The following is a 58,315-nucleotide window of genomic DNA, read 5'->3' as shown; positions in this document are numbered from 1 at the left end:
GGGTAATACAAGGATGACTGAAAGAGGATCTTCAAACTCTATGCCAGGATCGGAAGATCAGTTTTTGGAAGCACTAACATGATTATGTATCTGAAAATCAAAGTTCAAAGAACTGGAAACCTGTGATAGAACACGAGGTAAACTATGAAGCTAGCAAGTACAGCTAGTAGTTTCTTTTTGAGCAGTAGGCTGGGCAGAAGGCTATGAGGACTAGAAGGTCGCCTATATCTCGAGTTTCTTACAAGTAGATGCAATAAAATGGTTGACACCATATGTGGAAGAAGTTTGAAGACAAGATTAGTACACATGGGGGAAATTTCACAATCAGCTTAAGGAATAGTTTGGAGAAATCGATCCCCAAGGAGCAGCATGAAACAAGTTAATTGAACTCGAATAAGCATCAAGGACAGTAACGGAATACTGGAACGAATTCAGACTAGTTGCCACAGAAGCAGAATCGGACGAGATCATCGAAGCAGAATATCTATACCGGGGCCTGAGCCCAACGCTCCGATATGTATTTGGCCAGGTTGACCACGCTGTATAATGAGCCGAAGAAGTAGCGACTTGAGCTATCCAGGGAGAAACTAACAAAATAGAGCTCAAGAACCTCAAAATGAAAAAAACCTCGAAAAGCAGATAGGAGAAAAACCAATACCAAGAAATGATATCGGTACATTCAAACCAAAACCAACAGTAGAAGGGGAATCAGTTATAGTGGTAGATGGACTTGGAAAAGAAGGTCTGAATCTTTCCAGAGAAGAGTATGCAAAGCAGATGGCAGGAAACCTGTGTCTAAAATGCAGAAGAGTAGGATATAAAATCAGCTACTGCCGAAGCCAACACTACCCCAAAAGCGCAGGTCCTGCGGCAAGCAACACTCCGAGGAGGAAATGGAAACCAAGAACTGTGATCAAAGAATTGATGATAGAAGAAGAAGAAAGAGAGTTGAGAAACGAGAGAAGTCCCCAGTAAGAGGTAGTCAGGGAGACAAGAAGAAAAAACCCATCAGGATATGAAACCTATACAAGGCATCAGGAGTTGAAGATACGATCAATCACCAAGAATTAGCAATGAAATATCTTATTATACCAATACCATTATAAAATAAACGAAACGAAGCATATATCAATACAATGATCAACTCTGAGACAAATGAGGACTTTATTGATGAAAGTGCTATGTGATAAGTATAGCTTCTCAAAACAGAAGTCAGGAAACTCCAGGGAGGTCTACAAGGCAGATGGAGAAAAAAGCACTATGGGGCCCATTACCCATACTACAATACTTGGTATGGAAACAGGAACACAAAACGAGAAGATCAAACTACAAGTCACCAAGCTAAGCCGACAAGAGGTCAAACTCAGGATATCTTGGCTATGAGAACCCAATCCCAAGATTAAATAGGATAGTGGTAAGGTCATATTCACCTGCGAAGGATGTAGGACATAATGGCTCAACAGATCACCAGCAGTACATGGCAAATCCGAAGCAGAGGCCAAAGAAGTAAATTTGGAGATCCAGCTTTCACACCTCAGGTGCAAGAAGAATCAGAAGATTCTAGACACAAAATTGAGACTTAAAGCAAGAATTCCTACCAAAAGGTCGGCCAGAATAGCAGGATATAACCTGTATGCACATAAGAGTTAATGAATACTAGTTAAAGGATAAGGCATTATTGGAACCAGGATTGCCATCTGATTACCAGAAGGCACCTATGGATAGATCGTCCCCAGAAGTATGTTAGCAGCTAAATATAGGCTAACCAACAATGCAGGAGTCATTGATACTGACTATATCAGAGAGGTTAAGGTCATCCTAATCAATCGCAGACCAAACTAGTGCAAGGTCTAATCAGCACAAAGAATAGCACACTTGATCTGTGAAAAGATATTGGAATCCAGATACGAAGAAGTAAGTAAGTTAATACACACTGAAAGAGTAGAACAAGGTTTTGGAAACTTCGATCCAAAGAGAATTGAGATGAATAAGATTTCTACCAATGGGTTTGGACGATATCGCTGAAGAGGTGAAGCAACCAGCATCCTTCGATGTCATTAGAATGAAGGCAAAATGCACCTAAGAGCTGTTAAGATCAGCACGAAATTAGCCATTCATACTAAAGGACAAAATAAAAAGTAAGATATTAAGGAACGAGTATCAAAGGAATATCACGAAGTCATTGAATTGTTCAAGGAATCTGTAGAGGACTCTGTCAAACTATACAAGAGAAAGTTCAATTTCACTCAACTATCCCCACACCAAGAAGCAGTTGATGATGCGACCGAACTCCATATAGACGAAATAAGTCCTCTACCTATCAATCGGATCTATCATCTAGGAGAAAATGAATTGAAGATACTCCAGGACTACATTACAGAGAACATGAAAAAGGATAGATCAGAGAAGCAACACCAGGAAATATTGGATCGCCTATCCAGTTTGTCAAAAAAATAGATGATAGCTTAAGGCTGTGTGTGGATTACTAAGCTCTAAATGCTATAACAAAACAGGACCAATATGGGTTACCGCTCATATCAGAGACACTCAACTAGCTCGGAAAAGGGAAATAATACACCAAACTTGATATTAGAAATACCTATCACACTATACGAATCAAGGAAGGAGACGAGTTTAAGATAACTTTCAGCATTCGTTATGGAAGATACAAATCTATGGTAATGACATTTGGACTCACCAACATACCAGCGACCTTTCAGAAATGGATCAATCAGGTACTTTCTGAGTATCTGAATATCTGTTGCATAGTATACCTGGACGATATCTTAACATACTCAGAAACTATGGAACTATACTGATGGGATGTCAGAAAGGTACTGATTGCAATCAAGCCAACTGGTATGACACTCAAAGTAGTAAAATGCGAATTCCATAAAAATAAAGCAGAATATCTGGGATTCCTCATCAGTCCTAAAGGAGTAAAGATGGATACAATTAAAACAAATGCTATATGGAAATGGAAATACCGTATGAAATTTCGTGGAATCTAGAGTTTGTTAATATTCTGCAACTTTTATTGCCCATTTATAGAGGGATTCAACTACACAGTAAAATCTCTCTATACCCTGGCTAAGAAGGATAAAAAATGGGAATGGGGAGATGAGTAACAAAAGACTTTCAATCAATTAGGGATTACAATAACCACAGCACTTATCCTGGTACATTTCAATTCAGCCAAAGAAATTATGGTCAAAACAGATACCTCGAACTACATCTGCTCTGGCATCATATCACTGAAATATGAAGACAGGAAATGGAGACCAGTAGCATTCCAGTCTAAGACAATGACCTCAGTAGAAGGAAATTATGATATCCATGATAAAGAACTATTGGCAATGGTTCAAGCCATAAAGGAATGGAAACACTACATTCAAGGAAGGCGATACTTGATCCGAATCTTGACAGATCACAAAAACCTGGAACAATTCACCACAAAAAAGATGTTGGTCAGAAGACAAATAGGATGGAGTGAACTACTCAGTCAATATGACATCCTCATCGAATATCGACCCAGCAAAGAAGTTGGAAGACCAAACCCCCTTACATGAAAATTAGATGACTTTCACGATAAGCAAGACAAAAGGATCACTCAACAAAACCAAATACACCTTCCGAAGGAAAGATATTTCAATAAGACAGTTTCGATATCAGTACAAGAAACGGAAATCATAACAATAAGTGATGAAAACAAAGAAAGAATCAAAGACACAGGAAAAAATAACAAAACAATCCAATTTATCTGCAAAGAGCTGAAAGAAGGAAGAAAAGCGAGGAAGGGAGTCGCATTAGAATTATGCGAATAGAAAGAACAATACCTGTGGTATCAAGGAAAAATTTGGATCGCCAATGAAGAAGAGTTGAGAAGCCATCTGATATCTCAAAACTATGACACCTGATGGCAGAACACGGAGGAACGGCTAAAGCAACTGAACTGATAAGCCGGAAATACTATTGACCAAATATTAGGGAAATAGTTAAATGATATGTACAAAATTATGGATGTGTCAATACATGAAAGCTGTATGAAATCCACCTTATGGATTACTACAACTGAACAAAGTACCGATACAACCATGGGCATCAATAGCTATAGACTTCATCACCCATTTACCAAAGTCAGAAGTGTTCAATTGTATCATGGTGGTTATTGACTGTTAGACTAAAATGAGTCGTTTTATCACATGGAACGAGGAAATTGATATAGAACAATTTATTCTTCTCTTCATTTGAGAAGTGGTTATACTGCAACGAATACCACAAGATATCATTACTGACAGAGGAACACTATTCACATCCATATTCTGGAAAGAAGTAGTAGAGAAAGTCGGAATTGAATACCAAATGAGTACGGTATTCTAATCTCAAGCAGATAGATAAACTGAAAGAATAAACACGATATTAGAACATTATCAAAGAGCATATGTCAACTACCAACGAGATAATTGGTATCATCTGCTACCTCTAGCAGAATTTGAAGACAATAACGGAAAACAAGAATCGATAGGATTGTCACTATTCTATACCAACACAGAAAGACACTCCAGTATCTAAACATTGACAACCTGATAAGAGAAAATCGTACTACATCTGCAGACATCATACAACTACAAGACACAGTGGTGACATCAATAACCACTGCACAGATAAGACAGGGAGAATACTATAATCGCAGACAAAAACCAGATCCAAACTTACAATCAGGAGATATAGTGTGATTATTAACCTACTATATCCAGACTACGAGACTATCAAAGAAACTCGAGTATAGGAAGATGGGGCCGTAGAAAATACTAGCAAAGGTGGGGCCCAGTTGTTATAAATAGGACCTCCCACCCGCATGAGAATCCACCCAACATTTCACATGTCCCTCATAGAAGCAAACGAAGACAACAAATTTTCCTCTCAGATCAAACAACTCATGCTACCTATCGAGATAGATGGGAAAGAAGAATACAAACTCGATGAGATTGTTGACTCTCATGGATACTTTAGAAAAGTCTAAGATCAGGCCAAGTAGACCAACTATCCTCCAAAATACGATAAAGCTTCGTATCCAGCAAGCCACTACGACAATACCACACACGCCATTTCCAAGTTCCACAAAGAGTAGCCATAGAAGCCAAGCATAACCGTGGATAGCCATCAAGCTAGAGCCTATCAGCAAGGATTGGCATTGCATCATAACCCTCACACCTCACGAAGGATGGGGCGATAGCCTGAGGGCTATGACTTCCACCATTGCCAAATATTGAAGACCTACTGAAGCCGAGCTAGAAGCTGTTACAAAAAGACAAGAGAGACCACAGAGCATAATGTTCTGTCATAGATAGCCTGCTATGAAGCTGGATGCCTGGTACATATCCAGGATAAGGAAAGGGCTAACTACAGGACCCAAGTACTATGAAAGAAATAAGAATACATCAAACGCAAACAATTCAAGTAATACAAGCCTTCCCACTATCATTGAAATACCGCTGGGATGCCGTATTACCAAGATGGATGTCGCTACTAGAAACAGGGAAAAATCAAGGTTAGGGGAAACTCCTAGCGAGACAGTACGATAAATCCTCTTACTGAATGGCATGAAGTCCATTGGAAGGGAAAGGAAACGAGAAGGGCAAAATTGGCTACTAGGACATAGCCATAGGAAGAGGGGTGGGAAAGGTTCGAAACTCCTACAGACCCAGATGTCGACGCATTGCATCGACAAATTGCAGACCTCTACAAGCAGTTATATGCATCTGAAAACACAATCACCAAATACCTCAATACAATCAGTATATAACAAAAAACAAGCAAGATAGTAAACACCATACCAGAAATAATGAAGCAAGAATAAAATAAGAAGGACAAATATTTCGCGTAAATGAGGAAAGAAGTTCGAGGAATGGGACGACAAGTCCTAAACCTTTGACTAAGGAGACAGGAACCCGAAGGGACTTGGGTTTGAGGAAGAGGAGGACTACTGTCACAACTCAGATTGAGACAAGATAGATTAAGGAGATGGAAGAAAGGTTTTTACATGACTCGCATTTATGAAGTCAGAGGAGTTTATTGTTATACGATGACTCAAAGTAGTAAGTCATTTGATGTTATGATTTCCCCACATTACTCATACTTATGAGTCATGAGTTTCACCCATGGGCTGGATTTGGTACATATGACTTGTTTGAAAAATCAGATTGGTTTAGGTATATTACAAAGTTAACTCAAAATGAGTCAACAAATGATTTCACATGACTCACAACAATGGGTCATAGGATATGGTGACATGAAGGTATAAGTCACACAGGATTAGGGTTAAGTAAGGTATTTGTATAAAAGGCAAGGTCCAGAGACTTCCAGTAAACCATGCTCCGTCGCTCCTATTTTGCTCCCACATAGTTTAGCAACACCACGTCAACTATCGTGAGCCCCCCCACTCCCCTCTGCCCCCTCCATGGTTCCTGCCTAGGGGCACGGTTAACTCCTCTATCCTCTCCCGCTTTGGCCTCACTTGTCTCTTGTCTGCTTGATGGGGGAGTTATCTGGGCTCGCCTAGTAGTCCTGTCTTGCTAATAGGGGCTCACTTAGCTTTAGCACAGTTGGCTTCCTCTCTTTGCTTCCTGGCGGCACGGGCAGTGGTAGACGTCCTTCTCCCCACTTGCAAGATCCCCGTTGGTGAACGCCTCGACTAGTAACTTCGGGGTGTGTCTCACAGTGAGATCGGACCATACCCTCATAGTCGTACGGTTCAAGTTTCTGTTGCCCTCCTCACCTGATCCTTCCGCCTCCCTACTGCTAGTGGGATCCCTTCCACTAAGTGACGCTATCTCTCGGAGAACAACGGACTACATGAGAGACGCGGTAATATGTCAGTTCGGTCTACGGTCAGGTTTACACTGGGGTCTTTGGCCATACCTCCACTTTCCATTTCGGTCGCGTCGGTTCGCATCCTACTGCCTTCTCTTCTTGGCTGGTACCCTACTACCTCCTCCCTCTGCCACGTGGTGTTCCAGGGTTTCGGCCTGCTGCCTGCCCATGGTCGATCTTGGCTGGCACCCTACTGCTGGGCAGCATCCCCTCTGGCAAACATCGATTCCTTGGCCTGGCACCGTGGCCTCCGTTCTCCATTGGCGGGCCATGGTATTGCACTACTTCTGTGGCTTAGCTGCTTGGGGGCGCTCGGCCTTAGGGCTCGTCGCCGGCCGCCCACGTCGGGGGCAGTTCTTTAAAAAGCGGCAAATCTGGTGGCACAGTGGGTAGTGGTTGTTTTCTTTTGTGGCACCTACGGGTCTAGTAGATTACAGGATGGAGTTTTTACTTATACTTTCCTGCCTAGCTTGTTTGGTTTCCTTTCTGTTGGCTATGTGTAGTTAGTGGGTGGGGTTTTCCTTCGGGAAAGAAATCTTCTTGGGCCTTCGGGTGGCTTCTAGGCGAGACCCTTTCGCGTTCAAGTCGTGAGGCCTGTGGGCTGGGCACCTGAGTTGATCGCCCTTGGAGTGTGTGTGGTTGGGCCCATACTAGCGGGTCTTGGGGGTAAGGGCTTTTTCTTGGTCCGGGTTGGAGAGGTTTTCTTAACGCCATAGCTCGCGCTGCATGCGATGTTCTTGTACCATAAACAAGTAACTAAATGATTATAAAAAAAAAAAAAAAAAAAAAGACTTCCAGTACAACTACCACCCACAATGGGATCCCGACCGGCCTCTTAGGAAAAGGGAGATCTGAACCTCTACTCCTTATGCAGAAATGTCGCAAGAAAGATGTTTCTCCCTCTTGAACACTCACGGAGTGTTTACTCGATTCTCACTAGGCCAGGACCATGCGCCATGTGTGCTTGACTTGGCCTTTACCAGCCAGTACCTCGCACCCTTTGTTGAAACTGGGGAGGGGTCTCTCCAGTCTACCAGGTCGGACCACATCCCTATATCCATAACAATGACGTCTCCGCTTCTCTCCCCTTCCCGGCTCATACCGCATTGGAAGGATACAGGCTAGACCAAGGTCATGGAGGACCTCGGCTCCCGCACGATTCCGCTACCTCCACCCCTTCCAACTGAGCAGGTACTTAGCATGTGGCTCGACATCAACCTTGGCAGGATACGGTTAGTCCTTGCCAGACATACACCAATGAAAAAGCCCTCCACGAGATCAAAACCTTGGTGGTCCGACAACTTGTCTGACTTGAGGAAAGTCCATCATTCCCGTACCTGAGAGGCCCATACCCCCCCTTCAAATAACACTCGGGCCTCTGCTCACTTGGCCAAAAATGCCTACTTCCTGGCTATGAAGAAGGCTAAGAAGAAGCACTGGGCACGTTTCCTGGAGAGTGCTACCCAGAAAAACATGTGGACGGCCAAAAGGTTGGCCTTCGGAAAGGCCCCAGAGCGTTTCCCGTCCCTTCCACAGGCAACCTCATCCATGGAGCTGAATGACGTCCTACTCTCCTACTTCTTCCCTCCTAGGCTCTCCGCATTCTGCTCGCCTATTCTCAGGGCCTGGAAAGATGTACCCCCCTTACTGGTGGAAGAGATAGCCGCGGCGCTTAGGATGTCCTCATCCACCTGGGCCCCTGGTCCCAACCATTTTCCATACTCCATTTGGAAGAAGATTAATATATCCCGTCCCTCTCTACTGGTTGAGCTTCTCTCTCCTCTGGTCTCATTCGGTTTCCACACCGCCTCGCTAAAGATATCGAATGGCGTAGTTCTGGACAAACCGGGCAAACCATCCTACGACACACCTGCTTCCTTCCGAATAATTGTCCTCCTTGAAATGGCCTCCAAAATCATGGAGAGGATAATGGCAAATCACCTATCACCCTTGGCTAGGTCGCCGGGCCTGCTCCATCCACATCAAGGTGGCTCCCTTCCAGGGCTTAGCACTTTCGATGTCTGCGTGACTCCGGCTCACGAAGTTCAAATGCAGCAACGGCCCCAGTTGGTTGCGTCCACCTTGTTCCTTGATATCAAGGGAGGTTTTGACAATGTCTCCCCGAACAACCTCTTCCATATGCTCCGTTCAATGGACATACCACCATACCTCTACTCTTGGGTTAGGTCCATCTTGACAGGAAGGCAATACCGTCTTGTTTTCCAGGAATTGCCCAGGGTCTTCAAACCCGTTCAGGTTAGTACTCCACAAGGCTCGCCAATATCAGCTCTTTTGTTCGTCATCTATGTCTTATCCCTCAACTTCCCGGTACCGTGTGGGTTAATCCTGTCCTATATAGATGACTTCACAGTGACTGTTGCCTCCAACTCCTACAAAAGGAATGTCCAGCACCTCCAACATCTAGTCAAGATGTTGACTCAAAGGTGTAGGCGTTGTGGGGTCTCTTTCTCTGTACCCTAAACTGAACTCATACACTGGAGGACGCCCAGACAAAGGGACGTCACTTCAACTCTCCCAATCGTCATTGATGGACTGCTTTTCCGCCCCTCTGGGGTGGTCTGTTGGCTCGGCCACTGGTTTGAGTCAGCCTCTTGTTCTCTCCAGTGGGCTACCAACACCCACTTCTCGAAATGTCTGGCACTTGCCCAGGTTGCCTTCTCCATGCTTAAGAGGTTGTCGGGTCCTGGTAAGAGGCTCGCCCCCTTTCTCTGCCACTGGCTAGTGTCCTCTCTCCTCGTACCCATACTCCTCCTCGGTGCAGATCTCTTCTCATCCTCCGCAACCATAACCGACCCGCTTGCTGTCTTTTGGTGACAGGTCCCGACATGGGTCACAAAATGCTTCTCCTAGACCCCTACCGGTATCCTCCCCTGTGAGTCGGCCCTTCCCCCGATATAATGCCTTATTGAACACAGTGAGTGCCAGGCAGCATTGAGGATAGTGTGCCTCTCCTCGGAAAGAAATCCGGCTACTGCACGGCTGCACTGTTCCTTCCCTACTACCTCTTCTTACCACTCCCCGGAGGACTACCGTGCCCTGATTGTTGGGCTTACGCCCGACTACAGGCCCATGAAATGGAAATACCCCGAGCCATCCCCTCCGGTAAGGAGTGAGCTCCCACTCGACGCAATAGCCCATCGTGTAGGCAAACCTGTCGGTCATGTTTCTAGGATCCCACCAGCATCGCCTGTCCTGTTCCCCGAGCCCCTGCCCCCTGAGGCCCCTGGCAACCCTCCTTTTCCAGCCCTCAAGAAAGGCTGTCGTCAGTTCCTCCTAAATATATTGACCAAACAGGACCCACCACCACCCCGATATGTCTACTCACTCACTCTGTCGCCCCACCCCTTCATTGGATTGGGGAAATTCATAGCGGGCAGAATCCACCAGATGAGGTCAAAAAAGAGCTACCTGGCAAGCCACTGCTCCTGGAGAGACCTGGATGCCCTCGATACATACCCCTACTACGAGGAGGAGCCTGAGTCTTTCCATCATGCCATTCTTGAATGCCCCTCACATGACAGAGCCAGAGACGCCCACCTCCCGGGAGTCGAGTGCCTGGACAAAGGGGAACCCATCTGGACATGGCCAGAACTGCTTCACAGCCCATCCACTTGCATCTCCGCCACTTCAGTCGGCTTCCTCCGGGAAATGCCTGCACTCAGAGAACCCCCCTTAGGGGCCCACCCCGTCGTGAGTCCCACTTCCTCACTCCGATCCTCGTCCTCGGCCTGAGCCACGGAGTGAAGATACACCTTTTTTGGTTTCCCTGTTTGTAGGATTTCGTTTAGTTTGAATGTTTCCCTTTATAGCTAGCTATTTATGCGCCTTGTGATATGGGTTGTTAGTACTTTTTGGAGGCACTAGTTTGGTTTCTTTTGTTATTGTTTGTTTTGGGATTAAGGTTTTGTTTATGCCATAGCTACCATTGCATGCGAGTTCTTGTACCTAAACAATGAATACATGATTATAAAAAAAAAAAAAAAAAAAAAAACCGACTTCCAGTACACATGCTCCGTCGCTCCTATTTTCCTCCCACATAGTTTAGCAACACCACGTCAACTATCGTGGGCCCCCCCCCACTTCCCTCTGCCCCCTCGATGGTTTCTGCCTAGGAGCATGGTTAACTCTTCCATCCTCTCCTGCCCTCGCCTCACCTGTCTCTTGTCTGCTTGATGCGGGAGTTATCTGGGCTCGCCCAGTAGTCCTGTCTTGCTAATAGGGGCTCGCTTAGCATTGGCATGGTCAGCTTCCTCTCTTCGTTTCTGGACGGCGCTGGCAGTGGTAGATGTCCGTCTCCCCACTTGTATGCTTCCAATTGAGGAATGCCTCGGCTAGTAACTTTGTGGTCTGTCTTGCGGTGAGATTTGGCCATACCCTCCTAGTCGCTCAGTTGAAGTTACCGTCGCCTTCTTCTCCTCGCCCTTCCCCCTCCCTATTGCAGCTGGGATCCCTTCCACTAAGTCACGCTATCTCTCAGAGAATAAGGGACTACATGAGAGATGCGGTAATATGGCAATAGTTTGGTTTCAGTTGGGTCAGCACTGGGGCCTCTGGCCCTTTCTCCCTTTTTCTCTTCCATCATGTCTGCTGGTACCCTACTACTGTTGGCTGGTATCCTACTGCCTCACCCTCTTTTGCTGCCTTGGGCAGACCCCCCTGCCCTCCCAGACGGACAGCTTGGGGCTTTCATTCCACCAATACCTCCTGCTTACGGTGGGTGCTCACTCCTTCTGGTTTCTCCTGCTCACGATCGAATGGCTATATGCCTACCGCATACATTTATGCCACCTAAGTACTCGTGCCTATTCGCTATTTCGACTTCCCAAGGCTTGGGTCGATTCGAACTGGTCTGTCTGGGAATTTGGTTGTTGTAGGTGAGGTGTTGGTTTCGGCCTTTAGTTTGAGATTTCTGTGGTTTGGGGTTTCTTCTGTTTGGTGGGGGGTGTGCTGTCGGGATGGGAATTTTCCTTGCTTTGAAGATTGGGTTTTTAGACTTTCTGTCTTTACTGTTTGTAGATGGCAATGTGGGAGACTTGCAGGGGAGCTTTTTAAACCAAGGGCTGGTTGGGTGTTGGTGGCTCTAGGCAAGACCCCTCCGCGTTCAAGTCGTGGGCTCTTCGGGGTGTGCACCTAGCTGCTGGCGTGTGCCTTTCTGAGGTTACACTTTTTCTTCTGGCTGCTTGAACACAAGGCGGTGTGGAGGTGCGGGTCTGCATGGCGAAAGCTAATATGACCCCTGGCCTTACTTTCGTTAAAACGGATAAATAAATCAGATTACAAAAAAAAAAAAAAAAAAAGACTTCCAGTACATCCCTCACTCCTATTTTCATCCCCCCTAATTTGGCCATACTACCCTAAATATCGTGGACCCCCCCACTCTCCTCTGCCCCCTCGCTTGTCCCTGCCTAGGGGTACGGTCAACTCTTCCTTCCTCTTTCCCCTTTGCCATATTAGTCTCTTATCTGCTTGATTGAGGGGCTATCTGAGCTCGCCATGTATTCCTGTCTCACTAATTGGAGCTCACTTAATTTCATTACAGTTGGCTTTCTTGCTTCGTTTCTAGTCAGCACTAGCTGAGGTGGACATCTTTCTCCTCACTTGTATGAAGTCCATTGGAGAATGCCTCAGCTAGTACCATCTGGGTCTGTCTCGTAGTGAGATTCGACCATACCTAACTGGTCCCTTAGCTCAAGCAACGGTCACCCTCCCCTCTATCCACTCCTCTCTGTGCACTTCTGTTTCCCTGCCCCAGGTCAGATCCCTACCACTAACTGATGCTATCTCTCCCTGAATAAGGGACTACATGAGATATGAGGTAATATGGCAATAGTTCAGTTTTCGTTGGGTTAGCACTAGAGCTTTGGTCCTTTCTCCTTCTTTCTCTTTAGTTGCCTTAGCTGGTACCCTACCACTATTGGCTGGTACCCTATTACCTCTCCCTCTTTTGATGCCTTAGGCAGCCCCATCGGCCCTCCTGAATGGACAGCTTGCAGTTCTCATTTCGCTACTACCTCCTACTTACGGCGGTCACCTTTTCCTTATAGTTTCTCATTTTCGTGTCTGTGGACTATACGCCAAGACATATATTTATGTCATGTTTATGGTGTACCTATTCGCTTTTTTGACTTCCCGAGATGTGAGTGGATCTAAACTGGTCTGGCTGGCAATCTGGTTGTTGTAGAAAAAGGGTTAGCTTCGGCTAATGGTTTGGTATTTCTCTGGTTTGGGAGATCTTCTGTTTGGTAGAGAGTGCACTGTCAAGATAGGGGATTTCCTTACTTTAAAGAATTGGTTACTGGGCTTACTGTCTTTACTGTTGTAGATAGCGGTGTGGGAGACTTGCAGCGAAGTTTTTTCAGCTGTGGGCTAGTTGAGTATCTGCCACTTTAGGCAAGACCCCTCTACCTTCAAGTTGTGGGATCTTAGGATCTGGCACCTGGCTGTTGGTGTTAGCCTTTCTGAGGTCACAGTTTTTCTTCTAACTGCTTGACATCAAGGTAGGGTGGAGGTGCGGGTCTACATAATACAAGGTAACATGATCCTTGGCCTTACGATATGTAAAACAGGAGAAATAAAGAAGATGATAAATAAATGAAGAGAAAAAAAAAAATGAAAAAAGAACTTCCAGTACACCCATGCTCCATCACTCCTATTTTCCTCCCACATAGTTTAACAACACTACATCAACATTTATGGGCCACCTCCACTCCCCTCTGCCCCCTCGATGGTTTCTTTCTAGGAGCATGGCTAACTCCGTCATCTTCTCTCACCTTTAGCTTCCTAGTGTCTTGTTTGCTTGATGGGAGAGTCATCTGGGCTCACGCAGTAGTCGTGTCTTGTTAATAGGAGCTCGCTTGACTCTGGCACAGTCAGCTTCCTCTCTTCATTTCTGGACAGCGCTGGTAGTGGTGGACGTCTTTCTCCCCACTTGTAAGATCTCCATTAGAGAACACCTCGGCTAGTAACTTCGGGGTCTATCTCTTGGTGAGATCTGACCATACCCTCCTAGTCACTTGGTTCAAGTTACAGTCACCTTCCTTCCCTCAGCCTTCTACCTCCCTCCCACCGGTGAGATCCCTTGCACTAAGTGATGCTATCTCTTAGAGAACTAGGAACTATATGAGAGACGCGGAAAAACAGCAATGGTTCAGTTTCTATGGTCCAATTTACTCTGGAACCTTTGATCCTCTCTCCATTTTCTACTTCAGATACGTCAGCTCACACCCTACTGTCTTCCCTCCTTAGTTGGTATCCTACTACCTCCTCCTTCCATTGCGTAGCTTTCTGCGGTTTCAGCCTGCTGCCTGCCCATAGTCAATCTTTGGCTGGCATCCCACTGCTGGGTAGCATTTCCTCTACCAAATATCCACTCCTTAGGCCTGGTACTGAGGTTCCTGTTCCCAATTAGTGGGTCATAGTATTGCACTACATCAGTGGCTCAGTTGGTTAGGGGCCTTTGGCCTTAAGGCTCATTGCCAGCTGCTCACTTCGGGTGTGGTTCTTTAAAAACAGCAACTTGGTGGATTGGTAGGTAGTAGTTATTTTCATTTGTAGCCCTTATAGGTCTAGTAGTATACGGGAAATAGTTTTTCCTCATGCTTTCCTGCTTAGCCTATTGAGCTTTCTTTCTGCTGGCTATGTGTAGTTAGTAGAAGAGGTGGTCTTTTGGGCAAGGAAGCTTTTTGGACAGATGGTTGGCTTCTATGCGACACCTCTTCGCATTAAACTCATGAAGTCCACGGACTGGGTACCTTTGTTGATCACTTTTGGAGTATGTGCTGTTGGATCCATACTAGAAGGGCTTGGGGGTATGGGCTTTCTCTTGGTCTAGGGTAGGGGGCTTTCTTAACCCCATAGCTCACACTGCATGCCATATTCTTGTACCTTAAACAAGTAACTAAATCATTATAAAAAAAAAAAGAATAAAGAAAGAAGAAGAAAATTGACTTCCAGTTCAGACTCCTCATGTAACAACTTAAGTTCTTTCCTTTACTACAAGTTGAATCTATACTTTACACACATTTCATATAATGCTACTCAAGAAAGAAATCTCGCTTACAAAGAGATAACATGTGTGTAATATTATCCTCATCATCCGAAATGATAGTGACGATAGGAACTCTCTGAGCTATTGAGATATTGCAGAGGTAAAGGAGGTAAGGTCGTTACCTGTTGAAGAACTAAGTACAAAGGAGTAGGATTGTTACTCTTAGTTTTGATTTATGTTTTGTTTTAAGTATCACCTTGATACTTGGTTTGTTTTAGGTATCGCTTGATGCTTAGTTTTATTTTATGTTTTGTTTTAAGTATTGTTTTGTACTTAAGTGGTTTTACCAACATGGATTGCTTGATACCTTTAATTAGTTTTGTTCATGGTAGATATGAACGAATTTGTATCTTTAAAGACCACCTGATTCCACAATAGAAGAGGCAGACTTCAACAGACAGTATTCCAATATACTTAGTTGAACAGTTACTCTTTAGCTTTTCCAGTACTCCTCCGAAACATCTATTAGCTCTCAGCACTCACCTTATCTCTGGTCAAGCTGACAACCTATGAACTATTATACCTTATCTGGTAACGTGATTAGCACTCTGTGAACGTGTCACAGCTGGTGTACTTAATATATTGAGATGTACACTCACTATACAGAAGTGTTTATGATCTGAAGCCTATTTAATTACAGTTGTATAATTTTTGTAGGTCTTCACTTTTGCAACCCTGGATTGTCGATGATCAATGATCAATTGTCTATGATCAACACTCAACTATCTGAAATTAAAAAAAGCAATAATCAATCAGTGTAAATAACAAAAGAATAAATATAAATATAAATAATTTGGTAATAAGAAAGGTTAAAACTAGTAGCTAATATCTGATATACTCCTCTTTTGCTTCTAAAACTGCAGCTACTCTATCTGACCTTGATTTTTGAAGTTTTTCAAAAATCTTCTCTGGAATTGTCTCCCAAACCAGAGGGAGATCACCTCAGCTAGCCTCTTCTGAAATAGTCTGTTTTCCTCCTGCAGTATTTCCTACTCTTGGATACTGCTAATGTAACATTTTTGGAGGCTCTACTCATACATACTTAATATGATTCTGATCAGGGAGTAAGGGAAATGCTCAAATATATCAATATTATTGGCCTCAAGCTAATTCATAACTCTACAGGCTTTATGAATGGAAGCATTGTCTTGCTGAAAAAGCAAATCATAAATACCACAAGCTAATATTTTATAAATTATTGGAATTAAGTGACTTCTTAAAAGTCTAGTATTCTTAGTTTTGGTAATATTACCTTAAGTAATAGGAACCAAAAGTCCTTTGTTCTTGTCCTGAAAGTGCCCCCAAACTATTAATGATATTCCCTTATTCTATTCCTTTGGATGAATACAATTATTCAGCTATATTTCTCTAGGCTTCCTAAATACTCAGTGCTGCCTTGAATTGTTAGATTTCTCACTTTAAATTACCCCCTCAAAATTCTTTCAAGTCCAATTCTTATGAGCCAATACCCAATTAAGTCTTTTGGTAACATGCTCAGGCTTGAGCTGGAGTCTGAATTTGGCAATCTAATTTTTCATATTAGCTTTCTTGAGAACTCTGTCTACTATAACAATAATTAGGAGTATTAATTAAGTATGGCCTATCACTTAGTTGTGGTAACTACCTGTAGCACATGAAACCACTTATACATATTTATCATAGAATTCAGCTGTTGTCATTTGACAATTTGATTTGTCAGCCTGGATGATTGTACAACACTGTTGCTGGATCAGGAGTCGAGTGCAACTAGGACGAGGAATATTGTTGATAGATATTCTCTCACCAGCCCAGGTAAGAAGGCTCTTAATAGTATAACAAGGCTGACCAACAACTGATGCTATTTGTGCAATACTGTCCAAACTGTGGAAAAATGTGAAAATCATGCCCTTTTCTGCATTTGTCATTTCACACTGTGCTGTTTTAGAAGGGGTTTTCCTTTTAGGTGTATCTTTAGTACCTCCCAGTCAATTAATCATATTAATAGGAAGAGGAAGAAATGATCTTTGATTGCTTTATACTTGAGTGTTACAGAAGAACACCTTAGCTGTAACACAGTCACTGTATCGTGATTGTTGTTTTGCCACTCGAGTGCAGGTACTCTTTTTGGCGAGGCATGACTAATACGAGACATATTTCATGAACACTTCTGTCGAGTGGCTGTAAGTTGGAAAGGTATATGGAACCAGTAAGCTAGAGAGACTGGTTAGAGATTGGGTTGGGGTGGTGGGCTTGATAGATGAGTTTGGGAGGCGGGTAGGAATGGTAAGTTGGAAGAGTTTATTTCAAACCTGATGGTTACCAGTCATGAAGATTTAACTGAGTAGACAAAACCCGAGGCAGAGTATATTTGGTATTGCTTCTGTTACTAGTATCAATGTATATTTTAATTTGAACAGAAATATATATCAAGTGTTTAATGCTGGTTAATTGTGCATGGTAGGTAATCCACTCATGTCCAGGTCAGCCTAGTGGTAGTTGCATGTCCACTCCTAAATTCCAAGTCAAGAACCCATCATTTGGGCTAGTTCAAATCCAGATTAAAGCTTGGGCTAGTACAGAACTTGAAAATGCATGAAAACTGCTTGTGGAAACATTGGTATGGTTAACATTCTATTCGTATACTTGTACAAGTATGTACAATAGTCTACTCAACTATCTCTTCTGTTCCACTAGCCTATCTGGTTTTGACATTAGAAACTATTACAACTGGTCCAGCCCATAGTTTGCTAGGCCAAGATAGCACCTACAGAGTTAAAGAATACTCGAATATTGTAGCTTCCCCCATAGGGGGTTAACTTATACAAGTACAAGTACAAGTATACCCTCCTAGGAAGTATCTTATCTCCCCATACTTCATAGGGAGCAATATAAGCTATTATGGTAGGATATGGAGCCTAAATTCTAGGGCAATTATTAAAAAATCTCCAGTAGGTAGAAAAAAACGTTGGGCTTCAAGGAGGTACATAGTGCAAGTATGAATAGTGAGAGAATAGAAGACCAAAAGGTATTGTTAGGAAACTACTGGAGAAGAGCATTCTTCCCTTATCCAGGTCGTAATAGAGCTTTTCTGGAGTCCCGATTCACTTGCGAACAGAAGGTTTTTAAGTTTGCACAGACTAACCACTAAACCAAACAAGAAAGTTGTGTAACTGTAACGTATATGAGAGAAAAATCAAGAGTATCAGTGTCATTGATCAGGCATGTCAGGATCAAACCTCAATACCTCAACTTGAGATAGATCTTTCAAACATTATGAACACAGTTTCAGCAGCAGAATTTCATCCCCCAATCCAAGCTGCAAGTTGAGACTACAATACTCGGCAATCTGATAGTTTCGAGGCATGCTGTAACAATCCCTCTTTGAATGGTTAGTGCTTGGCAACGGGGAATGATACTTCTCTTCCTGTCTTCTTCCTTTATCTTACGATATCTCTAGGCCTCTGCCTACGTTGCCGATAGTACAAGACCCTTGTCTTCTACCGGGACCGCCTATCGTAAGCTTTCTCTAACTCTTCTTCGTAAAGCACCTTCCTTGGCGTAACGATAACGTTGCAATAAGGATAAAGATCGTGAAGGTATTTTATATTCGTTAAAGTAATAAGTAGGAAAAGTACTTAGAATTCAATCTAATTTTATTTATACTAGTACCGCCGACACCGGCATACGACCACTCTCCCCCTCGCCCCATAAATCAAACTATCTAAAATACACTACCGTGGACCACTCCGCCTTGCAATCGCTCCCCCCAAACATAAATCCAAAACAACAACAACAAAAAAAAAGAAAAAAGAAAAAAAAAAAAAAAAAAAAATCACTACCTATATGGGCTCACGGGCGCTCATAGTAACTAGTGCTGCCCGAATTCACGCGTCTTCCCATCTCGCTTCCCAACCACCTCCTCATACCCTCCCCCCTATCCGCCTCCAACACAATCTGACCCACATACTCCACAAACGAAACATACAGTCTATCCCAACATCCCTCCGTCCTTTTATAATGTAGTCCCAAGTCCAAGTACCCTTCGGCCAAAACCGTCCCACAAAATAAACAACGCTCCTCCTTTAGCAATCGTTTTGTCTTGGCCCACCGCAAAACCACCGACGTCCGAGTTGCGAGGTCCAGCTCGTCCCACCGCTGGTGTCGAGAATGCCAAAACCAGTTGTGACATGTTGGTAAGCAGCGGGGCTTTTTTTCAAAGTGTTCGGAGAAGGTGACCTGTTTCTGGGTAGGCGTCGCCGAAATCGGAGCCCCACAGCAGGGACAGTCGCAGCATCATTGGTCGGGCAAGAAAAACCACTTCTTCGGCATGGTAATCAATCCTGGCAGAACGCACCCGCTACCATCATGTTTTTTCTCGCACCGGGTACAGGTCCAGGGATCCTCCACCGTCGCCAACCGACCACTTCTTTCCACCATTAGTGTGCCGTCAAAAGGGTTTCCTGCCACTACCAACTCCCCATCCACCATTTCAATATGCCGGGGAATCCCTAGGCCTAACCATCTGTGACTCACCCACCAGTATTTCCACCGCGATATTGCCGAGTCCTTATACAAGTCCTCATCAGCAGGGCGTCCCATAGCATAGCGGGAGCACTTAGTCCAGTGGCATCTGTCATCCTTCCCTTCACAGCTGTCATGCCCAACCAAACCAGTCCCGCTGCGAATTCTCAGTAAAACATAGGAGTCCATACGGGTGAGGCCTCGAAGATGTCGAGGGGCCCTAGGTTCGCGAGCATAATACCCGTGTCCTTCCCTGTCGTGCCACGAACCCCACTCTGCTTTTCGCAATTCTCGGGCCATCGCCGCCTGCCCGATTCCAAAGCTAACCCCTTCCCAAAGCAGGGGGCGTAATGGACAACCCACGCATGCCTTAGCCTTTTGGTCCACCGTCTCATTGCCATCAATGCCCATGTGCCCCGGAACCCAGCTGATGTTGACGTGGCTAAACTCATTAAGTAGTGGTGCCATGACTTCCCACAGCTCAGCCGACTCACCTTCCGAGAACATTCCGTCTACCAGGACGAGAGCAGCAATGCAGTCCAGAAACACATGGACCGGGCGCCTCTTGGCCATCCCTCGGGCATATCGAAGTGCACATACAACCGCAAACATCTCGCACTCCACAATACTCCAAGACGGGGGAGCCGAGCACCCGTCTATACAGGTTAGGGCCCCTTTCTCCAATGCCGCCCATGCCACACCAGCCCCTTCAGAGGACTTTGACCCGTCCGTGTATATAACCACATCCGAGGTTCTGCAAAGGCCCAAGTACTGCGAACGGTGTCGTGCAGCCATCACCGCTTTGCCTTTTCCGATCGTAATCGTGGGGCGGCGGGTGAGCGCCTTGTCTGAGGTCTGTCGGTGTGCCACCATTCCTTCCTGCTTCCAGTCATGCCATATCTCACCGAACCACGGGTGTCGATCACAGTACCGGTAGTTAATAAACCGGCTGTAGCATCTGCTATGCAGATACCTTCCTTGGACGGCAACAGGTGGCGTTCCGAACTCAGCCAGCAGTATATTGTTTGCCAGCCTCATAGGGGTCCGGAAAACCGACCGAAGGCAGTCGTTGACATGGACCTGAATCTGTTTCACATACGACCCTTGGTCGGTTACAAATTCAAGCCCGTAGTATACGGTTGGAAGGTAGGCTGCCTGCACCAAACGGTAAGTCTCCCCTGCCCCAAGCCCCCCAACACTTCCGAACCTTCTTCCCAAAGCCAAAATCCTCCTCCTGACACCCAACCCCCTTTCCAACCAGTACTTTACATGAGAAGAAAAGTTAAGAAATACATTAAACCTATACCCAAGAACCCGTAAATCCTCAGAAGGCAAAACCATTTCTCCCAACAATTCCATACCTCCCCACGCCCTGTCCCCAAACCCGATCCACTGGGTCTTGAGGGCACTAAATCCCATCCCCCTAGCCCTTGCTATGCGATCGCAGTCTGCAAAAATTTCTCCCGCATGGTAACGGGCAGCGTTGCACGAATCTGCAGCCACCATGATGACCCCGTCATCAACGTATGAGATTACCAAATGTCGGACCCCAGGGGAGTAGCGCATTCGCGGTGTGAATATATCCGCTACGTAGGCCCCGAAGAGAAATGGGGAGAGGGGCGAGCCCTGGGGCACCCCTTTGCTGACATAATAGGTCTTGGAGATGTATCCATTAAAACGGAAACGAATCGACCGACTGGAAGTCCACCTTCTTACCCACTGGCACAGGTTTGACGGACACCCCCGGGCGACCTGGAAGTCTGACAGAAGGTCAACATCAATGTTATCGAATTCTCCTTCAACGTCCATGGACAAGATCAGCCATTTATAGCCCTCATTGTATCGTAGGAACTCAAAGACTACCGCCATGGCATCGTGAACCCCTCTCTTCCGGCGAGAACCAAACTGCGTCTCCCCCAGGTCAAGACATGTAGCTAATCTTAACAGGACTATGCGTTCCGCAACCTTCGCAGGGGTCGGGAGGAGGTGTATCATTCTCCATGACTTGACGACATCGTACCTGGGCTTGTCAATCTTCGGTATGAGCACCACTTCTGCCCTATGCCAATCTAAAATATCGTGACGCAGCCCGTAGTAAACCAGACATCGCAAAGTTGTTGTATCCTTCCGCTTCCAGAATCGTATGAAAGGATACCCAATATCGTCCTCGCCTGGGCCCATGTTCGTAGGGGACCTAGCAAGGGCGATCTCCATTTCCTGAGCACTATCCATGTCAATGATGGAGTTCTCCCAAGGGGCAGGACTGCCAGGGGATAGCTGTTGTGCAATCAGGTCGCTGATGTCGGAATGTGTAGTGGCGTGGGACCCATCTGGTCTGGTCATGGAGGGAAGCGTCCACTTAGCCTCCAATTTTCGTGCTAGCCGAAAAATGTCTGGGTCCTGACTCTCAGCTATCTTGGTCCTGATGTGTTCGAACCTGGCCCTCAACAGGCAAGCCCGGTAAACACTCCTGACCAGTTTGTAGTCCTCCGTCCGCTCCGCCTTGCGTTTGGAGTACCGTCTTAGCCGAGCTACATCCAACCTCATTGTCTCCAACTCCGGTGTCCACCACTCGCACCGACCTCTGCCAATGGAGGCCCGCGGGAGTGCGTCCACCACACGCCTCACCCCTTCCCACAGCCTCTCATCTTCCACCTCTTTAAGGGCATCCAGCTGCTTTCCAACCTTTTCCCAGACTGCTTTCTTCCAAGCCGGTCTTCGACGCATAACGTTGTTAGGAAGGTCCACTTTCAGCTTAAGGGATTGAGCACTATGCCCACAGCCAGCGCTGTCCATGTATCGATGTCGGACATATGGTGCCCGGTGCAGGCAAAGGTCGATTCGGGAAATATCTCGAAATGTTGGCAATGTCGGAGGTACCATATTCATATCGCGTGTCGGGGCCGTGAACCACTATTTCAGCCAACGTCCGCCCATATTGTTATGGTCCGCGTTAGGGTCCCAGTCTTGATGTCTTGCATTGAAGTCCCCGAACGCAATGTCTGGTTCCCCAAGCTCATCCAACCACCGTAAAAACTGGTCTTTGGTATAGCCCGGTCGGAAGTAAACTCCAGCGAGTACCTTCTTTGCCCCTTTCTCCCAATACCCAATCTGTGCACTGCCTTCCCCGTGCCTCACTACCTCAAACAGCCCACAAACGTGGGACCGTACAAATACCTCAACACCTGATCCTCTAACAAAGGAAAACAAATCCCATCCATCAACATCCACTGGTACATGTTGTCCCTCTCGATCAACAGGAGGTTCAATAATAAAAAACATATCAACAAAAGAAAACAAATCAAACGCCAGCGCCCAATTCCGACTGCTCCTCCCCACGTTTAATGCCAATGTCGTAATAAGCACTAAATGGGGGCCTCGACTGATCCGCTCGGGCTACAAGGGCCAAAGGCATAGGTGGAGCCAGTATCTGGATCTCGGGCAAACCAACTCGTTTCCTCATCGCGCGGTTTGGTCGCGGTACCAGCCCTAGTTTTTAGAATCCCACATACTGGGGAGGGGGAAGGCCGTTCCGGTTCCTTACCTTTAGCCTTCTCTGACTTACAGCGGGGCGTTTCTTCCTCCTCATCACTGCTGATTTCGACCAGCCTGGGTGTCGGAGACCTTCCGCGGCTGCGGCTTTTTCTTTCTCTATTTCTTTCTGTCCTCCTGCCCTGCTGTTCTGGTGTTTTGCCAGCTTCTCTGGCTGGCCCTGCCAGTGTAGTTGTTCCTTGCCCAACAGGCAAGGGGGGGGGAGTCGGGGATGACGATTTGATACCTGGGCATCGCTCATATCCTGTGAAGTGGTCCATCCGGTCGCACAGCCAGCACTGTCTCCTGGTATGTCCACAGGCCTGACCCACCCCTCCGGGACAGGCCAGCTTACTGCACATGTATTCTCAAGAGAAGTGTTCTCCGAAGCAAAACCGGCATCGAGGGGGGCGGCCACATGTCGCTTCAAAGTGTCCAGTTTCCAGGCACCTACCACATACCTTAAGGGGGTGATGCTCTTCAAAAGCTCTGATATTGCGGGCTCCTCCCCGCAACCAAATCTTCCCTTCTGCCAGTCTTTCCTTGATGGCCTCATTATTCTCCACCATGAAGCGGATGCCGCAACTTGTGGCATTGGCTTGCCTCATGTGGTGTATAGATCCCATAATATCTGGCCAGGACACAGTGACTACCCCAGTATTGGATTGCTCCAAGTCAGTGCGAAGGCCATCGAAGGCCGCGCTTTCAGTCCATCCTTCCACCCTCCAAATCGATCCTCGTCCTGTGTCAGCAAGCGGAACACCAGAAACAAAGATCTTCACCTTTTCCAGATTTCTCTGGAATTCAAACTCCGGGAGTGACAATTCCCTAAGGAGATCGAGCCTGGCCTTGTCCAACCTGTTGCCTAGCTCTGTTACGGAGTGTGCCGCCAAGGTCAGGAAGATACATCCAATTTACGGCCGGACATGCCCTGCGCGAATATAAGGACCGTTTCCGCGAATCTTTCCCTGATTGGAAAAGGTCACATTGATCCGATTTCGGATTGTCTCAATGTCGACGCCCTCTGGCAGGGCAACCTTTTTCCGGGTGGCGAAGTGTATGGTGATGTGCCTTCCCCTAGCAATCGGGGTTGGCGACGAGCACGGTGGTGGTGGTACCGAGTTTAGTGGGTCCGGGGGTCCCATTGGTACCCGTCGGTATTCCGGTCGTGCCTGAGCCACACCTATCTTGACACTGGCCAGTGCTGCCGGCCCAGATTGAGCCATTGTGGCAACAGGTGTCGCAACTTTGGGGCCTGATTCCTGTTTATCAGCCTTTGCCTGGGTCTTGGCCGCGGTCGCTGCCTCCCTTTTATCACCAGATTCTCTGGCAGCCTTTCTTCTCCTTCTAGCAGCACCACTCAGGCGCCTGCCCCGCTTCTTTCGTTCTTTCTTCTTATCTTCTTCCTCTTCCTCTTCCTCTTCCCAGTGAACAGTCTTGCCTTCTCCTCCCCGGGCTACTCGCAAGACTACCCCTCCTTCACTGGAGGAGCTGCCACTGCTGCTTGACTGGTGGGATGAGGCCGCTGATATGAACCTGGCAGGACGAACCCGTTCCTGCGGGCCAGCGGGGGGTTTGGGCACGTATGCCATTCGTTTTACTACCTCTATGAAAGAGGCTTTAGCAGCTGGAGCCTCCGTATAGGCTTCCTTTTTCCCAGGGGTAGGGGATGGTGTAGTCGGCTCCAAAGAAACAACGGAGGTGCTGCGAGGTATAGCAGGGGGTGTGCGGCGGCCGGGGGACGACTTTTACCTCAAGGGCTTCAATTTCCTCTCCTTGCCTGCCCACAATGTCGGTCAGTGCTTTTACTGCTCGTTCCAAAACATGAACTCAACTCCAATAGTTTATCCCGTTCCTTGGACCATCGTCATCAAAGGTGGGGCCACTGTTCATCCAAGTCCGTACATCCTGTATTGTATCGTCCTCAATCGACCCAGACTCCGAGGAGAGGAGGGGTTGAGTATTACCAGACCGGATGTCCTCCAGACCTTCCAACATGGATCCGATTATACTCCCTGAGCGGGGTCCAGGCGAGGGGGTCTTACCAGCATCCAGCATCTCACAGACACCTGCCATGATCGAGTCTGCCTGGGCCACTACCATGTCGGCGTCCTCAAATTGGGTTTCTGGGAGCTGGACTTCCAATGGGGTTGAATTACCACTGGGGGTTTCCAAGGGGCCCTCCAGTTGGCTTCCTGGAGGTGACACCCAACGTCCAGTAACAGGCGGAGGTGATGACTCCATGGCTGGTGAAGGGGCGTGTACACTGTCGCCCAAACCGGTCGCTTCCGAGTTGCGTCCCTCATCCAGTTCCATAGGGGTGTCCCTGGCCAGTACCTCAGAGGTGGGTAGGACATCCTCAGTCATTAGAGGGGATGGAGAAGGGGGTGTGGCTTCAATTGTTGATGGGAGCATCACAGGTGGGGGGATGGCCAGACGCCCATGGTGAACACCCAGGGGTAGGCCGGGAAGAGCGGGGACAATCTGTTTTTTCCGTCCCTCATCAACATTGATAGTCCTTAAAAATTGGGGACCAAGGAGAGGAGCAGCAGATCGCTTAATGGGAGATGCCGACCGTGTCCGGCGGCACGTTCCAGAGGCAGGAGGGTTGTAATCCTCGTCATTAGGGTCGTCGATTTTGAACTTCGGGGTTTCGTAAAGAGCCCTTTCGCCTGAAGACATTCCTGCCAGAAAGGAGGGAGTCGAGGAGCCGGTCCCGGTATTGTGGGCCTGGCGGAAAAAGCTGGGCAGCTTGCTTTGGACAGCCCTAGCGAGGGGAGGAGTAGCGGACCAAGAGCTGGCCTCAACCGTGGCAGCAGTCGAGTCGTCCTTAGTGGGGGGGATGGAGGATTCAGGGACTACAGCCTGAGAATCTTTAGGAGGGGAAAGTGCGGGGGCTGGAGAGTATTCCGAGCCATGGTCCGAATTGAACCGAACGAAGAGTCCTGTGGTAGTGTTCTTGTTCAAGCCACACGTGGCTGAGCAGCCTCTCCCGATCAGGAAACCTCACATCAAAACCTGCACCTCTTTCATCGTGGCAACGGTTGCGTCAGCGACCGTTTGCCGAACCAAATCATCAAACTGCGGGTCTAACCGGCGTTCGTGACACCCGTGGCAGTGGTGGAACTGTAAAAACTTAAAGTTTCCCCTGGGTGCAACATAAGACCGTGTAGTTGTAGGAACGAGGCCACGGTCAGCCTCAGTAGCAGGCGCAAGAGACAGGGCCGCACAGGCTTTCTCAAGCGAGGAGGAGGGGTTGGAGTCGAACCAGACGGGGGACGACATCCTCGAAGGGGGGGGAGAATCCGTGGAGGAGGAGGCTGTCGAAGACGCCATCCTCGTCCAAACTATACTCAGTGATTACCGGGACCAGGCCACGGATATCTCACACTGAAGTATCTTCTAAGCGAGAACAACAACTTCTAACCGACCGCCCGAAACGAAAAACACAAACGAGTAATAGTAGATGAAGTATTTATCGCGAGCGAGATAAGGTAAAGTATTGGGTGTGCTCACTTCCGACATGGAGTGCAAGAAGTAGGAAAAGTACTTAGAACAAAGCGTGAAGAACCTATCTTCCTCAGCCGCTTCGGCCGCCTTATATAGTGTTCTTCCCGCCTTTAATCATGTGACCTAAAGTGGTCACATGTGCGAAACTAAATCATAACAAACTAGTCATATGACCAAAGTGATCACATGCTCAAAACCCATGACCTCATAGCGAGGCCATGTGCGAAACTCATAAACCAATCATAACGCAATAAACAAGTCATATGACTCAACTGAGTCATATGCACGAAACCCATAACATCATAATGAGGTCATGTGTGAAACATAAATCATATGCGCAAGGCTTACCCATAAGGCACACTTGTAAGGCATACTCATCAGGCGCATGTCCCATGACTCATACTTGAGCCATGTGCGAAAGCATCACAAATCCCACACATAACTAATCATATAACCCGAATAGGTCATATGCGTGAAACAATAACATAGCTGTGACTCATAATCATATGTCACGTGAAAACCCTTTCCTCGCTAAGCCACGTTCGTGACACATGCAAAGCTCTTTGTACTACCATCAGGAACATCAATCCAGACTCAGTACTATGGCAGTCAGTGGGAGAGTATTGGGAATAAGTACAGAAGCAACTTGAAGAGTAGAAAGATTATATTGGTTGGGATGGAGTGAAACTGAAGAGGAGGTTGATGGATTTAGTAAAGTTTAAAGAAAATCTGGTATGGAAAGAAACAGGAGAGGATGCCAAATTGCCAACAACAAGTTCCAGCTGAATGAAAGTGATTTGATCAGATTGGTAGCACCATTAGAAAAGATAATGAAATTAATAGAGGATGTGAGAAAGGATAAAGAGGAGAAAACTGCAGCAAAAAGGAAGGCTGAGAAGTAGGAGCGAGACTGAAGACTTGCTATATGACTATCAGCAAGACAAGAAATGATAAGAACCAAGCAGTTAAGTTTAAACAATACCAAAAATACATCCCTAGATGCAGATCCTGAGCAAATTATCAGAAAACATCATCGATTATCAGAACATATTACTACATCTCCAGGAGGTGGTATTTTGAAAGAAGAGGTACCAGAAAATTCTGTAACAATAGCTGCCACTCTACCAATTAAACAGTGTATACGTACACTAGAGCCTGTATTGTAGATGCCACTGATTTCTCCTATTTATCAAGCTCATTATCAAGTACCTTCCGATACATCTGCATCCTCCCAGAATCCTGCCCGCCAAGTACTTTCAGTAGCAAAGCTTTCATCTATGTTTTTAGAGCTAACTCAAGCTCAAGGAACAAAACAGGAAAAAGTTAAGAAGGAATTTAAGATGCAAATTGAGGCTATGGAAAATGAATTAAGAAAGATTTATTGTAAGTTAAGAGAATTATGTACAATTATGAAGGATATTCGGGTAAAAACAGAGGTTTTTGAGATAATAGGAACTGAGAAAGAGGTATTCTATTAATATTACTTACCTTGTTGGAATTGATCTCTTCTTATCTGTACTTATGTAAACCAGAGATTTCTTTTCTTCATCTAACTCCTCCTATACAATCTTGCCTTATCTTGTTGCTATATCTCCATCATTTTTGAAAATTCATTAACTAGTTTACAAATTCTTTTTCATTAATTCTTTTTTAAGTAATTTTCAAAAGTAGGAGGACAATAATTAAAGTAAAAGAAGGTTTCAGACCCATACAAACAGATATAAGTATTGGCTAAAATAGTTACCACACGATACTGAATGCCAATAGGTGAAGAATAAATGTGTTGCATAGAAGAAAGGTCTAGTGCACTCCAAAGGCGTACAATGTCAGCAAAGCCCCATTCAGCTACCTCCTGGCATGATAACATTCTTCTATTAAATTCCTTTTCCTCCTTACTTAATTGAAGACCATTAAAGGGTGAAAGTAAAGGTGTAGATACAGGATAAGATAGATCTCTATAAAGGTGAAAAGATGGCGCAAACTTTTGACATCTAAAAAGGAGTTCACTATCTGACAATAATGCATTATCATTTCTTCTTCCTTTAAATAGTCCCCATAGATGATAAATAATACCATCTTGTGCCTTTACAGCAGAGTATTTCACAGCATGTATATGCTTATAGCCATTATAGTACTCCTTCTACCACTGAGTTGGACAGTAAATCTCTCAAATAGTGCAGTCAATAAATCCCCATCATGCCTTTAAACGTGCTCCTTTAGCATGAATCTTAGAGGCAAAGAGGTCTAATTTCATAGTTGAAAGGTATTCAGAAGCAAGCCCTGAGTTGAAATCATACAACAAAAAGTCCCAATTCTGATAAATGAATAACAGAATCCAATTTACAGCCTCTGAAATCGCACCAGAACTGTAGGGGAAAAAGATCGCAAGGGTTTCTAGACGAGTTGGCCATTCTAAGCGGCAAAAGAGTAAAAAAAAGATTCTTCAACAGACAGGCATGCCCTCGAGAGCATAGAAAATGTGGGAGGAAGGTAAAGTAATCTGGCAGTACGCTTAAGGTCCTGTAGTGTAAACCAAGTAAGATGGTAAATATCATTGTCGGTTAGAGATTTTAAAGTATGCTGGCGATAAGACTATCTAGCTGGTAGTTCCCAGCTGTAGCCCTCGATAAGGTAAAGGAAGACCACTTCAGGAGTACACACTTCCAAATATTCTCTTGTTTCTTAATTGATCATCGATAAGAGATGCCGAACTGACTCCAAGTTCGCCATCCTGTCTGTCCAGTATGGCTTCGGGGGGGATGATTTCAGACTCAGATGCTGGAGAAATTTCAACTTATTTGATGTTACTCCTATGATGATCCTTTCCTTCTCAGACCACTGCTCCTCATAAGTCTCTTACTGCCTAACCCCCTTGATTAACTACATGGAGTATAGTCATAGGTCTGTGCAAACTTAAAAACTTTCTGTTCACAACCGAATTGGGACTCCAGAAAAGCTCTAATGTCTATCAATCGTAACCCAAATCGGCCTGTTGCTAAATCCTATCGTAGGAGCGCAATTGGGCCAGCGCTAGGGAGGTATTCCACTTTCATGACCTTGGCAAACAGTGCTCCGGGCATTCCGAATTCCCTTATTCAAGTTTAGTCGTTTGGGTGAGGGGGTGTCCGAGTGATTTATTGTTTCGTCTACTCGTGGTGTCATTCTAAGCCACTGACACTTCAAAACATCATCATCATCATCCCACTTCCTGTTGTCTGACAAGCCCATCTCCGTTCGGAGAATCTTCCCTCTCTCTCGATTTTTGTCGTCGCTATCCGAGGACCGTGCGAGTATCATACTCGCGCGGACGAGTTCAAACTGGGTAACTTTGTATGCGAATTGTTTTCAGTGCAAATGCAATCAGCCAAACCAGACAGACGTCCAATTAGTATGATGCATAGATGGCAACAACCAATTTCAAAAGGAAAAAAAAAAAAAAAGAGCAAAATAACGTGAATTTTTACTTTTTTGAATCAAGTCTTCCCCACCGAACCAAATTAAAGGTGAAGGAAGGAGTGTAATTTTTGATGAAAGTGAAACCAGTATCATAGTCAGATCTTCGCCAAGAGGAATAGGCGAAAAGGCATGTGTAACTTGGTGTCGTCGGTTGCCACGGTTCTGTTGACCACCAATCCGGCGTTTCCCGAAGGGCTCACATTTAGGCTCGGTGTTGTCGTCTGCTTTCGGTGTCCGGCGTCATCCCGGGCGCGCGAAAAGCACTGTCCACATGTCTTGCCGCAAATGTCACGTCGAATCTCGGAGGGATTAAACTTACTCAAGTTGCCGGATCGATGATGCGTTTCCTAATATGGATAGTGTTGTGGCAAAGGGGTGTTGGGAGTAATTATATAATCGGTGGAACAAGATTTTCTCAGTACCGGATCTATATATAGAATGACAATTCAATCTCCATACAGCTACCTAAACCTCTTTACAACTGTAGTGACCTCCTGCTCCTTTTGCAGATATGAGAGCTAATAAGGGAAATAAACAAGCGGGCTATAGCACACAAAAAAGAGAGGAGGTCCGGATGGATGTTGACAACAGATGAGGATGAGTGTTGATTAACGCTTGTGCCAGTGGGAATGGCAGTGTACGAACAGGCAATAAAGGAACAAATCAGAGGGCAGGAAGTGATGATGGATAACGGTAAATAGGTACAACAGAAGTGCAGATCGATGACAGGTAATGATAGCGGGCATGCGAAGCCTTATCTCATGTTTCCAATACAACTGGTCTTAGCCATCAAAGTTGTTATTTCCTCCATGAAGTATATACCATTATAACTTTTCGTAAAAAGAAGCACACCATCGATTGATCAATGCCTACGGATATTCCAACCAAGTCTGCTCCAAAATACCTTTAGCCTCCTGTACAGTAGCCTGACTTGCTCCGATGAATTGAAAAGTCGCAATTTCCGTCTTGTGATTGCTCCAAACTGGCTCAATCTGGTTCAAGTCTGGAGACTTTGGTGGCCAATTAAAGGTAATAATACCATTTTGGTGCCGTATATCCTCATCAATCTTTAATGCTGTTTGATGGGCTGGAGCATTGTCCTCAACTGTAACGATCCCATCTCAGATAGTTAGTGCTTGGCGACGGGGAACGATACTTCTCTTCCTGTCCTCTTCTTTCTTTGTCTTACAATAGCTCTAGGCCTCTGCCTACGTTACCGATAGTACAAGACCCTTGTCTTCTACCGGGAACGCCTATCGTAAGCTTTCTCTAACTCTTCTTCGTAAGGTGCCTTCCTTGGCGTAACGATAACGTTGCAATAAAGATAACGATAGTAAAGGTGTTTTATATTCGTTAAAGTAATAAGTAGGAAAAGTACTTAGAACAAAGCGTGAAGAGCATATCTTCCTCGGCCGCTTTCGGCCGCCTTATATAGTGTTCTTTCCGCCTTTAATCATGTGACCTAAAGTGGTCACATGTGTAAAACCAAATCAAAACAAACGAGTTATGTGACCAAAGTGATCACATGCTCAAAACCCGTGACCTTATAGCGAGGTCATGTGCGAAACTCATAAATCAATCATAACGCAATAAACAAGTCATATGACTCGACTGAGTCATATGCGCGAAACCCATGACCTCATAATGAGGTCATGTGCGAAACATAAATCATATGCGCAAGGCTTACCCGCAAGGCATACTCGTCCGGTGCATGTCCCATCCTATGAACATATTTGAGCCATGTGCGAAAGCATCACAAATCCCACACATAACAAATCATATAACCCGAATGAGTTATATGCGCAAAACAATAACATACCTGTGACTCATAACCATGTGTCACGTGAAAACCTTTTTCATGCTAAGCCACATTCGTGTCATTAGCTCCCCTCCTCCTAAGCCTGAGTCCCATCAGGCCTTTTCTCCCAGTTTCAATAGTTCCCGTCCTGCCGAGTGCAAGGTCCTTCTCAGCTTGTGGAACTTATCGTCTGCCTCCCTCCATCTGACCCTCACCGTTTCCAGAGTCAGGTTCGTCATTTCGATCGTGCGCCGCTGATTTTCGTTCCGCTGTCTAAGCTCCGCGATCGTTTTGTCGTTTGCCGAAATTGTGGCCTCGGATTGGCCCAGTGGGTTCTCGGAGAGATCCCCGGATCTGTCTGGGCAGGCTCCTCACGTCCGGTTCCCTGTCTGCTGAGGAGTTTTGGGCGTCCCCCTCTCTGGACCACGTCCTTGCGGCCCATACCTTTCTGGCATCTTCTCCTTCCAACTCTTTTCTGCTCCCATCCTTCTGCGGGTAGAATCCCGCAGATATTTTCTGTGCCCTATGCATCCTGCACCCATTTCTGAAGCATTATTGCCAATGCTTTAGAACATGGTCCAGGCGTGGGCCACGCTTTCGACATTCCCTCTGGAACCATCCTGAGCCTTCTTTGTCGCCAAAGTGTGTTTGGCAACCCTCATCGTAGCATACCGTCCATGACATGGCGTTATGCCCTGCTTGTTGTTCCCTTTCCTTAAATTCCTCGTCGGTTGGCCCCATGAATGAGTATTCGGGGCTGGTGGGTGTGGTTTGGCGGGGTTTATTGCCCCAGTCCTCGTATTGCCGCAACGGCGCGGGAGCTGTTCCCTCGCTTTTGTCTTGGTTGAACGTGATCGTCACCTGGGCCGGGCTTGCCTGGGTATCGCTGGTGGAAGGTTGAGATGGCATCTTGTGCGTTTTCGAACGTGTGTGCGAAGTACCAAGTTTTATCGTGTTTAGGAGAGTATCCTGTCCACTTGGCTCAGTATTGGAGGTGACCGTGGAAGAAGCGGGAATCGACTATTTCGTAGAGCATGTATTCTGGTTCTCCGTCGAGTTCAATCGGAGGGGGAGGAATAAGTGTTTGTGAAGGAAACTTATTGTCGTTGTGTAATTCGAGGAGTGAGATGTGGAACGTATTGTGTATTCACATTGAGGGGGGAAGGTCGAGTTTATAAGCTCGGCTGCCCACTTTTTCTAATATCCTGAAGGGTCCAATTTTCTTGTAGTCCAGTCTCTTTGATGGTCGTGTCGTATGGATAGTGTGTGGTATTAGTCATACCATATCTCCCGGTTGTATGTTTGGATCCGGTCTTCGGTGCTTATCGTATTATTCTTTTTGCCGTTGTTGTGCTTGACTCATTTCGTATTGTAAGGTTTCGTGTAGTTTCCCCATATCCGCTTTCTCCGGTATCACATCATTAATCGTGTGATATGTGGTCTGACTTTGTGGATGTTGTCCGTAAATCGCGAAGAAGGGTGTCATGCCAATTGTTTCTCGCTTTCCATTGTTGTATTCGAATTCGGCCATCGATAACAGCTTGTACCAATCATCTTGCTGATAGTTGACATAGGCCCTTAAGTATTGTTCAAGTATCGCGTTTACTCGTTCCGTTTGTCCATCTGTTTGTGGGTAGAACGCTGTGCTCATCCTGTTTTGTATTCCCATTTCTCCGGTTACTTTCTTCCATAGTCCCGATGTGAATAGTGTTCCTGGATCAGTAATCATATTCTTTGGGAGGCCGTGAAGTCGAAAAACCTCTCGGAAGAATGTTTGTATAAAATCCCTGGTGTTGATGTCTTTTCTAAACGGAATGAAATGACTCATTTTGGTCAGGCGATCTACCACGACCAAGATGCTATCGCAATATTCCGATGTTGTTAGGTCCGTGATGAAATCCATAGTAATTGTTTCCGATGGTTGTTCGGGGACTTCGTTTGATTTTAGTAATCCATGTGGTGCGTGTTTAGCCGTTTTCGTTCTCTGGCATATGTCGCAGTTTTTGACATATTGCTTGACATCTTCGCACAGTCCTGGCCAATAGAATGATCTCGTGATGAATTCCATGGTTTTAGCCATTCCTCCGTGTCCTGCCGTTCTGATATCATGGTGTTGTCGTATAATGTTTCTCCTTATCTCCTCTTCTTCCGGGATCCATTGTTTTCCATCGTACCACATATTTCCGTCCTTCCATTGGCATAACCCCCGTGCAATTCCTTTCATCTCCTTTTTTCCTTCTTCCAAGGCTTCTCTTATTGCCTGGATTGTTTTGTCTTTCTCGTTTGCGTTCACCATTCCTCTTTCTTCCTTCGATGTGAATTGAATAACCTCCATGGCCTCGAAGTATGTTTTTGGTAATAGGGTCTGGGTTTTTTGTTTAATCCTTTCATCTTCTTTCGTTTGTGGTTTGTCGCTTGCAATCCTTGTGAGAGCATCTGGCTTTCCGCTCTCTTTTCCTGGTCGGTATTCGATTTTGAAGTTGTATTATCTAAGGTGCTCCATCCATCTTATCTGGCGGTCGTTCAATTCTTTCGTGGTCATGAACGGGACCAGGTTCTTGTAGTCGGTTAGAACTCGGACTGGATGGTCGTTGTTTGAAACGTCTCTCCTCCATTCTTTTAATGCTTGAACTATTGCTAATAGTTCTTTGTTTGCAACATCGTAGTTGTACTCTGCCGGGGTCATTGGCTTGGACCGGTAAGACACTGGCCTCCATTTTCCATCATCGCGTTGTTGCAATAGTATGCCTCAGCATACGTATTTTGAGGCATCCGTTTTGATCATTATCTTTCGGTTTGGATCGAAATGAACCAGTGTGGGTGCTGATGTTAGATGCGTTCGTATTGCATCACATGCTTTTTGTTCGTTTTCTCCCCATTCCCATTTCTTGTCTTTCTTCGTAAGGTTATAGAGTGGTTTTGCAAGCATGCTAAATCCCTCTATGAACCTTCGATAAAAGTTGCAGAATCCCATAAAGCACTGAACATCTGTTTTGTTGTTTGGTTTGGCCTAATCCCAAATGGCTGCTGTTTTAACTTGGTCAACCTTGACCCCGCTTCGATTGATGATAAATCCAAGGTATTCTGTTTCTTCCTTATGGAATTCTCATTTTGTTGGTTTGATCTTGATTCCTGATCCTTGTATTGCCGCCATGATGTTGCTGATATCTTTTTGGTGTTGTTGTATGTTCTCTGAGTATATGAGTACATCGTCCAAGTATACGATGCAACATATGTCGAGGTACTTATTAAGTACCCTGTTGATCCATCTCTGGAATGAAGCCGGTGCGTTGGTTAGCCCGAAAGGCATAATCAAGTATTCGAACATTCCGTATCTGCAGGCGAATGTAGTCTTCCATTCGTCTCCTGCCTTGATGCGTATATTGTGGTATGCATCTTGGATGTCGAGTTTGGTGAAATATTTTGCTGATTGTAGTCTGTCCAGTGCTTCCCCAATCAAGGGTAGTGGATATCGGTCTTTCTTGGTAACCAAATTGAGGGCCCTGTAGTCCACGCAGAGTCTCATTTTTCCATCTTTCTTTTTGACGAATAGTATTGGAGATCCTCCTGACGCGAAAGAGTCTTGGATCCATCCTCTCTTTAGGTTTTGCTCGATATACTTCCTAAGTTCTTCAAGCTCTGCTTCCCCTAGGGGGTATAACCTTTTATAGGCAATTTCTTTTGTTTTTCCCGTTTGTTCGTCATTGTCCAGCTGAATTTCGTGGTCGATTCCTGGTCTTCGAGGTGGTAGCTTCGTAGCTTCCTCTTCTGGGAATAGATTTGTGAATTGGTGATATTCTTTTGGAACCAATTATTTCCATCCCTTTTTGCTTTGGTATTTCTTGTCCTGGATTGCTAGTTCTGTGCAGATGTTGATTTTTGCTAGAACTGCTTTCTCATCTTCGTATTTCCATTGGAGAATTCCTGTGGTATCTCCTTTTCGATAATATCGTCCAAAGGCTTGTGCTGTAATCTCTTTGATCTCAATTCTTTTTGTTGTATCGAGCTGGTTTTGGTCCGTACTTCCAAATCCCTCGTTTCCTCTCATGGTTTCTTCCAGTTGATCTACTTCATGCAGATCCTCTTTGTTGATTTTTTCAATTATCAACTGTGCGATTCGATCGCCTTTCTGGACTTGGTAGTCCTCTTCAGCTAGGTTGGCCAGGACCACTTTGATTTCACCGGTATAGTCAACGTCGATCACTCCTGCCATGGTCATAAGTCGGTGTTTGACTGCTAGACTACTGCGGGGTACTATTCGTCCATAGGTGCCTTCTGGGAGTCTAATGGCTATTCCCGTTGCTATCATTGCCTACCCATTGGCCGGTATCTTGATTCCTTCGTTGGCATATAGGTCGTGTCCTGCTGCCCCTTTGGAACCCTTGGTAGGCACTTTTGCCTTTTGGTCCAGTCTTTGTATCCGGACTCTCTTGTCCTGCCGCATCTCGGCAAACTTTGCATGCAAAGTTTCTTCTTCCGCTTCTCGTATTGTTGTGAAGTAGACTACAGGTGAACTGTTGAGATATTGTGTCGCACATAGTTCACCTGCAAACGTCATCTTGTTCTCGTTCCAATCGATCGTTGGATTATGCTTCCATAACTATGGCATCCCTAGGACTATCTCATGGTTCTTTAGATCTGCCACTTGAAAGGTTGCCATTTCCCTATGGCTGTCAATGTCCATAGGTACTGTCGCCGTATGGGTTATAGGACCCATAGCGCTTGGCTTTCCATCTGCTAGGTAGACTTGTTTTGCTTTATTCGCTTGTTTGGTGTGGAGGCCGTATTTGTCGCATATTTCTTTGTCGATGAAGTCTTCAGTGGCCCCCGAGTCGAGCACTGCATATATTGTAGTTCCTTCTCTTTCTCTGTTGTATATCTTCATTTTGATCATCACATGATCTCCATCTTCTTCTCTTCTTTGCGTGTGTAGTGCCGTGTAGTAGTTAGCTAATTTGATGGGTTTTCCAGGTCCACATCTTGGGTCTCCCAGACCACCTTTTACTGGGGACCCTCTTCGTTTTCCGACGGTGAATCCTCTACTATCATCTCGCGGATGTTGCTCCATTTCTGATTTTGGAAACGGTTATTTCCTGCAGCTCTGTTTCCCTGATATCCGGTGTCTGGTCGGCTTCTGCAATCTCTTATCCGATGCCCTGCTTTTCCACACCTTAGGCATAATTTCCCCTTCATCCTTCTGGCGTGTTCTTCTTTAGACAGATTCAGAGCAGGTCCTGTTCTTGACTGGTCTAACTCCATTGGTTCGCCTGGTGGTAATGCTCGACTTACTCCTCGAGGTGCTTGCGGTTTTAAGGTTCCGTCCATGTTCCTGGATGATTGGACCACTCTGTGCGCTATAGTATTTTCCGAGTTGCTCCGAACCATGTTCAATTTGCTTTCTTTGTCGATTGCCCATCTTGCAAACTGTTCGGCTGTCGTATAGCGCAGGTCAGAGATTCCCCATGCCTCTCGGAGTCTCTCACTGCAGTTTCTCAGGAGGATGATGTAGAGAGTCGCATCATCAAACTCAGCCTCGTATTCCAATAGTCAACATTCGTTCCAGTATGCCGAGAACATTTGTTTTCCTTGCTGGAGTTTTTCTAGCTTTCGTCTTGCTGTTTCATTGGCATTGGGGTCTCCAAATTGTTCAAAGAGTGTCGCCTTGAACTCTTCGGACGTGACCCATTCACTCTGTTTCCTTCTATCTTGGAAGGGCATGATCCATTGTTCCACGAGTCCTGTGAGTAGAGATTCCACATATGGAATCTTAATTTCATCATGGTGATCTCCGTATCCCTTAACTGCAAAATATCCCTCGCATTGCGCTATGAATATTCATAGCTTATCTTCGGCTCCTTCGTATGTGTCAGGCTCCTTTGCTTTTGGTAGTTGGATATTTCCTTGCCCTGTATTTCGCGTGGCTGCAAGAAATGCCTGAAACTGATTTTCTGTCATTCCAAGTATGCTGGTTCCTGGTGCCGGAGTGGCTGGGGCTAGTGGCCCAGGTACTGCAGATCCCGACATTCTCTCGGGTCGTCGCGTTCCAGCAGGAGAGCTATCGACTGGTGATCCTTTCTCTCGGGTTACTGGGCTTGCTGCTCTCGAGTGTTCTGCTGAGACGTGATCTAGGGTATCGCTGAATCCTCCTAGATTAAGATTTTGATCGTCGATGTCAATATCTCCTTCCCGATCTGGGTTGAAGGATGCCGTCTGGTATCGTTTGGCGTTGCACTAGGTGACACTTTGTAATGTAACGATCCCTTCTCAGATAGTTAGTGCTTGGTGACGGGGAACGATACTTCTCTTCCTGTCCTCTTCTTTCTTTGTCTTACGATAGCTTTAGGCCTCTGCCTATGTTACCGATAGTACAAGACCCTTGTCTTCTACCTGGAACGCCTATCGTAAGCTTTCTCTAACTCTTCTTCGTAAAGCGCCTTCCTTGGCGTAACGATAACGTTGCAATAAAGATAACGATCGTAAAGGTGTTTTATATTCGTTAAAGTAATAAGTAGGAAAAGTACTTAGAACAAAGCGTGAAGAACCTATCTTCCTCGCCCGCTTCGGCCTCCTTATATAGTGTTCTTCCCGCCTTTAATCATGTGACCTAAAGTGGTCACATGTGTAAAACCAAATCAAAACAAACGAGTTATGTGACCAAAGTGATCACATGCTCAAAACCCATGACCTTATAGCGAGGTCATGTGCGAAACTCGTAAACCAATCATAACGCAATAAACAAGTCATATGACTCGACTGAGTCATATGCGCGAAACCCATGACCTCATAATGAGGTCATGTGCGAAACATAAATCATATGCGCAAGGCTTACCTGCAAGGCATACTCGCAAGGCATACTCGTCCGGCGCATGTCCCATGACTCATATTTGAGCCATGTGCGAAAGCATCACAAATCCCACACATAACAAATCATATAACCCAAATGAGTTATATGCGCAAAACAATAACATACCTGTGACTCATAACCATGTGTCACATGAAAATCTTTTCCATGCTAAGCCACGTTCGTGACATCAACTAGATATGTAACTGGCATACCAGTTGTGTTTTGTAGTTGGTGAATCAATGGATATAACAGAGGTTTCAGAGTACGATCTCTGTAGGAAACCCAATTGATTCCCCCTTTGCTCTGAAAATCTAAGCACTTTTCCTTAAAAACCTGATGGGCGGTATGTCAGCGGCACTCATGACGTCCAGTTCTACCCTTTTCTTGATTTTGTTGCAAAATCCTTTCATTTACTTCCTTCAGTACCACCTGCTGCCAAGTATCTTCCGAACCAGCCTGTACCTCATTCTCTACCTGGCAGCAATTCCGGACACTATTCTCTTGGTCAACAATTGTCTGATAGTGTTTTTTATCTTCCTTCGTATCCTTCTCCTATATATGATAGGGTACTCTTTGACCTATACATACAGCTCCCCAAAACATAAGATGTATGGTCCATTCATAATTATTATCATATATTGCCCACTGATTTGGGTCAATACCATGTGGCCTCATAACATTCCGCTGTCGCCGGACTGAATTGAATTCAATCCACATCTCATCTGTAAAGACGATGTGATTCACAAGAATATTCCGTGCCATATGACAAAAGGCAAGACGCTCCTCGATATGCTGTAGAGATAAAAAGGGCTTATGGGTGGCCTTACAGTGAAAAAGTCCATGTTGGTCATGGAAGATATGCTCCAATGTCGACCATGCTGCCCTAATACCAAGCTCTTTTACCACATCTTCATATAGTATTAACCAATGCTGCTCATCCTTTTGTGACAGATCCCGCAGAGCCAATGACTCTGCACTGCCCTCCATAAACTTCGGGGATCTTCCTCCTCCATGCTCATCCTCTAAGCACGCTAATACATCGTCAAATTCTTCTGGATCTGTTGCCCTTATCTAGTATTCATTATTTCACATATTAGCTTGGAGCACAGACATTCTGAATTTGTAGTGCTGGAATGTGTTGCTTTGCCTACCTTTGCCTGCTTAATGAGCTCACTTGCCATATATTCTTTCACTCCTACTTTCTGCTCAATTTGCTTGAATGTCAAGCCGCCATGCCAATGTAGCCCTAAAACTACTGCTCACATAAGAACTGGAATCCTTGGGGCAGATCCTAATCCTATAACTTGAGGAGGCATTTCAAATTGCACTGGATCAAGCAAAGAGTAATAGAGTTGTATGGGATGTTTTTTTTGTAACAGTTTTGGCAAGCGTTATGGTGGGTTGTGTGTTTGGCCGGCGATACAGTACCAGAAAATCGTCTTGTAAATGTAGATCCGGTATTGTGAAAATCTTGTTCCACCGATTATATAATTACTTCCAACACCCCTTTGCCACCACACTATCCATATTAGGAAACGCATCATCGATCCGGCGACTTGAGTAGACACGGAGGAATTGGTGAAGAGGTGTAACCCTTAGTAGCTTAGTCTCGCAGAATGGTTCTTGATTTGGACAAGCTTCCCAACAACCGGTCCTTGTTCGCAATACAGGGATTTCCCGTTCCGTGGGCTCGGGCTCGCATTACTAGAGTACTAGGGTACGAGTACTCGTACTACACGTAGTACTCCCATCCCCGAATTTGTCTGCAGATTTCTCCGCCTTCCCGGCAGGGTTAACGACGCCACGCTGACCCAAGATTACCACAAAAGGTAGTACCAGTACCGGTACTCGAGTACTGTACTTGTACACTCTTACTTGTACCAGCCAGGAAGTTCAAGATGGCAGGGGTTCGTAAAATACACGGCGAAATGTTTCTTCGTGTATGACTTTCTCATACAAACTCACCACCCCTGCTATCGAATACGGTACCCTGTTACAAGTACCCAATACTCACTCCTTCTTGACTATTAGAAGTATTGCGGGGTAGATCTTGCTGCAATGTGACCAATTGTGAGGTCTGCACCATTGTCGCACTGGAACCATTTCTATTTTCGGAATTATTTTTTGAATCATCAAGCAACAAATGCAGATGAAGGGGTAGCGACAGCTAGACTATGATCCTGGTGGAGAACATCCCGCGGGATTGCAAAACGGAGCGTGGAAAATCTGTTGGGTTCGTTGGGAAACCCGGGTTGAGCCCCTCCTGAACCTAAGAGAGAGAGATCCATGACCAAACCTAACGAGGCAGTACCCACTGGAAATCTTGGGGAATAGCTTGGTAGCCAAGCATCATACGCCTTATTTTCTCTCCTGGGCGTAAGTCCCTTTCACTTAATGCCTATTACCCCCCGATTGCTCACTTCCTAAGTTGGTGGAGGAACCTATTCTACCGGGGAGGCGGGGCTACTGGATACCCCACCACCAACTGCCGACATTTTAGAAATCATGTCTCCACCACGAGCCCATTCCTAGCCCAAGTCTCACAATTCATAACCCGGGCTTACCATGTGCAGTCTTCCTATGGCCACGCGTACTAGCCCTTCCCAGTGCCGTACTCGACAAAATTTTCGTTTTCCCTGTGGCCATCAAGTAATGGTGCAGCACATCTGCCCTCCCCGCCCATCAAACCATATGCCCCCGCCGAAATCATGTTCCAGTGATAGTGCGACAAAAAAAGGGGAGAAGTCAATACCGTGCTAGACTATAGAACGCATAGAGCTGGAGAGAGAGAATATCTAATTTTCCCAACTGGGATTCAATTGAGGCGAGCATAAGGAATCGCAAGGTCACAAAGTATCCGGACCTTTTGGCGCCAAGATAGGTATAGTTCAATGCCAGTGTGTCCGGACACTTTACCAACGTGCAGGTTGTAGGGTAAGGGTGTTGTAGAACTAAGCTTAATACCGCCACCCCTAATTTACAGCCTCCGCATGCGTAGCGGCACTGCAGCACTCAAAGTCCTCTCAAGAGAACTCTGAAACCACACACCAAAACACGGGAACCCCAAAATACATGGAAACCACAATCGGAAGAATCATCCACTGTTTGGGGGAGGTATCCCTGTGAGAAGGTTAGGATTCGGTCCGTGACGGGGGTAAATCGTGAAAACGTCTTGGCTCCTGAGCCACTGATAACATCTGCATCAGTGATGGAACTAAAAAAAGTTGGAAATACGGTAGCTTGGGGATTGTGGAAATGGTGCTGTTGCAGGTCCCGGAATTATTTATCTGATTTGCTTTCCCTTTTCTTCTTTTATTTTTCCTTGACTCATTTCGACAGTGCCTGTGTTATTCACTTGTCGCACTGAATTTTGTCTGCTCGAGTTGTTGATGTCTTGGTCAAGAGCCATGTCGATGACATGTTTATATAAGCACACACCCCTGTCACGGATGCATCTAGCGCTGTCGCACCACACTGCCCAGGATTGACGAGATCGGAAGAACTCCATCCGGTACAGCGAGTGATCTTTTACGATGAGGGTCCGAAAGCGGTGCCCTGGATGCCTCTTTGGGGCGCGTTATCTCAAAAAAAACTCCATAAACTATTTCTGTGCAGGCTACCTTGATTTATTCGTTTTACCCAAGCAATCGCACTCCCGCATGAAGGCAATGAAGTTCTCCCCTGCAGCTAATTCCCAATCGACTCTCTTTGATCGTCTCAACAAGAATGGCTTCAAGTCTCAAGAGCAAGGCCAAAAAGTTGCACTGTCTAAGTGTTCTCCATCATATAACTACTGTGGCCGATGCTATCCCTTAACGGCCCATACATACATCCGCTCGCTCAAGTACAGTACCAGCGACACCGTCAGGAGGGGCGACAGATCAACACATGGCACAGTTCAATGATGCTGGCATGGTTTGGATTGTGACGTGGTGGTGGGCTATAGCCATTGGCTTCCTAATCGGGGTTTTATGCGGCTATTCCCTAACACCGGCTTTGTGTAGACGTGCTATTTCACGACGGGTCACCGATGCCCATACCAATATCCATGCCTACCCCTAATACCCCGGTATCCCGACAGATGCGGATCCCGCTCTGGCCGATGCTGATGGCGTGATCCCCACTATTGTCATTATGTATCTCGTAGTCCTCGCGATAACTGAGTACACTCTCATCGTCATCGTTCTGATTAGGATGTAGTGGTGGGTGTAGGTAGCAGTTGTAGGGAGGGTACGGAAAGGTGGGTTGTGCGTTTCTAATTGAAAGATGACATTTTAAACCTTTGGGAGTATATATCCGTAAGATGTCCTACAATAAGGATTCATGTTAGGTGATTTGTTGGCCTTTCGATTGGTAACTTGTATGTACATATATAATTCCGAGCTTGCTGATTGGATAGCAGGCACTCTACTCGAGTAGTGCATTCATTCGTGGCAGTGCCAATTATATGTATATAGAATCATTGCCTAGGGGCCCGCTTACATCTGTCCCCCCGAACCTCTTTCATTCGATAAGCGCTCCACGTTCTGTGATCTATGCTATGCATCCAACATCTGGATTGTTGGTCTGGTAGAGGCGGAAGGCGCTGATATCAACTGTGGCGATAGTTTATCTATGCAACTGCACCTCCCATACGGGCTGCTTGAACGGGCCTCCTTGCGCTACCATGGGAGGACGATGGAGCTATTATGGCCCCCCGACATCCGCCACCTCCAGCACCGCCTAAGGCTTCGGGCAGACCACCTCCCTTATTAATCGGTGCCATTTCTGCAAAGGCCACAACAACTCCGCAGGCACGCCCGCCACTACTAACCCAACCTCCACACCCCGGTTCATATTTTCGCCTTGTGGGAGCTTCCGTCCCCCCTTCCTTCCTTCCTTCCTTCCGGGGCATGCCACCGAAGCACATGGAAGGAATAGAGAAAGGACTTCAGAGGGGGGAGGGCCAATCGGGGCGGTTGTTGTATTTCGTTGTATTGTATTTCTTATTTACTTTGTTCCCCCACAGGAATCTCCATCTTTCATAGTAGGCTATACTACGCATTCCGGCCCACCATCCAAGCGACACGGAAGCGCTGCCTTTACCCGATGTATTCATGCCGCAAAACATCTTCGACAATGGATAGGTGCTAGTTATGATACCGGGTGATAGGCCGTGATTGCGGCCTATTCCCACTCGTCCACTTGTCTGACTGACGTGCGCTATCGTGAGGGGGATTGCCTAATAGGATGTGGGCTTGAAGGGAACGGCTGTGCATGTTTTGTACAAACAAGCGACCGAATACGGAACGGTGTAATGGGCCCATGTGGGTGTGCGGTGTGTCAGGTCAGGCCTTATACAGCTTGGGGAGGGTACATTGGTGCGAGGTGCTGAGTCCACTGGCTGTTAATTCAGAGTGAGCGCCTGTGACGCATCTGGCTTTTCCGAGGGTTAATTTGGTGATCACTTATTTCTTGGGCCAAGAGAACACTCAAATACTGGCATAACACCTATCACCTGTCCGCATAGAAAGTTGATATAGACCACCCCCATCGCTAGTGCACTATGAAGACGTTTCTCTCTCACCAGATTGCTGTACTGTGCGTAAACAACATTACCCACAGAACCAGCAAAAATAGTAGCAAGACCAAATCCCATGTTTGTCTGTGAGAGAAGGGCCTTTTATTGTCAGCTTGATAGAAGCAGCATTAGATTGACGGTGGGAGTACTTTAATATTTCCCGAGAACCATCTCTGTGACTCCTGAAATTTCATAAAAAATCTCCAGATCTGTGGCAAGGAGCGGAATAACCCCCGAGACCACAATGTGGAAAGTCCTGAGTGAGTTCACTGTCCTTCAGTCCCCAGGGCAGAAGACTGAAACCGTATCAAATGATAAAGGAGCACAACAAAGGACCAATACATTCACATCTACCCTACAATAATCAGAAGAGTCTAGAACTCTGACTGATATACTGTAGGAGCCAATGGACTTCACGGAGTATTACAATTATGTTTTGGAACAAGTTGTAGCTGTGAGGATGACTCCGAATACTACAACAGCAATTAAAACCCTGCTGCCAACCAAGTGATTATTTATCAATCTAGTGGAATAGATTCCTGTGAATTAGTAGGAAGTCCTCCAGAAAATATCTGTTAGTTGGATAAGAAGTTATAAAGATTTGAAGTCAGATGATCAAGAAAGATTGTAATGATGACTACCTTCGCAGATACAACCTGCAGATGAAACTGATCCTTTCATCAATGACGGAGACAATTGGGGCCAACTCAGTTCGACTTGAGAATTAAGCTATAAGTCTAAAGACTCTAATAATGGCGTAATTACTATTGGGAACAGCATAGTCCCAAGGTAGTTATTTTGTAATTACTGAAGAGGGTGTGGTGATTGTCAGGGTCTTCAGGTGTTCGCACCTTTGAAGAATACCCAACATTTTGAGATATAATCAGAGAGATACATAGTTGTATAATATATAGATGTAGTTCACGAACACTCAGACACGGAATATAAATATCGAAGTGCATCCCAAGCTTTAGATATCATCAAGTGACAGAGAAGAGACCTTAATAATATAATCTTATTTTTATAATTCTATCCTATTTTAACTACTTTACTTTACTCTTAGTAGTCATAAACAAAATAAGTAAAGTCTGAGTCTTCCTAGACAATCTGTGTCTACAGAAACGAATCTTGATTGGCATAGACAACTCTGAGGTCTATCAGGTTGTCTTTGCCTAACAGATATAGAAAAATACCAACTCTTCATGTATGGGTTTTCCGGAGGTGCATCACTTGGTAAAGAATATTCTTTACAATATTATGGCAGCTTTGTGTAAAAATACAATATGACTTTACTTTGGTTTTACAGAGGTATCATATCTATCTTGACATAAAAAATGCCTAGGTTTGGTGTAAAAAAAAAAATAGGTTTACAATATTATGTAAAATTACAATACGGCTTGTCTTGAGTTTTGGTATATAGCTTAACAATAATATGTTCAGGCTTGGTGTATTCAAGTTTTATGGGTTTTGCGGGAGTGCCTAACCTGGTGAAAAATATGCTTTCTTTTTTTTAGATTATGTTAGCTTTGTGAAAAAGATTACCCAGTATTGGAGTTAGTGTCTTGTTGACTTGGTATGTGAAAAGCTGCCCTTTGTGGGGTTTCCAAGGTTCTTCTACTTGGTGAAAATATGTCTCCCCAGGGGATATGGAATGTCTGGTCAAGGAGCTAAACCTGGCTCCAAGAGTCTGTTTATGGCTTCAAGATGCTGCTTCGGAGCTGTCCGGAGCATCATCTAAGATCATAGCGAGTGATCTGGGATGATAACATGTTAAATAATATGTAAAGAGATTCAGAATTCGAGGGGATCCATACGAGAAAGTGAGGCGTCCGAACTACTGATATCCGGGACAAGTCAGCGGGGTGTGATCTAAAGGCTTGGTGAAGGGTGAAGGGTCTTGGCTGTCCCCCGAGCATCAGCCCTTTTTCAAAGGCTCAACTTTTTTTGTTATTAAGTTAACATATCATATGATACGGGCGATGTCAGGACGGCAATCGTTCGGATATCATGTGTGTGTGCGAGTCTGTCTCCCTTTTCCGCACTCGGAGTCAGATCATGAATGCCAGTGGCGATCAAGGACTCTGACTGCACCGTACCGCACTTGTGCTGCTGATGCACGCGTGGAATGTGGAATGTGCAATCCCCGCGCCGTTTTTGGAGAGCATTTACACCCTCCCAAAATGTTATCTGGATGCCGGTATATTGACCGGCTAACGGAAAGTGCCGTGGGTAGGATTGCGGTGCTCGAGTACTCGTACAAGTACGACTACAATACGGTACCCTACTCAAGTATGGATGGATGTGATGCTGAACAGAAGGGAGGAGGAGATGATGATCGGCCTACTTCCCGATATGGAGTGTGAGGGGATCAGCTCCAGAATACAGGGATGAGTCCCCCCCCACCACCCCTTGCTCTCGAGTCAACGGTGCGGTCGGTGGCATGGAAACGAATTTCTGTGGTAATCCGGCTCGGAAGCTTGATTGGCTGCTATCATACCCACAGCTTCACCATAGCCATACCATTATATTCCTACTCTATGTTACGGTAATGTGCGAGAAACCTTCACGCCCTATCAATCTCTACCCTATGCTCTCTCCCCTTCCCTTCCACTCAAACCTTAAGGAGGTTGTCGTGTGTGACCCAAGCTTCTCGTCCATAACTGCCTTATAAGTCTTGGTTCGTTGCCAGGACATATAGGGGGGGAGGTGGAAGGGCAATCATCTTGCAGAAGCAAAGCGCCCCCCCCCTCCAAAAAAAATAAACCAACAAACCAACCAATCTCTTTACTTGCTTACCAACTCCTCGTTCTCGTCTTCGTCTTCGTGCTCGCTCGCTCCCATAACTACCCCACTCGCCCTACCCTTCACCCTTCACCTCAGTATCATCGTTGGCTGATCCTTTTTTCCCAAGCGCGAGTCAAATTCTGGAAGGAAAAATTCCCTTCCCTTCCCTCACATACAGTATACCCACGCGACCTTTTTTTAAGAAAAAAAGCCTATTTGCCCCCGATTGACCATACAAATGCCACCCAAACGCAGGCACACCAAATCTCGGAACGGATGCATGACTTGCAGAAGGCGGAGGGTGAAGGTAAATGAGCATTCCATGTTTGTGTCATCTATCTCCCCCCAATCGCACCGTATAGGTGTGATGGCGATGGGATATGAGGGCCAGTCTAGCTGACGGCACTCCAGTGTGATGAAATCAGACCGATATGTACAAACTGTACCCGCCGGGAACTCGATTGTATCTACACTGCTTATTGCCCTCCCGGTCGACCTGGGATCTCTCGTACCCATTCGTCTGCTTGTGCTTCATCTTCTTGTACCTCATCCTCTTGTACTTCTTCATCTTCTTGTACCTCATCTTTATTATGTACTTCGTCTTCCAGCTCTTCTTCTTCCCTTCCTTCTTCACAGGTCGTCTCTTCACGGCTACGGATTCTTCCGCTGCAGCAGTCTCATATCCCGGCTTTGTCTAAGCCCCGCAGAGGTGGTGGTGGCACCAGCATTTCGGCACCAACCCCGCTAGCGGCTCTCACAAGGCAATTGGATTCGATTCTTATTGGCACCCGGTCGGGGACCCCTTCTCCTCTTGCCCGCATTTCATTATCGAAAAAGGACTTGGACAACCTGAGCCTTTTGCACCACTTCACAATACGGACATACAGCTCGTTAACAAATGACAAATCCGTCGAAGTGTATCGGACCGAAATTCCAAGGATAGCTCTACAAAATGAATTGACCATGAATGCACTTCTCGCAGTTACAGCACTGCACATGAGCATTACGGTGGAAGAACCCGTAATCGTGTCACACTACCAGATGATTGCAGCAGGCCACTACGATCAAGCCCTACGTTCTTTGAGGGCAGAGATTCGCGAGCGACCAAAAAGCGGAGACCACATTCTTGCAGCGAGCACACTGATAGCGTTCTACGGCTTCGCCTGCAAAATGACTAGCGGCGAAGCTAGCCAGGTTCCGAGGGTGATCGGGTGGATACCCCTCTTCGATGGTGTGCACGCCATAATCAAAGAATGGTGGCCCTTGGTCATTCAGGGTGACTTAAAGCCCCTCCTCGACCAGGCCATCACACGGACGGTTGAAGACGGTGACTTTTTAACCCTCCCTCCATCCCTCACCGCCCTAGTCCTCGAGGCACTCCCCACCTCGAACGTAGCACACGGCGACAGCGACGAGGTAATCATCGATGCCGCCACAGCGGCCGTCTATCAACGCGCACTGAAGCACCTGAAAATAGTCTGGAACAACTTCTGGGCAACCGGGTACAAACTGGCCACTGCCTGGCAATTCATTTCCCACGCGCCAGCGAAGTACACCCACAACCTCCAGCAGTATAAACCACGCGCGCTAGTGATATTCTGTTACTTTTTGTGCATGGTGAAGAAGCTGGATGGGTTCTGGTGGGCCAAGGGAAGCGCCCGGGAGACGTTTCTCGATATTGAGAAGAAGCTGGACGCTAGATGGGAGCCGTGGCTGGAGTGGCCCAGGAATATTATCCTGGGGGATTGCGAGGTTGTAGGGAGCCAGTCGTGATAATAATGGGAAAAATAAATAGAGCGGAGGTGGTGTTTGGAGAGTTTCTTTTCGAGAGTTTTTTGTTTGTTATATATAATACCTGTTGAATCTGGAGTAACTTGTTTTGTGCTTTCTTTACTCGCCTCCTTTGTCCTTGTTTGTTAATTCAGTGTGAATTCGGGCTCGGGATCTAGAAAATCTTTATATTGAGATGCAATTGTCGTGGATATGGTAGTGTACTTGGCCGTTTTTGTACAGTAATAAGTTAAGGCCCTTGGTGCCACAACAGTTACCAATCCTGCCAAGACATCCGAATACTTCATAACTGGATAGGTGAGCGTGCTCTGATGCTGACTTGGGGGTTTGAAGAAAAAGCAAGGTTTCTGGGGTACCAGTGATTCCCCCCAAGGTGCCGGGGGTGTGAAATCAACCCTGCCACCACAACCAGAACCAAAAAGGAAACAGCCAACTTCAAGTATGATATTTTGGGAATAAACTCTATATTGAACATCCCAGGGTTGACTCATTTTTAATTGTAGAGCTTTCGTTATTTTGATTGAGTAAGTATTGGTTGAGGGGTAAGGGCGGTACTGTACCAAGGTGTTTTTTTTGAAGAGTAATCACACTTACGGGAAATATATGCCAAAGTGTTGTACTTTATGCATTATTGAGAAAAGGAAGGCGAGAAAGAGGGTGAGTTTGGGCGGCTGACGCTGCCGCAGTGCCGGTGTTACCATGCTTACCGGTACGATACTCGTACAGTACCGTACCTTATCGCAGAGTGCAGTGCCAGGGTATGGAATTTAGTCAAACGTAAAATCCACAATCGGCAATCTCACCAAGCGAGAGAGAGAAAAAAAAAATCCGCCCCGAGTAGGCATACCGCTTTCCAAACGCGCTATAGCTCCACGCGAGCCGAACTCATTGACTAGCAATTCCCCGTCCTATTAACCTACAGTCTTTAACCTACAGTCTTTATCCTGCCGCGGCTTAGCGTGAAAATTCCCCTTGCGGACGGAGCACTCCCCCCCCCTCCCCCACTCTGCAAGTATGCCGGGCTCTCAAATCCCTGATGGTGGATTTGCCGATATAATACGATAATCGTGGTCCTTGTAGACGCGAGGCGGGTGGACGTGCCGTACCGGTGAGGTTAAGTTTGGAAATTCATGATCGCAACCCTCCACCTCCGTTCTCCGCTGGTCAGGGTACAAAACACGAGAAGGAATGGTTTTTGTTCGGGGCGGGGTACTGGACGTCCTGTGAATTCACTTGGCTTGTGTTTGTGGGTATTTGCGTGCATCGGTCGGGTTGGATTGGATATACGTTCTGGGTGCATATGAGCGAGAAATTATAATGAATCGGTGGGCAGGGCGGATGGAGAGTAGTGGATGTAGAGCTTGAAAAGGAGGAGAGGGGTGGTTAGAAAAATGAAGAGGTGAAACATAAAAGTTTAAAGTATGACTCGATGATTCACGGAATACGGGAGGAGGTGGATTTAACAGGGGGCTTTTCTTCGATTCCGAGGACTCCTGTTTCTGATATGGGATGTGAAACAAGAAGCTTCTTGATTGTAGTTTTATGTTTGAGTACTGTATTGTGCAGCTATGACAAGTAAGAAACTGGATCTCGCAGAAATATTATTTTACTATTATGCTTGTTTAAAACATCTCAAATAATCACAATTAATACCTGAAACTTCATTCTGATAACCTCTTCTTCAATGAAAGTCTCAATCGTGCAGGATATAGTATCTATTATCTTATCTACTTTATTCCAATCTAACTACTTATTCTAGGTAAGAGATATTTGAAAAAAGTGGTCACTGTCGGTGGTAGGTAGGTAGAGTAGAATACTCACAGAAATTTATACTATGCAGATTTAAAAAGCATTCAACCTGCCACTTGAAGAATTGTAAAATAGATTTTTGAAATATCTATCCCTCTTTCTTCTTTGTTTATTAATAGTAATTTCTGAATTAAAAAATTAGCTAAAACATATTATTACAGTGTTATAATTTATACAAGAAACAAGAAACACCATATAAGTAGAGGAGTTTTATTCAAGTTCTTCAATTTAAGGTATGTTAGACTTATAAATAGATTCCCTAAGGTCAGAATATGGTACTTATAAGTACATGAATTATTTATTGTATATAAAATATTTCCAAGAAGTAAAAGAAAGAGTCATTCTCAATTCCTTTTAAATGTTAAAAAGTTCTTATTGTTACTCTAATTAGAAGTAGAAAATATCTACAGATTACTAGAGTAAATATACTAAATATCTACTAAGTTAATACAGGTGAGAAGACTTTCTGAAAATCATTAGTCATTAACAGCTATTATAAATAACTGGAATTTAAATAATCTATTATTTATAAGATTTGAAAGAAAAAAAAAAACTTAAAATTATTATACCGTAATTTTTTCTACTACCTTATACTTTTCTGCTGCTTTCTCAAAATTGCCTGTTTTAGATCTAATGAACTATTTCCCAGTACTTGACCATATTGCTTTACTTTTTCTTAGGTTTAGTACTCTTGCTATAATATTTCTTGCTAAGTTGTTTCCACACAGTAGAACTATAATGTCCACTAATTTTGATTGATATTTCATTTAACAATGTATAATTTTTCCACTCTTGGTCTGAAAACTAAGAGATATGTGAATAGTAGTAGTATTATAGTCATTTGAACTCAAGTATAAGTCAGCATTTTGTACCATGACTATTTTGTAATTTAATATATAAAGTTGTATCATGTATTAAGATACTCTAAAAGTTATGAATTTTTCATTCATTATAGTAAGGTTTGAGAAGAAGTTCTGCATAGTAAAAACAAATCACATAAGTGCAGGTATGTAAAGCTCCAGAAAATTTATTTAAAATAGCAAGTTTTTTTGTTTAAAGAGTACCTCGATAGTGGAGTGTAATTGTAATGATATACTATTAAAGTATCATACAAGTCAGTACAAAATTTAAATAATTACTTGTAGTGTTTCTTTATTATCTTTACTTAAGAAAAAACATAACTAGTTTTTGGTATGCATGAATTCTCTGTAATACTACTCTTTCCAAGGTTGTACCTAGCAGCTACAACTCCTGGTTACTTGCACTCTTGTAATCTTAGGTACTCCTTCAGAGTGCCTGATAGTTCAACATGACTTTATAGCTCAACATGACTTTGTAGCTTACTATTGTAATATTTTGTAGCTCAATATGACTTAGTGGCCTCTAGTAGTAATTTTATGGCTTAATTCAATCTTGTAGCATAATTATAGTATTATTACTCAGTATATTATTATAGGTTTAGCAATACAAATTGTCTAATACTTGCTAGTTATACATGGTGCTTGTAATGCTAGTACAAAGCAAGTAGCTATTGACAAATTCAAGAAAGTAGTATGATTTACAATTCTGGAGTAAAACTATGTGTGAAAATAAGAGAAAATCTTTCATATACCCTCTGAGGCAGTGCATATATTTCTGATACGCTTTTTGATTAAAGCTTACCATTGGGAAACAAAACTATGATCCTCGATATATGGATCTGTCACAAACTAGATTATAACATAGGAGATTACCAAGGAGGAACAAAGGTTTTCACGTGTATTTACGAGTTATAGGTATTTATTGTTACGCTATGACTTATTATTGTAAGTCATATGATGTTATAAGTTTCATGCTTGACTCATATATATGAGTCACGAGTTTTATGTATGTGATATACTTAGCTCATATGACTTATTATGAGATTTATGATTGGTTTAAATATGTTGCGCAATTGACTCATATGAGTCAGCTGAGGATCTCACATGACTCATGACTGTATGTCACAGGATATAGTAACTTGAAAGTATGAGTGATAGAGGGTTAGGATTGGGTAAGGTGTTTGTATAAATAGTAGAGTCCAGGAGCCTATGGTAAACCCACACGCTCCGTCGCTCCTATTTTCCTCCCACATAGTTTGGCAACACCATGTCAACTATCGTGGTCCCTCCCACTCCCCTCTGCCCCCTCGATGGTTCCTGCCTAGGGGCACGGTTAACTCTACCATCCTCTCCCGCTTTGGCCTCGCTTGTCTCTTGTCTGCTTGATGGTTGAATTATCTGGGCTCGCCCAGTAGTCCTGTCTTGCTAATATGGGCTCGCTTAGCTTTGGCACGGTCGGCTTCCTCTCTTCACTTCCGGACGGCACTGGCAGTGGTGGACGCACTTCTCCCCACTTGCACGATCCCCGTTGGGGAACGCCTCGGCTAGTAACTTCGGGGTCTGTCTCGCGGTGAGATTTGACCATGCCCTCCTAGTCGCTCGGTTCAAGTTTGGTTACCTTCCTCACCTCGCCCTTCCATCTCCCTGCCGCCGGTGGGATCCCTTCCACTAAGTGACGTTATCTCTTGGAGAACAAGGAACTACATGAGAGACACGGTAATACATCAGTTCAGTTTACGGTCGGGTTTGCACTGAGGCCATTGGCCCTACCTCTACTTTCCACTTCGGTCGCGTCGGCTCGCACCCTACTGCCTTCCCTCCTTGGCTGGTACCCTACTACCTCCTTCCTTTGGCTGGCATGCTACTGCTGGGCGGCACCCCCTCTGCCGAGCATCCATTCCTTGGGCCTGGCACTGTGGCCTCTGTTCTCGATTGGCGGGCCATAGTATTGCACTACATCTGTGGCCTAGCTGGTTGGGGGCGCTCAGCCTTCGGGCTCGTCGCCGGCCGCCCACTTCGGGGGCGGTTCTTTAAATAACGGCAAATCTGGTGGTACGGTGGGCAGTGCTTATTTTCTTTTGTGGCCCTACGGGTCTTGTAGTTTACGGGATAGAGTTTTTCCTTATGCTTTCCTGCCTAGCTTGTTTCGCTTCCCTCCTGTTGGCTATGTGTAGTTAGTGGGTGGGGTTTTCTTTCAGGCGAGGAATCTTCTTGGGCTTTTGGTTGGCTTCTAGGTGAGACCCTTTCGCGTTCAAGTCCTGAGGCCTGCGGGCTGGGCACCTGAGCTGGTCGCCCTTGGAGTGTGTGCGGTTGGGCCCATACCAGAGGGTCTTGGGGGTACGGGTTTTCTCTTGGTCCGGGGTGGAGGGGTTTTCTTAACGCCATAGCTAGTGCTGCATGCGATGTTCCTGTACCTTAAACAAGTAACTAAATGATTTTTTTTTAAAAAAAAAAAAAAGAAAGAAAAAAAAGAGCCTATGGTAAACCACGCTCCATCGCTCCTATTTTCCTCCCACATAGTTTGGCAACACCACGTCCACTATCATAGGCCCCTCCCACTCCCCTCTGCCCCCTCGATGGTTCCTGCCTAGGGGCATGGTTAACTCTTCCATCCTCTCCCGCTTTGGCCTTACTTGTCTCTTGTCTGCTTGATGGGTGAGTTATCTGGGCTCACCCAGTAGTCCTGTCTTGCTAATATGGGCTCGCTTAGCCTTGGCATGGTCGGCTTCCTCTCTTAGTTACCGGACGGCGCTGGCAGTGGTAGACATCCTTCTCCCCACTTGCACGATCCGCGTTAGGGAACGCCTCGGCTACTAACTTTGGGGTCTGTCTCGCGGTGAGATTCGCCCATACCCTCCTAGTCGCTCGGTTCAAGTCTGGTTGCCTTCCTCACCCCCCCCTTCCGCTTTCCTACCGCTGGTGGGATCCCTTCCACTTTGAGGCGCTATCTCTTGCAGAACAAGGGACTACATGAGAGACGCGGTAATATGGCAATGGGTTTTGGTTGGTTGGGACTGCACTGGGGCTTGTGGCCCTTTCTCCCTTTTTCTCTTCGGTCGTGTTGGCTGGTACCCTACTACTGTCGACTGGTACCCTACCACCTCTCCCTCTTTTGCTACTTCAGGCAGCCCCTTTGGCCCTCCCGGATGAACGGCTTGGGGCTCTTGTTCTGCAAATACCTCCTGCTTACAGTGTGTGCTCGCTCCTTTCAGTTTCTCCTGCTTGTGACCGTAGGCTATATGCCCAAGACATATGTCTTTGTCAACTATACGGCACACCTATTCGTTTTTTCGACTTCACGGGCGAGGCCTGACCATTGGTTTATCACGACTGCGGGGCACTGGTTGGGTTGGAATCTGGTTATTGTAGGCGAGGAATTGGTTGCGGGCTTTGGTTTGGGGTTACTCTGGCTTGGGCTTTCTTCTGTTTGGTGGGGGGTGTACTGTCGGGATGGGAGTGTTTCCTTGCTTTGAAGGATGGGTTTCTGGGCTTTCTGTCTTTACCATTTGTAGATAGCCGTGTGGGTGTCACGGACGTAGCTTAGTGAGGAAAGGGTTTTCACTTGACACATGGTTATGAGTTGCAGGTATGTTATTGTTTCGCGCATATGACCTATTCGGGTTATATGATTTGTTATGTGTGGGATTTGTGATGCTTTCGCACATAGCTCAAGTGTGAGTCATAGGACATGCGCCTGACGAGTATGCCTTACGAGTGTGCCTTACGGGTAAGCCTTGCGCATATGATTTATGTTTCGCACATGACCTCATTATGATGTCATGGGTTTTGTGCATATGACTCAGTTGAGTCATATGACTTGTTTATGATTGGTTTATGAGTTTTGCACATGAGCTCACTATGAGGTCCTGGGTTTTGAGCATGTGATCACTTTGGTCATATGACCAGTTTGTTATGATTTAGTTTCGCACATGTGACCAGTTTAGGTCACATGACTAAAGGCGGGAAGAACACTATATAAGGAGGTTGATGCGGCCGAAGAAGATAGGTTCTTTAAGCTTTGTTCCAAGTACTTTTCCTACTTATTACTTTAACGAATACAAAACCCCTTTACAATCTTTATCCTTATTGCAACGTTATCACTATGCCAAGGAAGGCGCTTTACAAAGCAGCGTTAGAGAAAGCTTATGATAGGTGTTCTCGGTAGAAGACAAGGTTCTTGTACTATCGGTAATGAAGGCAGAGGCCTAGAGCTATCGTAAGACAAAGGAAGAAGAAGACAGGGAGAGAAGTATTATTCCCCGTCGCCAAGTACTAACTATCCAGAGAGGGATCGTTACATTACAAAGCGTCACCTAGTGCAATGCCAAACGATACAAGACGGCATCCTGCAACCCAGACAGGGAAGGAGATATTGACATCGACGATCAAAATCTTAATCTAGGAGGATTCAGCGACACCCTAGATCACGTCTCAGCAGAACCCTCGAGAGCAGCAAGCCCAGTAACCCCAGAGAAAGGATCACCAGTCAATAGCTCTCCTGCTGGAACTCCACGACCCGAGAGAATGTCGGGATCCGCAGTACCTGGGCCACCTGCCCCAGCCACTCCGGCACCAGGAACCAGCATACTTGGAATGACAGAAAATCAGTTTCAGGCATTTCTTGCAGCCACGCGAAATACATGGCAAGGAAATGTCCAATGACCAAAAGCAAAGGAGCCCGACACATACGAAGGAGCCGAAGATAAGCTAAGAATATTCTTAGCACAATGAGAGGGATATTTTGCTGTTAAGGGATACGGAAATCACCATAATGAAATTAAGATTCCATATGTGGAATCTCTAGTCAGAGGACTCGCGGGACAATGGATCATGCCCTTCCAAGATAGAAGGAAACAGAGGGAATGGGTTACGTACGAAGAGTTCAAGGCGACACTCTTTGAAAAGTTTAGAGACCCCAACGCCAAAGAAACAGCAAGACGAAAGCTAGAAAAACTCCAGCAAGGAAAACAAACATTTTCAGCATACTGGAACGAATGTCGACTGTTGGAATACGAGGCCGAGTTTGATGACGCGACTCTCTATATCATCCTCCTGAGAAACTGCAGTGAGAGACTCCGAGAGGCATGGGGAATCTCTGACTTGCGCTATGGGACAGCCGAACGATTTTCAAGATGGGCAATCGACAAAGAAAGCAAATTAAACATGGTTCGGAGCAACTCGGAAAATACTATACCACATAGGGTGGTCCAATCATCCAGGAATGTGGACGGGACCTTCAAACCGCAAGCACCTCGAGGAGAAAGTCAAGCATTACCACCAGGCGAACCCATGGAATTGGACAAGTCAAGAGCAGGGCCTGCTCTGAATCTGTCTAAGGAAGAATATGCCAGAAGGATGAATGGGAAACTATGCCGAAGGTGAGGAAAAGCAGGGCATCGGATACGAGAATGCAGAAGCCGACTGGACAACGGGTACCAGGGAAACAGAGCTACTGGAAATAATCGTTTCCAAAATCAGAAAAGAAGCGCCATCCGCGAAATGATAGCAGGGGATTCACCAGCGGAAAACGAAGAGGGTCCCCAGTAAACGGTGGTCTGGAAGACCCAAGATGTGGACCTGGAAAACCCATCAAATTAGCAAACTACTACACAGCACTACACATGCAAAGAGGAGAAGGAGATGGAGATCATGTGATGATCAAAACGAAGATATACAACAGAGAAAGAGAAGAAACAACAATATATGCAATACTCGACTCAGGGGCCTCTGAAGACTTCATCGACAAAGAAATATGCGACAAATACGGCCTCCATACCAGACAAGCGAAGAAAGCAAGACAAGTCTACCTAGCAGATGGAAAGCCAAGCGCTATGGGCCCTATAACCAATACGGCGACAGTACCTATGGACATTGACAGCCATAGGGAAATGGCAACCTTTCAAGTGGCAGATCTAAAGAACCATGAGATAGTCCTAGGGATGCCATAGTTATGGAAGCATAATCCAACGATCGATTGGAACGAGAACAAGATGACGTTTGCAGGTGAACTATGTGCGACACAATATCTCAACAGTTCACCTGTAGTCTACTTCACAACAATACGAGAAGCGGAAGAAGAAACTTTGCATGCAAAGTTTGCCGAGATGCGGCAGGACAAGAGAGTCCGGATACAAAGACTGGACCAAAAGGCAAAAGTGCCTACCAAGGGTTCCAAAGGGGCAGCAGGACACGACCTATATGCCAACGAAGGAATCAAGATACCGGCCAATGGGTAGGCAATGATAGCAACGGGAATAGCCATTAGACTCCCAGAAGGCACCTATGGACGAATAGTACCCCGCAGTAGTCTAGCAGTCAAACACCGACTTATGACCATGGCAGGAGTGATCGACGTTGACTATACATGTGAAATCAAAGTGGTCCTGGCCAACCTAGCTGAAGAGGACTACCAAGTCCAGAAAGGCGATCGAATCGCACAGTTGATAATCGAAAAAATCAACAAAGAGGATCTGCATGAAGTAGATCAACAGGAAGAAACCATAAGAGGAAACACGGAATTTGGAAGTACGGACCAAAACCAGCTCGATACAACAAAAAGAATTGAGATCAAAGAGATCACAGCACAAGCCTTTGGACGATATTATTGAAGAGGAGATACAACAGGAATTCTCAAATGGACATACGAAGGCGAAAAAGCGGTTCCAGCAAAAATCAACATCAGCACAGAGCTAGAAATCCAGGACAAGAAATACCAAAGCAAAAAAGGATGGAAAGAATTGGTTCCAAAAGAATATCACCAATTCACAAATCTATTCCAAGAAGAGGAAGCTACGGAGCTACCACCTGGAAGACCAGGAATCGACCACAAAATTCAGCTGAACAATGACGAAAAAACGGGAAAGACAAAAGAGATTCCCTATAAGAGGTTATACCCCCTAGGGGAAGCAGAGCTTGAAGAACTTAGAAAGTA

General features: G+C 45.5%; 1 protein-coding gene; it reads left to right on the top strand.

The window, feature by feature from the left end:
* Positions 1 to 47,050: 47,050 nt before the first annotated feature.
* Positions 47,051 to 48,697, top strand: GSTUM_00001244001 (uncharacterized protein; the record flags this gene model as incomplete). XM_002838617.2 has 2 exons in its annotated part: positions 47,051 to 47,231; positions 47,336 to 48,697. Exons 1-2 carry the CDS (start codon positions 47,163 to 47,165, stop codon positions 48,695 to 48,697), a joined length of 1,431 nt encoding a protein of 476 aa, XP_002838663.1. The 5' UTR covers positions 47,051 to 47,162.
* Between the last annotated feature and the right edge of the window lie 9,618 nt (positions 48,698 to 58,315).

This window comes from Tuber melanosporum (assembly GCF_000151645.1).
Source record: "Tuber melanosporum whole genome shotgun sequence assembly, scaffold_267, strain Mel28".
NCBI lineage: Eukaryota > Fungi > Ascomycota > Pezizomycetes > Pezizales > Tuberaceae > Tuber > Tuber melanosporum.
Note: the sequence above shows the minus strand (reverse complement) of the source record. Positions and strands in the feature narration are given on the sequence as shown.